At 36.5% G+C, this 72,089-nt stretch overlaps 3 protein-coding genes across 6 annotated transcripts in view; 2 read left to right on the top strand and 1 right to left on the bottom strand.

The window, feature by feature from the left end:
- Nucleotides 1–16,969, top strand: part of SRSF11 (serine and arginine rich splicing factor 11) — a 21,166-nt gene extending 4,197 nt beyond the window's left edge. For 2 of the 4 annotated variants that reach the window (XM_085306354.1, XM_085306355.1), the window contains exons 3-13: nt 514–647; nt 4,651–4,760; nt 6,858–6,950; nt 7,420–7,469; nt 11,083–11,210; nt 12,220–12,301; nt 13,434–13,565; nt 13,970–14,059; nt 14,647–14,742; nt 15,405–15,543; nt 15,650–16,969. In XM_085306354.1, coding sequence (XP_085162480.1) covers nt 514–647; nt 4,651–4,760; nt 6,858–6,950; nt 7,420–7,469; nt 11,083–11,210; nt 12,220–12,301; nt 13,434–13,565; nt 13,970–14,059; nt 14,647–14,742; nt 15,405–15,543; nt 15,650–15,847 — 1,252 coding nt within the window. In that variant the 3' untranslated portion in view covers nt 15,848–16,969. The remainder of the gene's footprint in view (nt 1–513; nt 648–4,650; nt 4,761–6,857; nt 6,951–7,419; nt 7,470–11,082; nt 11,211–12,219; nt 12,302–13,433; nt 13,566–13,969; nt 14,060–14,646; nt 14,743–15,404; nt 15,544–15,649) is intronic. The other 2 variants (XM_085306356.1, XM_085306357.1) reach the window with 2 other exon arrangements.
- Nucleotides 16,970–20,246: 3,277 nt separating this feature from the next.
- Nucleotides 20,247–49,846, bottom strand: ANKRD13C (ankyrin repeat domain 13C). The gene is made up of 13 exons (XM_085306353.1): nt 49,322–49,846; nt 42,716–42,757; nt 38,182–38,286; nt 37,106–37,191; nt 35,609–35,654; nt 34,118–34,184; nt 31,880–32,024; nt 31,013–31,144; nt 29,865–30,026; nt 29,054–29,133; nt 26,863–26,961; nt 26,107–26,207; nt 20,247–24,970 (listed from the first exon to the last, which is right to left on the bottom strand). Exons 1-13 carry the CDS (start codon nt 49,671–49,673, stop codon nt 24,840–24,842), a joined length of 1,548 nt encoding a protein of 515 aa, XP_085162479.1. The 5' UTR covers nt 49,674–49,846; the 3' UTR covers nt 20,247–24,839.
- Nucleotides 49,847–51,766: 1,920 nt separating this feature from the next.
- CTH (cystathionine gamma-lyase) lies at nt 51,767–68,862 on the top strand. Its single transcript, XM_085306352.1, has 12 exons — nt 51,767–52,011; nt 54,533–54,614; nt 55,191–55,286; nt 56,095–56,204; nt 57,088–57,219; nt 58,912–58,969; nt 60,433–60,510; nt 61,669–61,821; nt 62,048–62,169; nt 64,082–64,134; nt 66,443–66,581; nt 68,171–68,862. The coding sequence occupies exons 1-12, from the start codon at nt 51,844–51,846 to the stop codon at nt 68,195–68,197; spliced, it is 1,218 nt and encodes a 405-aa protein (XP_085162478.1). The 5' UTR covers nt 51,767–51,843; the 3' UTR covers nt 68,198–68,862.
- Nucleotides 68,863–72,089: the final 3,227 nt, after the last annotated feature.

Here is a 72,089-nt window from a genome sequence, read left to right as displayed (position 1 = left end):
AAATTCAATGAACAATAAAATCGTGGTGATCTTTTAATCATTACCCCCTTAATTTCATAATTTATCTTAAAGAATTTAAGGCCTAAAGCAGAGGGTGTAAAATTACCATTTTTATGAACTTATCTGGTATATGTAGTAGGTTACTCTTTGTATTTCCTTGCCTCCTTCCCCTCTCATAGTGAGGACATGAAAACTAATCTGCATTTTGGTGACTGGTCATAGATATATTATACCTAGCAGAATTTASAGTTCATTCCCAGTTACAAATGAGGCAGTAAAACTGCTCCTGTAACTTCACAGGAAAGCAGCTGCATTCRTTGTAATTTTGTATCTGTGGTCATGAAAAATGATGTTTGATAGAAAAGCTGAAATCACACTCTTAGATAAAGTAGTACACTATAGTCAAATATGACTTCCTAGTTCAGCAAAAAGGGGGAGACGGTAAAAGTTTGAGATTAAGTTTGAAATTGTTAAACATGCTTTCATCTAATTAATTTTTTCTCTCTCTCGTAGTGATTCTCCTTTACCTGTTTCATCACGTGTCTGTTTTGTAAAGTTCCATGATCCCGACTCAGCAGTTGTGGCCCAGCATCTGACAAACACTGTATTCGTTGACAGAGCGTTGATAGTCGTACCATATGCAGAAGGTTTGTGAATTGTTTAATGGCCTATGAAGCCACCAGATGATGGCATTTTATTTCAGTATAGTTTACTAGAATGAGGCTTAGTAGAATATAAAACATACGAGATAATAACATTTTGAAACCCTTGGTATATTGCCATTGGCCTGTGAATTAAATAYATATATATTTTTATTTAGTGACACTTAATGAAAGTGGAAAGTTAACCTCTTACTGTTGTGTCATAAGTTTAGAATATTAATATTTTAGTTTAGAATTCTTAGCAAATTATGCTCTTTATTATCCTCAATGAGACATTCTCCTAAACAGACTTATGCAAACAGGTCAATATTTGAAGGAAATTTTGCCTTAATTATTAAGTGTTTGCCATTTTCATGTATGCATAAATCTCTTCTTGAGAGYTGTTTTTCTCTCTGAGAGTGCATGGGAGAATAGATTGACATTTCTTTGAGATATCCTGCCACTTCCTTTAGTTGAGAATTTCCCTGAAAAAGCACTCGTTCTCATTGTGAATTCCAGTATACCAAGGGTTTGAATAATTGTGSTTTAATTTCCAAGTGAGATCTTCCAAGAGGTGCCAGATGGGCACTGGTATTAGTTTTTATTCCAAGTTTTCTTGTTCAACCTTGCTATATTTTATAGAATTTCACTAAATAATAAACTCTTCTCTCTGTTATTTGTGTGTGTGATTTTTGTAGTGGAGAAGGCAAATGCAAAGCCCTTCCAGATGACTGAAAAACAGTGGTCCTCTGCAGCTACAGGGGATTCTAGACATTAACTAAAGGCCAGCAAGCACTCAAGTCCCCAAGTGTTTTCCTGGTGTAACCACTTGTTAACTACATTTTCTCTTCTTTTTATTTTTACATTTTAGGGTGTTACAGTAATTTGAAAGGCAATGAGCAGGGTTTTTGGAACTTACCTTAAAAACAATCTGCTGAGAAGACAACACTTCTTACAGAAGTCTTATTAAACTCTTCTAGACTTGCTTTAAAAGTAATTTATTTCCACTGTACTATTTCTTGGTTTACTTCTGAAATCATGAATTTTCCTAAATCATTTGAATTAAATAAAACCTCTGCAGATTAAGTCGTACTACAATAATAAATTTGATGTGCAGTCTTGGTTCAGACCTTTTGTCAAGACATTATAATGCTATAGGCTCTCTTCTGAGGCCTTGGAAGCTGTCTTAGATTTGTATTCTTCAAATCTAAAAGATATGAAAACKTAGTTTATTTAAGGAATTCAGGAATCTGCAGCAAGACCAGTGATTGAGACATGGTATTTTTTTGAGAGTACAGAACGCATTCTGAAGTTATTAGTGCTTCTGTTTTCACTGGCTTAGGTATAATATCATAGTTGAAAGGCATCTTACCCTACCTAATCTTTGTATTAAAGCATAGTATAATAACAGTCCATCTGAGTTAGTGCTGAAATATTTTGCAAGGCCCAAATTTAAGAATGTTAGTGTTTAACTTTGTTATAAAATAAAAACAATTTTCCCTTTGTCAGTCTGACTTTGTCTATTGTGCTTGATGGTGGATATATCTGGCACATAGGAAAACCTGCCCAATAGTTTTTGGTTCAAAACATGTAAAGTATGATAAAGTAGTTAATTCTAATGGGCCTGTTTAAATCAAGGACAATGGGCTGTTTCTTCTGGTGTTCAGGTGATTTAAGAATGCTGGTGTTTTTGGCATAATAATACGGCATATCGCAACAGATATGTTTTGCCAATAAAGTTTACCCCCTGGTTTTGTAATAATATTCTCTGCTTTTGTCCCTGAACTGGAGTATAGTAGTATAGTTTTTTTTCTCCAAATACATATTGCCAGGGTCCCAATTCAACAAGTTTTTTAAGCACGATACAGCAAGATTCTTAAAATGATCATGAAATTGCTCATGTGCTTAAAGCCAGGCATATGCTTAACTACTGTGCTGAACTGGGCCCTTTTATCTTTTATTTTCTATTGTGATAATTCTGTGTTAATATTGCCTGTCACTAAAGTAAATGTTTATTATCTGTTTAGTGCAGTAATTATCCCCTATATCACAAGCGTACTCCCGTTTTAGCATACACAGACATTTTGATGTTGGCTGTTGCTTTGTGTTATAGAACTATACACAAAGTCTACGGTAAGGTTTAGTATTAATTGCAACTTTTCACTGTGATATTCCTAGATTTGGAAGGAACTCTAATCTTAAAGATGGCTGTGGGGGGTTATTTAGGTTCTTTGGTTAATGTTTGTTTCTTTTTGTCTGTTTCTTTTTCTTTCATTTCTACACATTCATGCAGTATTTCATGGTTCTAACAAAGCAGCAGTAAAAAAAACTCTTGACGCATGAAAATTAACTGGTGAGGGGCCTCATTGCTTTTTCTAAAGTTGTAGTTTGTTTATTTCTAAATACTTTTTTAAAAAAAAATAGAGGATCAGATGCATGATTTTTTTTTTAATGGATGCAGATCTTCTGTGAGGTGTCTCAAGATAAGTCTGAGGATTTGTATTTAGATGCCAGAAATGTTGTAGTTGCACTAATTTGAAATGTCTAGATATAATTTATAAATATCCTCTGAGACATAATTTTGCATGCAAAATTACCCCATAATCTCTATAGGTATGTTAATATATTGATGCGTTAATGCCCTTTATCTAAATGACCTTTTTCCCCCCTCTCCCTTCATAACTTTTGGTATCTAAATTGGTGACAGCTCAATGACACAAGCAAGATAACAGTGCTGTGTATTATACATTTGTTTATATTATCGGCACTTCTCAGTATAGGTGGAAGGAACCATTACCTTTATTTAACAGTGGTTTTTCTTTTTTGTTGTTGTGTTTTACAGTTCTTTTCCCTGGTTCAGCCTGAACTATATACCAGGCCCTGCTGAAAATACCACCCAACAGTTTTCTTCTGCAGCTTATCCAGTTTCTCTTAAGTGCCCTGTACATATTGTATGTTTTATGATGAGATGCAGTTTCTTAATATGTATTACAGAAACACTACTGGTATTTGCAAATATATAGTAAAATTGTTTTATTGAACTCTCATTTTGGGGGCTTGGGCACATTAACAAATTAATCCATCTGTATAGGGCTTTTGCTGTTGGATAGAATTAAAAATACCTACATAAGTACTTGTTTCATAGTAGGACCCTTAAAATTCTATGTGCAGAACAGGCAGTAAAATAAGACACTTGTCTTAGTTGGCTGCAAGATTTGGGGCCAGAAGTTTCTTCTGAAATGGCAGTAAATAGCAGCATTCTTGGTACAATAAGCATGGCACATATTGGAACGTATGCATATTACTGTACAGGTAAGGAATGTGCCACAGTATACTGTCTGTACGCACCCATGCACCCACAGACACACATACACAGCGTGTATTTGAAGATCTGCAGAGACTTTCATTTTCGTTTGACAAGTCAGCAAAAGCCCTACGCTTGATTCAACAAAAAATATTTCCATACCTTCTCTTTAATTTTTGCAAAGTTTGTATGGTAGGTGTAAAAGAAAACATAGTGAACTGTACCATATTATTAACCCCTAAATCAAACTTTTTTTGTCTTGTGTATCTTGATTTTTCTGTGTGCTTTATAGTGAAGCAGCCGACACGAGTCGTTGTTCATAAAACAGCTTTTGAAAGTTGAGAGCACACCCCTGGAGAACCGACTGTGCTTGCTTACGTTTGGTTCATGACTTAAAAATCGAGTACAGGTGATGAAATCTTGGCAGTGTTAACAAAAAAGTAGTGTGTATTGTGCTATTTTTTTGCTCTAGAAACTTAACCATTTGTAGAGAAAAAGGAACAGTCAAATTTTCACACATTGAAGTTTCATTCTGACAAAAAATTTAATGATAAATATTAATAGACAACAAGTTTTGTATTTTAGCCAACATAAGTACTTTCAACAAACTCAGGTGGTGTATCAGGGAGACATTTTCTGGGTGTATTTGTGTATTTTCTGCCTTTGAGATAGAATGCATTCTAATGCAAGACTGTTTCTCTGCAGGAGTTATTCCTGATGAGACTAAGGCTTTGTCTCTCTTGGCACCAGCTAATGCTGTGGCAGGTCTGCTGCCTGGAGGTGGACTCCTGCCTACTCCCAACCCACTCTCTCAGGTAAGTGGTAGACCAAAGTGAAGGAAAACTGTTAGATACRTTCCCTTAGACAGACTCTAATTTGCTTTGTGTTACTGTTTTCAGGATAAATAGATAGATGTACTAATGCTGGCTAATGGAATGTTTTAGTTTGTATACTTTGATGGGTTGTATTGTTACAGATGTCTGGTATGATTTCTTTTGGTATAATGGCAATAAATTGCTAGATGGAATACTTCTGTTTCTCTAGTATAGCACTTCTATTATCTTAGGTGCTCAGTACTTTATCTTTCATATCCCTCTTTTTTTTTTTTCCGCCATTGGAAACTTCCAGCCAGATTTGATGAGCAGTAGAGATCTCAAAGATCTTAAACTCCTGAAGTTCAGGAAAATGGCATATCATGGAGAGATACCTACCATTAGTATTTCAATTGATTGGGAAAAGATGCAGCATGTATTCGCTCTTTATCTAAATACATAAGAATCCATGTGGAAGATAGACGGTTAGAATAACTCAGTGTGGAGAAAGTTTCAGTCAGGATACATCATATTAGAGAACAGAGAGTCCAAGTGAAAGAGGCAAATTAGTAAGAATTAAGTTTGTTATTTCTGCTATTTTCAGATCTACTTCAGCTTGTGCTTAGCACTTCTTTGTGTAGCTTCTGTTATGTTTTCATATCACATGAAAAATATACTTGTCATTGAATGATCCAGAAGCTCTCTTAAGTCTTAGATAGTTGGAAAAGTCTAAAGCTTAACTTTGAAATTTCAGGAAAGTGATGGAAGGAACAACATGTAAAAGATCTATTTTTTCCAAAAACAAGTGTATATATAAATTCTTTTTGAATGGTTGTTGAACCAACTTAATTTTATTTCTGTCAGTCTGAATCCCAACCCACTCCCAGTCTACTTAATTTTAGAATTTAACACATCCTCTTTATGTGATTGTACAGAAAATTGTGGTGGATGGTGATTTTTTCAAAGGCATCTCAAAAGTTTGTTCTGCAGTTTCTTTTGATTATTAAAGTGAATTGGGCATCTAACTCAGTAAAAAAAAAAATTCTAGAATTTTAGTTTCTGTTTATGAAATCAGTGTGTGGGGATGTGACTTTTTCTTTGAGACTGCAGGGAGAAGGGCTGTACAGTTTAAACAGAAAGGTAAGTTAACTGAAGAGCTCCTCATTGCCAGAAAGTAGAAGATCCTGCTCCTTTGTTCTTGATCACATGCTCCTGCCGCCTCTTTTTTTATGCTAGCTCTGGAGCTGATCAGGTCCTTTTTGTAAACTGGTGTGTTAGCTTAGTGCAGATAGCACAAAAGTAAGTTTTCTGATGTCTTAGTGAGTTGAATTGGTTGATCAAATGAGTCCCACAAATGCCAGTATGGCCAAAAAGGAGGCAGTGAGAATTAAGGAAGTTGGAGCAAGACCTTTTGGTAAAACTAAACCATTAGATCAATGTATGTGCTCATAAAATCTTTTTTTTTTTTGTTAGCAGATCTGCTCCAGCGTGTCGGTCCTCTCACTTGAATAGCCAGAAAATAAAGTTCTCTTGTGAGGCTTCTAGTTTGATTTCTTAAGGAATTCAGATTTATGCTATGATCCTACTTATTTATTCTTCCAGTAGCTGTTCAACCCATTGACCAGTAATAATCAAATTTGAGAGATATACAGAAATGTAACGATTTACTGCTTTTTAACGGGAAATGTATTAATTTCAAATCCTAAATTGACTTAGATATGAGGTAGTTGGCTCAGAACCTTATATTGAATTTTCATTCTAACTCTAGAGCAGAAATCCATTTTAAACAATTTCTGGAATATATTGGAAAACATTCTTTTTTTTYCTCTCTCTCTATATATTTTTCTCACCTTTTGGGATGCTGCGGAAAAAAGAATTTTATTTTAGAATTATTTATAGAAAAAAATCTTTCATATACTAAGCCTCAAAATACATGAATAAGGAAAGCTAAAATACATTTACTGACCTCCTTTAGTTTCCTTTAGTTGGCAACCTGAAAAAGAGTTTCAATTTCCCCTTACGTAATGCCTGGGAATCTTGTTCTAATAGCTTTTTATCAATTGGATATGCCTTTGTCTAACTTACCTTTGTGTGTTACAGATCGGTGCTGTTCCTTTAGCTGCTTTAGGAGCTCCTGCTCTTGATCCTGCCCTAGCTGCTCTTGGGCTTCCTGGAGCAAACTTAAACTCTCAGGTATTGAATACTTCAGCAATTTTTCCTTTTGTCCTTAGCACACATGTAGAATGACTAGGATTCATGATACTTACTGTTTTCACCAGTATATTTAATCACAGACTAACGGCCTAAAACCTACTGTTCTTGAGCTTGAACAAGTATTATAAAGCATTGCTTTAGTAAAGACTTGGCTCAGCATAGTTTGTGTAGGCTGTTTAGTCTTTAAACTTCTTCCAGTTGTTACATAATACAGCATTTGTGTCTTAGCRTGGTAGGTTCATGCAAGAGCACCCATTTATTTATCATCTCTAATTTAATAGTCGTTTTCATTTATATCAGTTTAACAACCACTATCTAAAAATCTAATGGTTAATTTTTTTCTCTGAACTTTACTTTGGAATAAGTAGTGAAGAAGATAATAATAACCTTAACGATGATCTGGGAAATCCTCTAACGTGGTTTTATATTTTTTTTCCCCTCCTCACAGTCTCTTGCAGCAGATCAACTACTAAAGCTTATGAGCACAGTGGATCCAAAGTAAGCTTCAATATTTACAATTACTTTTATTGCAATACACTTGATCTTGGGAATGATATCTTTTGTGATTCAGTATCTGTTCTTTGTCCTGCCTGGTCTAATTAAGATTGGAGAAAACTTGTGTCTTGCATCTTGTACGGACTCTTCTGTGTAGGGAGAAGAGGGTCAGGAAAGTAAGGTTGTTCAGCCTTGCATCTATGGAATGATACCACTTCATCCCTGAGGTTGCATTTGGCTCAAGACAGGAATTCAGTTTTTCGTATTTCATATTTGTCACTTCTGTGTCCATAATATAAAGGTGCAGCTAGTACCTTGCAAGGATAGAGTCAAAGAGAGGTAGAGAATGAGTTAAGACCAGCAACTGTTGTAAAAGGCAATGATAAAAGAATCTACAACTGTTAGAAGACAACAGAAGACAGTATATCTTGTTACTTAATGGAAAAAGGGAGCAAGTAACAGATAAAATAATTATTTGCTAACTTTTATTTCAGTATTCACAAAAAGGATAGTTTYATTCGAAAAAAAATATGGCATGGGAACTGCGAGTATGGAAGTACTGTAGCACTTAATGTGTATTCATGTGTAGTTAAGCTATTGATACGATTGCAACAGAATGCTAAAAATTGCTKTCAGTGCAAAAAGTGATTATACAAATTAATAGATGATAAGTCCACCAAATATACAAAATTCAAAGAAATCACATCTGCCCCAGGAAGTCCTTGTACTRCACATTGGTGGAGCCTTTGGAGAGAATACTGGGAAAGTTTATCAGCGTGTGCTTGCCCTGCTGTTATATTAGCTGCTAGTAAAGCTGGGATACTGAACTAAGTATATTGTCTTCTAACTCAGTGTGGCTGTTTTAAAATTATGTCAAATATAGTGTAGTGTAGTGTATGAAGTTTTATGTGATCAATCTTTGTTTTTATCAGTCAGCATTAGGAAAAATTCCTGATGGGCAAAGTTCCCACCAGCCTTTTCCATATAGCTGCATAGGTAGCCTTGCAACGGGTTTCTTGCAAGATACTTTCCTGGTGTTCTGGCTAGAAAATATTAGAGCTAACTAAAATTTATAGGACTGGGAGATATCTGAATRATAGTGAATTTATACACCCTTCTAAATACTGTACTAATAAGCACATAAATCCCACTTAGCAATCATGTCAAACTGCTGTTTTATGTAATGCCCCATATGTGGTGTTRTTTGATATAAACCTAAAATATATAATGTAATTCAACATGTTTCAACCAAAATTCTTGGTTGAGATCTTCTACTGGCACGGATTCATGTAATTCCTTTGGCTTTAATGAAGAACACTATTACAGGAAATCACAGCAATGAATTTTAAGTTGACTCTTCTATAAGTAAGAAATGCACAACTGATTGAAAARCTTAAAATATTTAACAAAGATAATGCATTAGATAAGCATCAGTCAGGGCTGTATTAGGAATCCCTGATCTAGTTCAAAGCCAAGTGATAGAACAGGTAACTTCTGGGACCGCTGGTGAATGCGGTGGGGGAGCTGGTGACGAAGGATACATAGAAGGCAGAGTTACTGAATGCCTTCTTTGCGTCAGTCTTTACTGCTAAGGCCAGTTCTCAGGAATTCCAGGTCCTGGAGACAAGAGAGAGAGTCTGGAGAAAAGAAGACTTGCCCTCGTTCGAGGAGGACTGGATTAGAGATCATCAAGGCAAACTTGACACTCACAAACCTGTGGGCCCTGATGAGATGCACCCATGAATACTGAAGGAGCCAGTAGATATTATTGCTAGGCCATTCTCCGTCATCGTTGAAAGGTCCTGGAGAACAGGAGAGGTGCCAGAGGACTGGAAGAAAGCGAATGTCACTCCAGCCTTCAAAAAGGGCAAGAAGGAGGACCCAGGAAATTACAGGCCAGTCAGCCTCGCCTCCATCCCTGGAAAGGTGATGGAACAGCTTATCCTGGATGTCCTCTCTAAGCATGTGGAGGAAAAGAAAGTGATCAGGAGCAGCCAGCATGGATTCACCAAGGGGAAATCATGGTTACCCAGTCTGGTAGCCTTCTCTGGTGGAATGACTGGCTGGGTAGATGAGGGAAGAGCAGTGGATGTTGTCTACCTTGACTTCAGCAAGGCTTCTGACACTGTCTCCCATAACATCTTCCTAGATAAGCTCAGGAAGTGTAGGTTAGACGAGTGGACAGTGAGGTGGATTGAGAACTGGCTGAAGGCAGAGCTCAGAGGGTTGTCATCAGTGGTGCAGAGTCTAGTTGGAGGCCTGCAGCTAGCCGTGTCCCCCAGTGCTGAGTACTGGGGCCAGTCTTGTTCCACTTATTCATCAATGACCTGGATGAGGGGATGGAGTGCCTCCTCAGCAAGTTTGCTGATGATCGCAAGCTGGGAGGAGTGGCTGATACAGCTGAGGGCTGTGCTGCCATTCCTCTGAATGATCTGGATGGGCTGGAGAGCTGGGTGGAGAGGAACCTCATGAAGTTCAACAAAGGCAAGTGCAGGGTCCTGCACTTAGGGAAGAATAACCCCATGCCCGAGGACAGGCTGGGGGCTGACCTGCTGGAAGGCACCTCTGCAGAGCAGGACGTGGGAGTGCTGGTGGACAACGCATTGACCATGAGGCACCAATGTGCCCTTGTGACCAGGAAGGCCAATGGTCTCCTGGGGTGGATTGAGAAGAGTGTTGCTAGCAGGTCGAGGGAGGTGATCCTAGTGCTCTACTCAGTCCTAGTGAGGCCACACCTCGGTTCCTGTGTCCAGTTCTGGGCTGCCCAGTACAAGAGAGACATGGAGCTACTGGAGAGAGTCCAGCATAGGGCCACGAAGATGATCAGGGGACTGGAGCATCTCTCTTACAGGGAATGGCTGCGAGAGCTGGGCCTCTTTAGCCTGGAGAGGAGAAGACTGAGAGAGGATCTTATCTATATCTACCAATAACTTGAGGGTGTCAAGAGGCTGGGGCCAGACTCTTTTGAATGGTGACCAGCAAGAAGACAAGAGGCAATAGGCACAAACTGAAGCACAGGAAGCTCCAAATGAACAATGAGGAAAAGCTTCTTCCCTGTGAGAGTGGAAGAGCACTGGAACAGGTTGTCCAGAGAGCTTCTGGAGTCTCCTTCTCTGGAGATATTCAGAACCTGCCTGGACGTGATCCTGTGCAATGTGCTCCAGGTGACCCTGCTTGAGCAAAGGGGTTGGACTAGATGATCTCCGGAGGTCCCTGCCAACATTGTTTACAGGTTTCTCAATAGGGCTTATAGAAATGGAAACTGACTTTCTACAATATAATGTAGTTTCCTGTGAAGCTGCTCTTTCCAATGATGAGAATCAAAATTGCATTTTACAGAAATGTACTGGAGAATGTCCTTAGAAATAYGTATGTGCAAGGCAGTCTGGATTCTTTTCCTCTTTATGGTTTACTGGAATTGTAAGAGCCTTAGGTGTTAGTATCTTCTTCCACTGATTTCAACACAGATAGACTTACAACTCTTATCTAAACAGTGATAAAATGCAGAGTTACTGACTCACGTAGATCTGTCATTTTGGGTGGATTGCAAATTGACAGGCTTCTGTTCTTTGCATTAAACAATGCTGAATTTCTAAACTTCTTTCTTATTTACCAGGTTGAACCACGTGGCTGCAGGTCTTGTTTCGCCAAGTCTGAAATCAGATACCTCCAGTAAAGAAATAGAAGAAGCTATGAAAAGAGTACGAGAAGCACAGTCATTAATTTCTGCTGCTATAGAGCCAGGTAATTCTAAATCACARAGTACCTCATTCAATTAAAGGTGGTATCATGACGTAGTATGTGATAAAAGTTAGTGATCTGCAAAATACTGGYTTTATCCTTTCCTGTTCTGTAATTACTTAATTTATAGTTGACAAGCAGTTAATTGTCTTACATTGTGAATGGATATTAATGTGCTGCACAATGAAATAGAGAATGAAGTATCTGGAGGTTTTTGTTACTGTTGTTCCCTCATCTCATCGCACCTCACCCCGTGCACTCCACATAGACTTGATTTGAGGATGGCAAAGCACCTGAGTTTCCCCACATTGGAAAGAGCAACTGACATAACCACTTGACATCCAGTGGCATTTATTGGTGGTAGTGATTACCTTTCTTTAGTTCTTGTTTTGTGAAAGCTACTAAGTAATCTTTTTTTGTAGTTAGTATTTTTGTAATTCTGCAGATTTCTATTGTAGAGTAAGATGCAGCAGTTCATCTGAAATGTCAGATGAACTGAATATGAAATGTACCCAGAACATGGAAAATGTAKTTTTGCTGCTTTTTGATCATTTTAGGGACAGAATAAAGCTTCTATTCCTTTTTATTACGGGAAGTATACACTGATCGTTTCGTTTGAGACTTTTTGTGGGAAATTCAGAGGCATGATCTGAGAGAGTTTTCTTAGCCATTCATAAAGTGGCAGATGCTGAGATAGTAACAAGATTTTCATTGACCTACAGCTGTCATTTTTAACCACTGACTTAAGTGGAAAGCTCTCTGAAGTTTGATTTCTTTTGCTTAATATTTTGTTGTTTCTATGTATGTCACATACATATCTTTGTCATCTGTTAATTCTATCAGTCATCTTTTTGAGGAAAAAGATAAGACTTAATTTCTAATGTCAGAATCTTCCCTAGATTTTCTTTATCTTGTCTGTAGTGTGAAACTCAAGTTATTTTCCCATATAGAATCTCTTTGAATACTAAAACAGTATTTGGTTTTCTACAATGCTTTTTGTTTTTAACTCTAGACAAAAAAGATGAAAAAAGAAGGCATTCAAGGTCACGATCACGCTCGAGGAGGAGGAGGACGCCTTCTTCGTCTAGGCACAGGTAGGTAGTTTGTGCTTTAAAAACATAACTTGCCTAGAACAATTCCTTCAGAATTACTTCTTGCAAGTTATAGTTCACTTGAGCAAACTGACATGGAGAAAATGCAAACCTTTTGAAGAAGGCTGTGGTTTGAGGTAACCAGTGTGAGATGAAGGCCAAGCCCTATTTTTGTTTTCGTTTATAGAACAAGTGGAGGAGTAACGATAGCCCAAGATTGAACTATTGCAGCAAGAATTTCAGGAACTATAAGAATTGGACACCTGATGAGATGACTTCCATACCTAGCAATGTTTAGACTCTTGATTTTTAAACAATTTATTGTTTGTTTGTTTGTTTGTTTTTATGAGACAGCTTTAACAGAAGGCCTTAGTTTTACCTATCCCCTGTTAACACCTAAGCTGTCTTAGGTTGTCCATTTTACAGTAGTTCCTTAAATCTCTTTTCATTCTCTTTTCTTACGGTAATTGGAATTTGTTTTAAAAACAAAAAGTTCCATAAAACATTAAATGTTTATCTATTGGGCTGTTTTTTCTGGTACATGCAAATTCCACCTGGTAGAAACGTCTGGGACAAGAGTTTTCCAGGCATTTCTAGGTTTTGATTTGATTGGATGTCAGGTATCCTGTTTGGGTATCCTGAGTAAAGATTTCAATACTGTCCAACCTAAACAGAGATAAATTTGGTTGATTTATGTTGCAAACTTGTCAATTCTAATTAAGACAGTGCATCCCAATGGGTTAAGCGTGACAAAGCTGTTTTAACTTTGGTCTTCCCATTGGCATTTCTTTGCTATTTGCTTATTCAGTAATTGATTCATATTTGGTTTATCGTTTCCAAATTTTTTTTCACACTCCCACATGGCTTTACCAGTTTTCTTCTACAATAGGACAAGTGTTCCCTTACAAGGAAAATGACAGGATGGCTGATTTAAGTGTCACTTGTTCTTTCACATGTAGTTGTTGTGAACTTTTTTTTCTTCCATTTTCTGAGGGGACTGAATGTGACTCCTTTGTTCCATTTTCTGTATTAGGGTGCATTACAATGCAATTAGTATTGAGCAGATGGAAGATGGATTCTGAATGGTGTATCAAAATTAAATACATTTAACTCCTATGTGTTGTATTATTGGTAGACGGTCAAGAAGCAGATCAAGGAGAAGGTCCCATTCAAAGTCAAGAAGCAGGAGGCGATCTAAAAGTCCAAGGCGAAGAAGATCTCACTCTAGAGAGAGAAGCAGAAGATCAAGGAGCACATCCAAAACCAGGTAATTGCTTCTGTAAATCTATTACGCTTAATAAAATCTAAAACTTAATTTCTAATATTTTAATTTTAAAAAATCTAGGCCAAGACGAACTAGTGACTCTTTTAAAACAAAACCTCTGGTAACATCTTCATAGGAATACTTACTATATTTACCTTATAAATGGGGACAATTAGGCACCTAAAAACTTACCACATGGCTTTCTTGTGCGTCGACAGATGCAGCACCCATTAATAGGTAATTGTCATCTTTTACATTAATATTTGACTGGCCCCAGAAAAAAAAAGTATATATGCTATCCAAAATAATTACCATGTCTGTATTCATTTCCTTATATAGTAAGAGTAGTAGTATTACCTTAACTGTTTGAAAATGACTTAAAATTTAAATTTGTATTTCATTAAAAGGGATAAGAAGAAAGAAGAGAAAGAAAAGAAACGTTCTAAAACTCCTCCCAAAAGCTACAGCACAACTAGACGATCTAGAAGCACAAGCAGGTACMGTAACTTGAATAATTTTCTTAGTTTGCGTTTCTAGCATATTGAACCCACTTTAAAGAGGTGCTTTAATGGAACGAATGTTCCTGTATTGGATAGGATGATGATCATGTGGATATATTGGGTTGTGCACGTCACTTAAAATACACATGCATGTGTACTCTGTCTACTTGTATCTATAAGTTGCTTAAATTTTTTCCTTTATACTTTAGTTTTCTGGCAGTATTATTTGGACTTAGAATAACTTCTGGTTTTTCTATATCAAAAAGAGCATGATAATTTGAGAACACTTCTAAGACACTTTCTGATTTATGAGTCAAACACATGCATAAGGTGTAATGTCCTTTTTAAAACCACTTTCAGAATTGTTTTGTTATAGTAACAAGAACAAACTGTCTTGTCTTTATTGTGGATGAAGTAAGAATCAGTGACTCTAATAAGGTTTAAGCTAGCAATTCCTTCACGAAGGTGAAGGTTGAATAGGAAACAGCTCACTCTGCTGACCGGCAACTGTCTTGGCTTTGCAGTGTTACTAATTGTAAATACTGTTTTTCAATTGTAGTATGTATTTACTGTCTTTTCTGCAGAGAAAGACGACGCAGAAGAAGCAGGAGTGGAACACGATCACCTAAAAAGCCCAGGTCTCCTAAAAGGAAAATGTCCCGATCCCCATCTCCAAGAAGGTCAGAATGCCAATAAGTCACTTGTCAAAAAAAAAAAAAATAATAAAAAAAAAGATGTCTGGGCAGAAAATTTCTGAGGTATATGAAATACAAATCATGACTAGGTTATTCTGAAGATAGTGTATGTTTGTCTTGTTTTTAATACCTAGTCCAGAGGTTGACTTCTTGAAAGAAAGAGTGGATCTCTCTTGGCTGCTACCTCTTTTATCTTAGTTTAATTAGCTTCAATCATAAAACTTCTGTTTTAATGCCCAAGAGTTCCAAATCTGATGTGTTCCAGGGACATGGAGTGGGAGATCTCTAGAGTTGCTAACCTGCTGGCTATATACAATTGACATCAACTGACTGAATTAATAAGCTGGTTAAATAATCCCCTCATCCTAAATGTGGAATTTGGGATGCTCCTTAGAGAGGGTAGTTTTGCTATTCTTAACTAAGGCATTTCCTTGACCTCACTTTGAAGTGGTGGTGTTTTGGTCCAAAGCTAAGAAGTAGGGATGATTGGTTATTTTTGGAAAAGAAATGGCATGTCTTACTTTCAAAAAGTTGTTCCTTCCTGTAGATTTTTAAGGAACTGTGGGTAGCAGTTTGGACACAATTTGTGTTCTAGTCATGTAACAGTGCAATTGTCTTTCATTCTTGAACATACTTTATCATTGTAGACATAAAAAGGAGAAAAAGAAGGATAAGGACAAAGAGAGAAGTAGAGATGAAAGGGAACGGTCAACAAGCAAGAAAAAAAAAAGCAAAGACAAAGAAAAGGATCGAGAAAGAAAATCCGAGAGTGATAAAGATGTGAAAGTATGTTTAAAAATCTGTTTAACTTAGTGCCTTTAATAAAGCATTAACCTTAAATCCACAGGGGCTTTGAAAGCAAGTTTTACTTTTTTTTTTTATCTCGGCAAAGCAGGTCACAAGGGATTATGATGAAGAAGAGCAAGGATATGACAGCGAGAAAGAGAAAAAGGAAGAAAAGAAAACGGCAGATTCTTCTTCCCCTAAAATAAAGGAGTCTGCAGTTGATAAAGGAAGTGGAGATTCAGCAAGGGAATCCAAAGTAAATGGGGATGATCATCATGAAGAGGACATGGATATGAGTGACTAAATTTTGCCTTTGCAGTGAACACAGCTGCAGATGTGCATCAGTGTCATTCCTGTGTGATTCTTTTATGCTGTACTTGTTAATCCTAAGTCTAGATGTATACAGCTGTAAGCTATAAATGGTTTGTAAAGCTCCTGATACTAACTCACATCAAAAGCTTTATAGAAAGGTAACCATCCTTGTTACGGCCGAAAGGGATTGCATAGCCAAGCAATTTTTACTAACTTGGTGATGCTTCAAGCAAAAGTTCAAAAAAAAAAAAAAAAAAAAAAAAGCTGCATGCATCTACAGCAGGCATGGATTGTTTGTTGTATGATCTCCTTTAGTAAATCAGCTCACTTATGATAGTGTTTCTAGAATTTGATTCATTGCAGTAATAGAGCAGTATAGGGAATGCACTGACTGCATGTTGATTGTGGCAGAAACATCCTAAATGTTCTAAAATCCTACAACATATGACAGATCTACTTAAGGGTCTTAAGTGTGACTACACAGAAATTTACAGTACATCTGAAAATAAGCATTCTGATATAGTTTTTTTTTTAAGCCACGTGGCTTTTTTTTTTTTTTCTTTTTTTTGGTGGGTTTTGTTTGGCTTTGACAAAATTAAAATGCACTAACCTTTCTGAGGGCTTTTTTTACTCTCTCAGTTCAAATCCATCTTGGGCAACAAAGAGTAGCCAGTCATGATGGTTCGTGTTTCTTTTGCTTGGGTCTTGGCCCTGCTTGACTAGTGCCCAGTGATTAAAGGTTGATTTGTGCAGTTTTCACAATCCAGATTGTTTTACTTGTTCATTCAGACATTGCAAAAGGATAGTGCATTTTAAAATTGACCTTTGTATGCTTTTAAAAGCAAGTCTACTTGATAATGTACTTTTTACTTGATCTCAAGTTGTATAAACTAATAAATTTGTGTTTACTGTCACTGCAATAGTAATCTTATGCACACAGTGATTCCATGTTATATGCAGAGTAGTTAGGCAAGCTGTTTCTTAGTTACAGAAGTTACAGAGCTTTTACTTTTGTGCAGGTAAAAAGACAAAAGTAGGCTACAGTCTGTGCCATGTTGATGTACAGTTTCTGAAATTGTTTTACAAAACTTTGATAATAAAACCCTTAAACTTATACTCATGTTCCTATAAAACTGTACTGGTATTTATTTACACAATTGAATGTATGAAACTTTACCTCATTCATTTAGATTTTATATTTTTCCTCATTTACCTATTTTAGCAAGACTATAACTTAACTCCATCTCTTTAAAAACTGCAAGCACAGTGAAAAAACTGTTAAGCCTGCCATTTTAGCTGAGTTAAGTATGTTGTACTAAAGAAAGATTTATTTTACTTTATTTGTGAATGAAGGGAACAGGCTTAAATGGGAATCTAAAGGTATTATGGGGCAAGTACTTTTTTAAAAAAATGTGTATTTGTAAAAAAAAATCTTGTATTTTCATTGAAATATGAACTTTCACCTTTTATCTTTAGAATGGTAATAGAAGACTAGTAGAAACAGGAGGCAGCAAGTGCTTTTTGCATATAAAATAGGCTGTTAAGGCCAGGAACTAAAATATATATTGGTTTAAATTAGTTAAGTTTTGGAATAAAACTATAAATGGTGCTTGTACTTTTTGAATCTGATTACCTTCTTAAAACTCTCATTTTGCCATAGGCAAAATGGAACTTGCCATTTAGATATGCAGTGTCATTTTTAGAATTTGTAGAAATGTAACTTTTTACCAACTGTTTTGAGTATTTTGTCAATATGGAGAGGTGTGTGTCATACAGCCCGTTCTCCTAGCCTTTTATTTCTAGTGGAGAGAGAGTGATAGTTCTCATAGTAAAGTAACAGTAGACACAGACAAGGTGCATGATGTCTTCATAGATGTGCCTTTTTTTGTTGTCATCAAGATATTTATATGTGAAGTTATAAGAACATAAAAAAAWTTATAGAAATAAAGTGGAGCTCCTTGATCCTTAGATTTTGTTGTTGTGGAAGTCATTAAAATACTGAAATGAAGGACCAGGTCAGTCTCTTATCACTGTATGGAGCTGAAGAATCCTGCCCAACTTAGATATTATAACATTAATTAAACTACACTGTTTGTAGTTTGTTTTACTAACCAACTAAGTCTTGGTTTTTGTACTAAGGGTGTAGCTCAACTCTGCCCTAGCTTGAATGTATAGAAGGAGAAACGAGGGTTTGGCTTTCGGAGCACACCTGCTAGCTCATTACACATCCTACTCTGAAATGTAAGAGAACACAGATATGTATGAGCATAGGTATGTTGGCTGGCTTGTACAAAATAGCAGTTAGTGAAACTCAGAGCTTATAGAGATGCACTGCATGAGGCAAACACTTAAATGTTTACAGGCTGTATCCTAAAACATTCCTCTTCAGGGGTGTTGTGAAGTCATGCCTCTACCTTCCTGTTACAGTGCTTGAACTTGTACCAGAGGTTCACTTCCTTTCAGAAGTGATCATATGCTTAGACCACTGAGCCAGAAGATGACTTTTTTGGGGTAGTTTAAAGTTGATTTGCAGTTATTACTGAGGATAGGGTTGCCCATCTCTTGAGCCAAGACTTTGCAAGTCACAAAGCAGTTCTCTGCCTTACAGAAGTAGCTTAACGCTGATTTAGTAGCTACCGCACCCAACTTCAGCATTCTCTGAGGTGGATTTAACTGAGGCAGTAACCCACAGGATTTCCTTCTGCTCCTAAGTTATACAGAGGACTGAGCAGTTATCTACAGCTGCATATAGAAGGAATAATGGTGGGTAGAACTCAGTTAAGTTCTACTCAAAAGATGCATCAAAGAAGAGTCATACGCTGACTTGTTAATTATGAACTGAAGGGTCAGGAAAAGCACTTCCATGCTTTTCCTCCTATTGCTGTCAGCAGGCTGGAACTAAAGACGGGAAACTAATCATAGGCCACATCTAAAGTCCTTGGAAAATACCAAGCTAGGAACTAAAGGCGAGTACTGCATTTCTGTGGCTTGCTCTATCAGTTMTGTTTACTATTTCAATGATCACTAGTGGTACCTGAGGTCTTAAAATTTTAAGCAATTTTTGTTTATACATTAGCCTTACTTGTACTATTGCCACACTGTCTCAGCTTTCACTCAGATCTCTCATAATCTAGCTCTTCTTAAAATTGTGTGCYGAGTTTTAAGGTCAGCACGCAGCTCAATCTACAGTATTTAATTTGAAATTAATAGGTATGTTAAATGAGAATGAAGTACCACAATCCAGGTGAAGAGTGTCTTGTCCGACTGCTGCCACTGAGGAATTTTATTTCAATATAGTCTAGGAAGTCAGAGAAGGGCGTTCTGCTCAGCCCTACTTTAACAGTAATCAATCTGAGTATTCCCTACTTTGCCAAAATAGCAAGTGATTTTTTACTCATTTTTAAAGTACTTCACTATAGACAGGCCTGTAACTACATAAACTAATGGCTGCATCATTATAGCAAAAGAAAGGCTACAACTGCAGTTCAGTGAAAATCCTCTTTCTGTAGTTAATGTTTAAGCATGTTCTATAACTCCAGCTTTGAGTCCTACTTTTCCCTTACAAATACGATATATTTTAAAACTTAGTAGCAAATTATTTAACTTACTGATTATCGCATCTGCTTTACACACTGAAGGTCTTGGGTTCAAGCCCCAGTGCAACCAGCACCAGGAAATCTTTGGGAGGTTGGACTAGTGATCTCCAGAGGTCCCTTCTAACCTTACTGATTCTGTGATTTGCAAGGGTTGTCATGACTTCTGCTTCAGCAAATAAAGGTTCTGAGGCTTGCAAGAGGTCAGCAAAGACAAACTGCTGGTGTAGTTTCAGAAGCCACAAGTGAAAATAAATAAAAGCATAATAAAGGCAAAATAAAATTTTCCAGTTTTTGTATACTTATTTCTCCCAAAAGATTACTATTAGAATAGCAACAAAGACCAGTTTTCACATCTTGTTATTTAAATAAATGCATTTCTGCAGTGGAAATCAATTTAGGAGGTAAAACTCACATAAAGATTATGTATAACACATTGAGGAAAACTTAAGATCTCCTTCCACTCCTCCCAATTAGTTAACTCCAAACTTTCTTCATTTTAGCTCCTTTAACTCCAGGGAAATACTGGAAGTTACTGTTCATTTTTTTCCAACATGGCTATTCCGTTCTCTACTAGATGAGACAAAAAAATTCCACGGAACTTACCAGATGGTAAAGAGCAGTGCTATACTGAGAACTCAAAATTTTATTTAAAATATGACCAATAAAATGCCCTTGCAGAATATAATAGTGTGAACTTGTCTCCTCAAATCAAAATAGTTGCTCAAACACACATGGCTATAGTGTGCATATTCTGAAAGGGACTGGGGAGAGTTAAACTGAATTTTCAGATGTTGATCAGTTTCAAACAGTGTATTTTGGTCTTTATTCTAACAAATGACATAGCCTAAAAAAATACTATTAGGGAAAGTAWGTTAAAAAACCATGGACCACACAAACAGTAAAATGCAAAAAAGTGACATTGTTTCATGATAATTACAAATTGTAAGGAAAATAAATGTGAAACTGCAGCATTACAGGAAATTTGTTAATACAGATTAAATAACAGTTATCATTGCATGAATTAAAAATCAAGAACAAATACATTTTAAAAAAATGACAATTGCTTTGAATGTCAACTTAACATGGTGGGTTTCCAGCACAAATATATCCAGAATTCTTTGTAACAAATCATTTCAATACATAAATCAATAATTGCAGTAAAGTGAGTACAGTGACTGGAACAGCAGCTCCTTAAAAGGAAAAAGAAAATGCATTCCCTTTGCCACAAATTAAAGCARTATTTTGGAAGACCAGTAAAACAGTTTGGTTAAGAAACAATCCTAGGAATTCATTTGCAATGATTTCTTATCCAGTTTACCAAAATTAATGGCTGTTCTTTAATACTTACTCATAAAAAAAATTCACAGCCATCAGAAGAAAAAAAAAAAAAAAAAGGTGAGATTACAAAGAAAAATCCCCAAACTATATATTGAGGTTGTCTCTTCCGCAGCACTGGTACACGGAGATTTCCTCCCCTCTGAGAGTCATTCTTGCACCTTTGTCAGCTTTACCTCAAACACCACTATGGTGTCAGTCTGTATCTTGCTTTCAGAGGGGAGATTCAAAATATCTTTTTTTTTCTTTCTCTTTCTTTCTCCAATTTGTGCTAATCACTGGTGATACACAACTCCATCAAYAGAATTTGAGCTATCTAGATACTCTCATATTCCAGAGTATCTTGTTACAATGAATGTCCCTACAACTGCACAAGTAAAATTTCAAACACGAAAGTTGACACTTCTTGTGATGCAGCAGTAATGAGACAACCTCTGTAAAAGCACTGTGGATATGTATTCACTCAAAAGGGACCAAATCTTTCTTAAATRCTAACGCAAAGTAAGAGGAAAAACAAAAATCAAGCTCTGCTAAGTCAATCCTGCTAGAAAAGATAAAATTTTCGAAAGATACCTTAACAGGAGATCAGAAGTGGTAAAGGAYACCAGAGCCCACAGCACAGCTGTGGACTAAGGCTATGTCTACACTAGAAACACTTTACCCATTTACAGCGCAGGCAAAGCTTCTTTGTGGATCCATCCATACTGACAAATACGCACTTTGTATCAGCACAATAAAATAAAATAAAATAAAATCTTTGCAAGCAGAACAAATTATACTGGATAAAACATTTATATCAGTGTGGACACAGTTACCACTAAGGAGTTGCACCAGCACAGCTAGACTGTCAGGGATCACCTCTCTTCACACCTGTGGACTGCTATGGTTGCACCAATATGCAAATCCCTCTCCCTCACGCAGGCTCAGCCCAAAGCAAGACATCCCTCTTGCTGGCCGAGATCCCTACAGCTTTCAGTGTATCGTCCAGGAAACTAAGCCCAAAGTGTCCGCGTGTTTTAACAGTGTATTAAAACTCTTCACTAGGAATGTCTCAGACAGAATACACATCACCAAAAGTAGCAAGATGGAAGGAAACATACTGAGAACAGTTCACCAATTCTTACTCAATGAGCCTGTTGCAGGAATCTATAAAAACAGTCACTGAACTGAAAAATACAATCTGACTGGAATCAGATCTTTCAACTTGATATTAAGAGGAGAAGTAGTAGGGTATGTTCACCATAATAACGTAAAAAAACTACAGCGAACCGAATCTGTGTTCACTTGTGCTGACACGCCAAACTAGAACAAGCCTTAATATAGCAACCCACTATAAAAAGTTTCTGCAAATCTTAAAATGTATCAAAGTTAGTAGTTGTGTATTCATGGAAGGTTTTTAAAAAAAGAAAAAATCCACAAAGTCTTCAACCAGAGTCCATGAAAATCATTGAAAACACTTCCACAAACTGCAGTGGGCTTTGAGTCAGACACTTCATTTGCCATCAGATCTCTCTCCTATGGACAAATGGAGATATATAGACCCCTAAATTAAATGCTTTCTTGTGTGTGATTTTTTTTTGTTTTGTTTAAATCTAGAATCCAGTCCATTGCAGTTGCTATATTGCCTACAATACATAGCTGTACTATGTATGCTCCTTCCTATGTCAGCAAGTGCTGTGATGGTATTTTGGAATAACCAAAAATGCAAAATAATATGAAACAGTTCTTTCTCTGTAATACTGAAGAAAAGATTTATAACATCCACCTAACAGAGAAACATCCTATTGTGTTTGCTGAAATTTCCAAACAACTCTGTACTCTYATATGGTACCTGTACTCATTAGGGGATATGGTATTTTATTTTAGTGCCTATCACAAAACCTGAGCCAGCGGCACTAAGCAAAACATTCTGTTCTGTATCAGATATCTGTAAAATAGAGGGCAACAGAAGAATTCCACACTTGGCCCCACTGACATTTAACCCTGACCTCTAGCACTGACAGGAGAGGTCAGTCTCTACATACATTCAATCCTCATCTCTTAACGCAGAAGATCTCAGTTGGTGCTAAGGGGGATTACGAGGTGGGTGTCAATTTATACCATAGATGTAAAACACTTTAGGAATTCATAATTACTTGGAAAAACAAGTCCTATCATTCCTACCAAATGTTCAACATCTGCTACTCATACATTACTTCAAAAGTAATTAAAAGAAATTTACATTTCCCATTCTTTCCTCTATTGTTTTATTTTCAATTTGATTTAGAATTAAATAACTACAGTGCATCAGTCACTGTCTGCAAAGTAAACACTACTCACCTGTCAAACTTGCAGGTTTAAAGTAATGCTGGAATAAGATCAACCTCAACCTTTTATTTTCAGTTTATCCATCTTCTGCTGATATTGATTCAATAGGACTCCTTCTACAGTACTGTACACTGTACTTCCCTAGAGCAGTCTCTTTGGATTTTATATAGACAGGATTCCAGAATTTTGAAAGAAGGTCTACTTGAAGTATTCCCACATTTGATTGATGTGCCTGACAAATCAGCTTTTATTGCCTTGTGATATGCTATCTCCATTTATCATCTGCATGGTCAGTCAGGGTGATTACCTTTACTAAGCATTGATGGTACTCTTTATAATAAAGTTTCAAATGTAAATATTGATTTCCAGAAAAAATTTTTAACTACAGTGCACAAAGAATATAACTTTGAAAATATTTACATTTTTATACAGTTACACCACAGCACTTTAATCTAAATTTCTTAATACAAACAAATAGCACCATTAGCCTTTTGCACAAATTCTTTCTAACAAACTGGAAAGCTGGATTATTGTCAAATCAGGAGACTGGAACCACTTGGAATGAGAATAAGCTCAAGAAACTAGAGTACTGTAACTCCCTATCTATCAAAAAATATTGAAGAAAATTAATTTGGARATGTAATAAGCATTTGTTGAAATAAAATCTTCCAGTGTGAGCTCTATTCAATGTGCACTACAATTAAACTAACTTCAAGAGAAACTTTTTTGTAAGAAGACTTGATGCTTGAGCTTACTGTTCTAGTAACTCTTCATATGCATCCCATGTATTCCAGTGGCTGCCGGACATAAAAACAAGATAACCTAGTTGATCTTTAACCATTATGGAGCAAGTCTCCTAAGTGACTGAAAGAAGGAAGAAAAAAAAAGAAGTGACCATTTCTAGCTAATGAGCCTACAAGCATGCTAATCAACACAACATTATGGATACAGCAAGGACTTTTTAAGCTAGTATTAAAAAAAAAAAAAAAAAGGGTTGCTTGCAGAGTCAATGAAAGGAAGATTAACAGAGCTCTGTGAAGAAATTAACAGTTCAGAGAGACATGGATAGCACCACAATGGATTGCACTAAGGTGTTAAGGTGGTATCTTATTCCCTGCAGAGTGAATGCTATTTCTGATGTATATTGCAATATGAAAATGCAACTGTTTAATGGTTACCATTTGGTTCATTCACCTACAGAAGATGCATTCCTTCCAATATATGTTCAACTAACATTCAAGTTACTGAACTATACATAATGATACATAGTTTACGATTCATGAAAACAAAGCATGAAAGAATATAATATGGTCATCTTAAATATACTGGGATGTTTTAAAGGATTAATATCCAGCTAAGACATTTCAATTTTTATGCTAATGGTCCAAGAGTGCTTTCTGTATCAACAAGAAATGTAAAAAAATTTAAAAACGAATGATAGTCCTCACAGCTGTTAAATATTTTTAGGGTCACTGAGGTGTCAGACTACCACGCTGGATGTATAAAAGTGTGAACGACACATCGGGAGACTTGCTGTAAATCAGGAACTAGATTAGATGCCCATTATAGCAAATATCAGTACATCAGCCATTTGATGCATTTTCCCTTTTCTTCTAGGTTATTATTTTAAGTTTATCCCTTCCTTTATGACCCCACTTCTATACCTATATCTGTGGGCTATTTGCATCCATTTGCTTTCACTGTGGTATGCTGGTATTTTTATTCACCATCAACCTTCCAGTTTAATTAGAGATCAGGAAAACGGCTGGGGTCCTCCTTGTAGTCATCAGGAATAGTGAAGATAGATTCATCAAATTCATCGTAACGAAACTCCTGAAAAGTCACAGTGGCCGTGATGGTGGGAAATACAGGAATATCTATGTATGAAGCAAAATGGTACAATGAAGAGCAAAGAAATACAAGCTTACCAATAATTAGCAGTTGTTATTTAATGTCATGTCACTTCAAATTTGCTAATACAATTCTGTTGTCATAAAATAGCAATTCAACGTTTAAAAAAAAAACATTAATGTGATTAACTCAGTGGCTTTCCTTTCTTTAGGCAGATTAATAACATGRAAACAAAAGACAATGTGGAAATTTGGCTTGGATGAACAACAAATTCAAGGTGCTGTGAATATGCAAATTAATCTGTTCAAACAGAGGAAATTGCTCTGAAGATAACATGAGATAAAATAATTTTGCCACATTTAGGTTTCTGCTGAGCAAACTCCTAAGTAGAGTCGAAATTTTTTAATGTTTGCTTTAAAATATATACTTTTTCATTTTAAATTCAAGCTGAAGTTTTAAGAATTGTCTTCATTAAAATTGGTTTTCCCATGAGCTAACTTAACAAGCTAAGCAAAAATTCAAACATCAAATGCATAAAGACAGCTGTGCCAATGTAGTAAGAGAGAGAATTTAGTCTGTTCGGAATGTCAAGCTTAAATAGAACAAACATGAAAATTTCTCCTGCTGCTATGCAAGAAAACCTGTAACATTTAGAAGAGGAACTATTATATTTTGGTAGTTTATATTGTAATCGTCTATATCCATGAATAAAATATTTTATACATTTCTATTTATTAGCAAGAGTAATGGTTTAGTTTCTCATTTGTTTGTAAGTGAATTGTATATCACCACTGATCCTTAAGGGAAAAAGAAATACTCATACGAAAAACCCTTCAAAGTCCTTYACTCAAGACTAAGATCATCCTTTAATGCTAGTATACTTCAATGTGTCTGTTACTCAGAACAAGACCCTAGCACTAGCAAATGTAAATTAAAGAACTCTCTTCATGGCTGGGACTATATTCTCCTTTCAGATACAGATTTACTTTTTCAAACCTAAGATTACCTCCAGTAAYGTAGGTACGCTCTCATGAAATCTATAGCAATGTACTCATGTTAAGGAGAGACAGTTCTTTCTAAAAYTTAACAGAATTTTTGAACATACTATATGCACACAAACTCTGGAAATATAAACCCACTAAAGCTGTAGGAGTCACCTTACCTAATTTTACAGGAAAGCCTGGTGGAAGCTTCATTTGAACAAATTCTCTAAGTTTGTTAAAGTGCTTGAAGGGTGCAATTACTTCTAAAACATTCAATAATCTGAAAAAAAGAATGGATTTCGTTACAAATTCTTGTTTCAGAAGCTTACTTTTCCCTTCAGAGAAGATGAAAATGACCCAAAGGAGCTAGGCAATAGAGTWGAAAAATTATATCATTTTAATATACATTCTTAGAACTTCAATACCAGCACTGTCACATTTGCTTCCTAGTGATCTGTAATGCTTTATTATATACATACAAATAACATGAAGGCATTTGTTTGTCCTCATGGTTTACAAAAAGCCAAAGCACTAGTATCACACTCACTTCTCCAAACCTCCTTCCTGTGTAAAAAGGACATGATACATGGTTTTGTCTTAGTTTAGAGAACATAATCGTGTGCTAATACTTGTTGTGGGCAAAGATGTTTTAGTATCCTGTACAGGATTAAGCACATTATCATCACGAGAAGCTAATGATAAACCTAGTCAAATCTCTGGTCTTATCAAGCAAGATTAGTATGTGGTTCTTGCAGTAATAGGGACATCAGCACTGAGGTCTCCAATTTTAACAGTGTCTTGCTTTACAACACAACTTTATGTTTTTGAACTGCCAAAGTCCCAAATCTGAAAATATGAAAAATGTTACAGTTCATAAATACATTAATACATTTCCTATACACAAACAACATTTCCAGATAATGATTTTAACTCACGATTCAATTCCTAAGGGAAACTCCTGGCTCATAGCTATTGTGGCTTTAAAGGTTTTCTTGCTTTCTTTGCAGACCAGTTCTCTACCCAGATGAGGAGCTCTTTGAAGGAGAGGGGAGAAGAGAAAAATAAAGTCAGTGGAACCTTGATTTTAAAGGAAGGAAGGAAGAATTAGATCTGAAAAAAAAAGTCAGTAAAGAACTCCTACAGTAAAGGAAATAGTTTTAAACAAAAGCTATGCATAGTAACAGAGGAAATGGTAGCCCCTGCAATTTAGATTACTACAAGTTCTGGTAAACCTGGAGACAAGACAAAATTAATTAAGGAAAAGGCAAAAATATTCAAACTAATTCCACATTAATGTTATACTAACAAACACTACAAAGACACATGGCAATTACCTAGGAATATATTTCCAGTGGTGTCAGAAGTCAATTAACATGGTATAGATAATGTGATGGTGTATATTACACTACAGGTGAACAAAGTATCAAGCTGAACTAGAAGAAAGTTAATCYTGCGCTCAGCCTAGACTATGAAACAATCTCAAGGAAGGCAGAAAAGTTATTCTATTGTCACTAGAAGACAATACTGGAAAACACAGGACAAGAAACAACTCTGTAATAGAAGAGGATAAGACATAAGGTAACAGATCKCTTCCTCCACTGATAAAACTAGATGTTCCATTGAACTGCCTTCAGTTAATTAGAACATTAAACAAAGCAAAACCTAATACACTTGCATAATTTTGTCCCAATACCAATAACTGTTCAAGCATAATCTATATATTCTGTTTGAATACTTATTCTACTGCCTCAAATACAAAAGTTATCAAAGTTAACTGTTTGTTAAACAAAGTTTGTTTAACAAGTTTAACAAAAAGTTAAAACAAAAAAAAACAAAATAACAATCTTAATGTGCCTTTTTAGTAAGCCTSTACTGTAATATCATCTTCACTGGTAACATCTGACTACAGGACAATCTATAACCTCTATGAAGAAAGGACTTTTATTATTGCTATTTCTGTGATGCACTCAGTACACTTTTGGATCCTTCTACATTCARTAGCTAGGCAGCATTCAGTCCTAGAAAATAAGCGTAATTGCTTGAATCTTCTACAAATGAAGGCATGCTAAATGAAAGTTAATTATACCTGTTCACTACTTAGTTAGACAGACAGTCTTTCTTGCAAAGATCTGGTTAACTTGACACAACTGTGTCCAGTTCTGGGCTCCCCAGTACAAGAGAGACATGGAGCTACTGGAGGGAGCCCAGTGTAGGTCTACAAAGATGATTAGAGGGCTGGAGCACCTGCCCTATGAGGAACGGCTGGGAGAGCTGGGCTTCTCCAGCCTGGGGAAGAGAAGACTGCGGGGGGATCTTATCAATGTGTACAAGTACATGAAGGGAGGGTGTCAAGGGGACAGGGACAAACTCTTTTCAGTTGTCCGATGTGACAGGACAAGAGGCAGTGGGCAGAAATTGAAGCACAGGAAGTTCTGCCTGAGCGTGAGAGGGAATTTCTTCTCTGTGAGAGTGACGGAGCACTGGAACAGGTTGCCCAGAGAGGTTGTGGAGTCTCCTTCTCTGGAGATATTCAAGGCCCACCTGGATGCAACCCTGTCTACCATGCTCTGGRTGACTGTGCTGAGCAGAGAGGTTGGACTAGATGATCTCCAGAGGTCCCTTCCAACCTTCCTGATTCTATGATTAGCAGTTATACATATATCATCATATTCCAGAAGGATTCATTTTTGTACATGGCCAGAGGATCATCAAATCACACACTTTTATTCTCATTTTAAACATGGTGAATGCAATCATTTATTACCATCATAAGTAAAGATTAATGAATTACAGCAAGGAGTTTGACAGAAAATCTTCCTTAAAAAATGCCAGCTTAAATAGATGTGAATCTTTTCAAAGTGTTTAAATTGCAAGCTATAGGTAWCAGGTATATTCTTGTCTGATATTTGTATTATCAATTGCTGCAATAATACTATCTATCTATATAGATGTCAGATTTCCAACTAGTCTACTAAAGAATAAAAAAAAATTTAAGAGATCAAAAACAATGTTCCTCTGTCCCCAGAAAACCATAACAAAAAGCACACACAAACTAGATGAGATTAAAACATATATTAATAATCTAAAGCTGTCTATAGAAGGTCATGTAAAACCAAAAATACTTACTTTCCGTTTTCAGCAGAAATATACTCCTCCCATGTAATTGTATTGGGTGATGGTGGAGTAAGTGACTGCCGTCTCACGGGCTGTTAAGAAAAAGAAGTCTTGGCTATTTACCTTCTCCTATTCTCTTTCAAAGTTTTACCAATCAAAAGATAAAACTGTAGTTCAATTCTCTGAAGAGCAACAACGTGTTCAGTTCATCGTGCAACTGGTACTTCACTATGCCTCTCCATCTCCTGTTCTTTCTTTGCTCTTCATTTAGACATTAGGCCTCACACCATTTTATACAGAAGTTGGCTGTTTTAATGCGTCACTTAATTAAACTATCTGAATGACAAGTAGCAAAGCACAAACTAATGTAGGAATGAATTAATCATTTTTTAAAAGGCTGTATACACATTCCTAGATAATGTTTGGCTCATTCTGGTTTCCAATTTATGGTGACAACAACAGGCTTAAAGTGTTCTAATGAATTGTAATGGAAAACATGATTGAGAAGGGAACCAGAAGGGCACTCTAAACCATTTGGTCTAAGAGAAATTTAAGAGAATTGCCACAGCTAAAGACATCTTTTACTAAGAGCCATAGTTAAGACTGAAACATTAAAAATAATCAAAGAAATTCCTCAATGTGTGCACTAATCAGGCTAATATACAAACAGATCGCACTGATCATGTTCCTAGGTTAGATCTATTATTTTAAAGTTAAAACAACAGAGCAAAAATATGACATACAAATTTTGCTAAYTGACTAGTGTGGAAGTTTATTCTTTCATGCAAAAATCAGCATGTTGTAAAGAGCAACTTAAATATACCTCAAAATTTTGTTCCATTAAATTGCCACCTTTACTCAGACTCTCCATGATAGCTTTATTTCGAAGAATATCCTCCTCACTGAGATGTTCTCTTCTTTTCCTTGATTCTAATACAAGTCCATTAACCAGGTAGAAATCTGCCAAAAAGCTTCCTACTCTTTCCTGCAAGAAAGAAACTTGATGTTAACAAATCACAAAGACAAAATAAGGCCTTTTTAGTTCATATATATATATATATATATTATATTTTATTTTTATATACATATAAATACACACACACAAAAAACACTTCAGTGCCATATCAGCATACATGCCCAATAATTTAAATACAGCACAAACAAAAATTTCACCAGGAATAAAATTTCCATTCACATGAAACATCTAACTCAGAAGAGACTGTTAAAGAATTCATTTAAGAGTGGTCAAAGGAAATCTTCAACAGCAAGTTGTGTTAAATGATAATTTACGCAAGCAGTATTTTACATATCAAGAACGCAGACTTCGTATTTCTTAAAAGGAAAACATTCTAAAACATTATCTTAGCAGAACAAAAATCTGATGAATGGCACTACATATTGGATTCAGATGAAAACAAAACCCATCCACAGCTAATCCCAAGAGAGCATTTTCCCACCTAAACAAGATGTATGGGTAATTATTTCTCATTTTTTTCACAGCTGAGAACATACATCTCAAATGGAAAGAAAACATTGACTATTTGGCTTTAAAGGATACCGTTCCCAGAACACCTTTTTGTGCTTTTTCCTTCGTTTCACCGATGTAAGAGCTTACATTCCAAGACTTACAGTGAGGATTCTGTATATATATATGCATAGGCTACATTATCCTAGAATTAAGTCAATTTCAATACAACCTATTCATTTTCTCCAGCAGCTACTTTTTGTGATCTCTTTCCAAGCTACCATTTTCTTATGAAGGTAGCCTAGTATAACATACTGTTATCATATACATTCTATGTGATCAAAGCAGTGACAACAGGGTGGAGAGTAAGCAATTTTCCCATCCTTCCTGGGTAAYGAATACCTTACTCTTTTTCTCCTTATTTCTTCCCAACCACATTGCCATAACACTGTCTGAACTATTCTGACTCCAGGAGTATCAGCATACGAAATCTCCTTCCAGCTTACTGTTTTGTCTTCTCGAAAAAGCCATCCCGTTTGGGCACGTGTGAAGGTAATTGATTTGGTTGATAATGTTGCTGAGTAAATATCACTGCTCATCAAAATGTCTACCTCCTCTTCTGTTTCCATCTCTGATTCCTAGAGAAAAATTCCCAAATACAGAACAGAACTTAGTATTTCTTATTAAAAAAAAAAAAGAACAAACTTTTCCTTTTAAACATTACCTGAATTAGTATTTCCCGAATTTTTAACCAGATTTACAAAACCTCTGACCAAATCATTACCAAATAGTTCCATCTTAAATATTACTGTAAATAAAGCATCTAAGTGTAATTTATCCAGAAGTTCAGCAGGCACACCCCTTAAATAGGTCAAGATCCATATAYTTAAGTGGCAGATAGAGCTATAATTAAAAGAACTTGTCTAAACACAAGGTGTCCAATGATTCACAGTCTTTGYATTGTTAACAACTAAACTGGCCACAGAGTGACTAACCAAGCGCAAAAGCGTGGCTACTAAGTTTGAAAACCTACCTGATGACACCTGAATTAAGTCCCTTGCAAAGATTAAAAGTAGCATGCTTCATAATTTAAAATACATTTGTTTACTCAAAATGATATAATATTTTCTAATTGCTCCATATTTTTAAGCTTTTTTAAGATATATCTGTATTCAAAAAGCACTCTTTCTGCGAGAAAAATTTATGCCACTAATAGACCTTAAGTTATATTACCTAAACAAAAAGTTCTTTGGTTTGCATTTCTTTAGAGTTGGATTTTTCTGAGGCACATTTTGTTTAATAAATGGATTCATCAGACTTCAGATAGAAAAATCTTCAGGTATCTCACATCATATATTCATGCAGCTCCTTACCTCATGATGTATTCGCTGGTAAACTTTTTGTTCGTTGTCTAAAACTACAAAAGATTCAGAGGGTGCTGCATCACCGTTAAAAATGAAGCTTAAATCCCCTCGTTGGCACTTCATGTCAGTAAAATCTATGAGAGTTGTGTCCAGCCTGTGAAAGACCACCAATACTTTAAAAATAGTTACTCGTGAACATTACAATACACTAAGGAGTTCCAATTGCATGTAGAAGTATTTTTGCCATAATTAAATATACGAAGTTCTAAGTTTTCATAGCACATTGCATAAAGGAATTCTAAATGCAGAAATAAAAAAAATAGGTATTTACAACTAATAGGTTTCACATTATATGTCTATAATTATAGATTAATTTTAATTTTTTTTAATTAATTTTAATTTTAAAGTTATTTTAATGCTATGTTCATAGGAAAATTTAARTATTTTCCTCCATAATGTATATACATCATAACTAAAAACTTATTGAACAAAAAGTTTATTTTTATTTCAAAACTGCTAGCATAAGTGACAGAATTTATACAATCAGCATGTGCTTCCTCCTGAGAAATATAACTACTCCATGTGATCAGCATCCTCTTCCAGAAGCAGTCACCACGACAAAAACGTTAAGATGTGTCCCAAATTATGAAGATGGCTAAGAAAAAGAMCGAATTTTGTTTTGCTGCATTTTAGTTAGACTGTTTCTATTTTTTCGCTCACCAACAAAAAGAAACAATTCAACTGACCTTAAGAATTAAAAGATGGMGCCAAGGACAAAGATCTCCCTAGCAATTTATGTGCATTATTGCTAGCATATTTACTTTTTCAGGAAAAAAAAACAGTTAAAGAACCTGAATTTAGTGACCACTTCAGCTCTAAGTGGTTATTGCTTAGAGCTTAATATATATTGGTCTTGAAATTCAAGAAAAAATCTGTAGCTACGTCCAGTCAGTCATATAACTCCCAGCTGTTTAAGCAATGTTGCACAACCCAAAAATGAGAAGACAGAAGAAACTCAGGGCAGGGGGAATCTCAGGCTGAGATCTGACCTAAAAATCAGTTCACATTTCTATGCTAAAAGCTTTAATAGGAACAGACGTTTCTACTGAATAATGATCTTAATTTTTTAATTTTGGAACCTAAATAGAAGAGACACTTGAATCCAAAAAAAATCCCATCTGAACTAATTAAAAAGCTTAGCTTGGAAAAAGTGCTCGAAACACTCCAAGTTTGTGAATATCACAGGATTTAAGTACTAAAAAGTGAAACTATACCACGTTTTTTTTTTTTTTTTTTTTTACTGCAGAGTTTGGAGCAGCAATATTTTGTCACAACATACAGAAAGCTTGTTTATTTTAAATTCTTCTGTTACAAATTTGCTTTTATCAGCTAATCATGTATAGTACATACAGCCATATATGGCAGAAATACTCGTGTTTTAAGTGACTCAGGAAATAAAGCAAAATTCAATTTGATAAAGTTAAGTTTTAATAATATTGTTCTGTTGAGTGTCTGCATCATCTACCATGGTTTTCTTAAGTCAGTTTATATATAACTAACCAATATAACTAACTTCAGTAGATACGAAAGGAAAAGAATATCCCAATAAGTAAGCAGGTATATACTAATTCAGAAATTCTTAAATATTTCAAAGCCATTCTGTTTACAAAACTAACTCAGCTAATTGCTCAGCTCTGTCATTTGATATCAATATAGAAGCAGTTTAATACACACTGTCAAAACATATTTCCTTTTAAGAACATTTTTCAGTGTTTCCAATAAACGTTGCATCCTGATAAGTCTTTTTTGATGAAAGACACATTTAGAACTCCTCCTCAACTGAAAGTCCTTCTTATGGGTTTTATTCACTGCCACAAAGACTGTAAAAACTAAATGTTAAAAAAAAAAAAAAAAAGAAAAAAAAAAAAGGAAATTAAACCTTTTCAGTTTAATGGAAACTAATATAAAACTTGTTTTAGAGGTTAGTTTCTGGAGCTTGAGCTCATTTACTTAAAACATAGTTCTGTTATATAAGAATGAGAACTTTTGACCAAGCAATATGCAAAAAAGATAATGGTGGTTCAAAACCTTCCCTGCCTCTGAACACCTATGTAYCAACACAGTACTGTTTCCCAGACATTTGCAGACTCCTCACTTATTTCTTTCAGAGCATACTCAAATCCAGTGTTCTCACAACACGCAGTTATTTATGACTTTAGATATTACACACCGTAAATTACTACTTACCTGATATTTATACCTTGCTTGTGTATTTTACATGCATCAGAAGGCAGAATTCGGGAAAGTAAAGGCACTAGATGCAGGGGAGAGATGCTATAATTAGAACATTATAATACCAAGAGGTTCTTTTGGAAAATACTTCTATTGAAACTACACTCAGTTTGTATCTTGATGCATTTTAATAGAAATGCAACATATCCATTTTCTATCATAATCTCAATACAAATGCAATGGAAGAACATCATTTTTTCTATTTAATAACTGCAAAATTGATTTGGGATTGTACAGATACCTTCAGCATCAGGATAAARCTTTAAATGTCCTCAGCTACAGCAGTACTGTGAGTCAGTACAGTATCATGACCTGGATATATGAGACAGCAACTGCCCTCATTTTAAAAAGCACTATTTATTTTATAGCAATAAAAACAACTAAGTATTATGCCATTTCAACATTTTTATTCAAATAGCACTACAAATACTTGAGAACACCTGTAAAATGCAATTAGCCTAAAGGACCAATAATCAGCACAAAAGACAATACCTATCTTTCTCTTCAAGAAATTAGACTATATAAAAAACGAAACCATGTCAAGAGAGGTGTRCTTTATTGTACAATGAGACTGCTGGAGAAGAGAAACCTTAAGACTTCGTTTTACTTCTGGCACTTTTTCTATGCAGTGTCTGACTGCCACCATAATACTCTAAGTCAGGTTGTAGCACCATCACTAAAACATGTCTTATTCTATGTTTGTCTCTTATTTTTTCCCCCAGCTGCTCATTCCTCCTCTGAATACTGGAAGAGGCACGTATCACACCAAATAATTAGACTATACTAATAAAAAAAAAATTACCCACTTCAGTTCCAAACAGTAATAAAAAAAAATAGTACGATATTTTGAAGTATTCAGATACACTGACCATGGTTAACAMATTTCTGCTAATTTGCTTAGCTTTTTCTTCCAAGATGGGAGGAGGTGGAAACTGAAAAAATACTTAATGCATTTGACCAGATTATTAATGGTATCAATTATACTGTCATATAAAATCCATACTAACATGAAGCTAGGGTTTGAAGAACATACTAAATGGCTGCACTTAACCAAAAGCCAAGTTCTCACAGGAAGGTTGAACTTCAAGTTAAATACCATAAAAAAWTCAGCTAATCTATTCAAACCACTGCTCTATAGTGACACCAAATGACTACACAGCAGCTTTTTAATAATTTACTATTAAAATAACCAATTTTTAAAGTAAACAACAGCTTGTTCCCATGCCCCAATATTCCATTAGATTACAGAACAGTATTCAGATCCAAAAATGAGTATCCAAAAACAATTCAGTGAAAAAGCTCTGTCCTTTCCTTATATATATATATCTTGAGAATGGGATCATAAATTTTACATTGTGCAAACTAGAAAAAAAAAAGAAGTCTCAGAGAACAAATGTTGAAGACCAATTATGTTATCTCTATGAAAARGAATATGCAGTTTCTTACCCCAACTTTGAAAATCCCAGTGAAGCTCTAGATAGAAGTCACCTAGCTGAGATGAAAACAAGACTGTGTTAGTATACTTTCTAGTCAAAACGACAACTGTAAGCTTTGCTGAAAGGCAGAAATTTTGATGAACTAATCACAACTAAAATAGATTCAATAATGAAAACTTTCTTCTGGAGTTATTACTTTAACAATACTAAAATTAAACATTTCTGAAGCTTCAATCTACGGTAGAATTAACAATGAAGAAATTATGTCAGCCATTTGAAGCATCCATTTTTAGAGATCTTTTGTTTCAAATAATAATTTACACTAATATTAAGCTATGGATTATAAACAAACGATACCTGTTTAAGCAGATGTATTGAGCTCTTGGCTCACTGATTCATCACATCTAATCACATGGAATTATATGTTCTGACTGTAATGAGAATYAAGTTTTGGCTACTAGTACTAACATATATAAATTTCAATTTATTTTCTGGAAACATGCTTAAGTACTTACACAAAAATTCCTCTATTTCTATAAACACATGACAGCCAATTCCTTTAAATTGTACAAGAATCAAAAGTAAAGTAATGGATAGCTTGAATAAAATCAAATGCTGATAATACACTGAGGTAGCCATATTCTTCCACTCCATGTAAGTGCAAAACTATAAGCCAGGTCTTGAACCAGCAGAACAAGAAACAGCAGAGCAGTTTCAGCAAGGCTGAGTTAAAGTCCCTAACTGTTTGCTCTCATATTAAAACTGAAAACATTGTTCCCTGCTAGACCAGACAGCAGGTCGATGAAAAACGTGTGAAAGGTGGTAGAGCTTATTATTGACAAAATTGAGCTCAAGTTTTCAGATATATAGTTTAATGAACTTTAGATCCACGGTTTGTTTTCTACTCAAGTGAATATATGAAAGGGTTTTTAGGAAGGATCAGCACACCTCATCTAAAGGGAAACATAACATCTGTTTTTTACAACCAGTTTTAGCACATTACCAGCAGTCTCTCAACTGCGCAAACTGACTTTCTTCTTAGTTTCCCAGCACTGAAGAATGTTTTACTGTGCTCAAAAGGAACTGGCTGCTGCATGTAGATGGAGAACTAAATTAAAAATCTTTCATTACTAAGCATTAAAAAACAGTGCCATTTATGATAGTTGATAAACGAAACCAAAGATTTAAGGAAGTCTTAAAAATCCTAATGAAGTACAGAGTAAAAGCATGTTAACTTTTAGATTGCAAAGAAGATTAACAGGTCTGTCCTAAGTATACCCTACTATCTATCTGAATTTCTAGAAAAGGAAARGAAATATTATCTTACAAATACATACAAGTCTACGACCTCTTAAAATGGACACTGTAAGCTAAAACTGCTACTAAGAGCAAAAAGTTCTGTAAAAAAATTTTTTTTTAAAAAAAAATAGTTTTTCTAGAGCATCCATACTAAGTGAACATAAGCCATTGTTTTCCACCACAATCTATTTTTGTCAACAAAACATACCTCTTTCAGGGCTTTTAATAATCGAGGTCGCTTTTCTTCAACACTTTCCCTGGACTGCTGCTTAAGCTTCCTTAGGAGTGCTGTAACTAAACAGACATTAACTATAAGAATATTCTATTTGTTTTGTAACTTCAGGATAGTCTCACTATTTTACAAATCTTTATGAAAATTGAAAAGCATATGCAAATGTAACATTCTAGTCTTTAGAGAAATTCACTTCAAGATATAATAATTYTGCACGAACTACCAGGATCTCAGCAGGAAGAAAAGCATCAGTTATATTTACATATAAAAATATAATTATAATATAAAAATATATAGAGATATGATATATACATGTCAAGATATATTTTTATATCCAAATTAGCAAACATTTACACACACACTTGTACTACTGAACATGAGCCTACACACTGGTTAGCATTTACTCCCACAGAGACAATTCTTCAGCAGTGAGGAGCTCCCTTGTAGAACGTTGCCAGTACATTAATATGTAATAAACCTAAATGATAAGTTTTCTACTACAGGACACAGTAAAACCAAATACTATCACCATCCACTAATAAGCTGCAGTACAATAATCTTTCCTTTTACTACTTTAGATCTGAAGTGTGTAAGTAATTCACTTGAATCATTATTTTCATCCGCTGGCCTGCTGAGATGAAACATAAAAGCAACCTCTCATTGCCAATTGTTACATCAAATGTTATACATATACTACTATACRCAGAGGCGCTCCAATTGGATGACTCTATACAGCTAAAATCCATTTCCACCTTGTAACTCTGCCTTTAAATACAGAATGATCATTTACAGCTTTTACAATAATTTATAAGCATAATCTTAACTGTTTAAAATTATTTATCTGAACATAATTTCTTTCCTATCAATATTAGGAAATTGACATGAGTAGAGCCTGTCACATTATATCTAGATATTAAAAAAAGTTCAACTGGTCAAAATAAACTCTTCAAACAACTAAAATGGAGATATTATATTTAAAAATTTGAAATATTTTGTTTTCCTTATCTGCATGAGACATCCCCTTTGATTAATTGAGAAGTAGAGATTCTTACTCATTTGTCTGTCTCCATAGCTGATGGCTTCTGCAAGAGGGCTCCATCCCTGAGCATTTTTCACCTTTACTGGAGCATTATGGGCTAAAAGCAAGTGGGCACATTCTGTAACAGAGCAAGTAGTAATATTTAGTTACAGTAAACAACATGAATTTTGTATAGTAATACCATTCATAATAAAGGCAATGATATTTTTTTCAATGAAGAAAAAGCAGTGGATAATCAATATATAAAACAGATTATTAAAACACAACATCTGGATTCTTAATGTCGAGCATCACACAAAAAATTAAGCATCTGTAGAACCTTCCTGTTTAATATTAGCTTTAAAAGCATACCTAAGTGACCAACCATTGCTTACATACATACAAAAGTATCACCCTTCTGGTTTMTGTGTTTTGCTTTTTAATAAAGGCATATTTGTATGCATGTGGGTGTGCACACAGAGACACATAATAACATTTCAAGTTACTTTGGTTCGCTTGACTTCATGGACAAAGTCCTGAATCAGGACACACTCAATAGTCTTCCACACTTGAAAGTTGTGCAGTCTTCCCCCCTTTCCCTGTGAATGTCAACAGCGAACCTGTTTGCTAGAAACCTACATACAGGCACAGATTTTAGGTAAGTTTTGAGAACACTGGGTAATGGAGAGAGAGAGGAAGCTGTCACAGTAACACAAACTCAGGTACATCCCCACACACTATAGCATCTCACAGCAACATCACACATTGCACAACATGTTACAGTAACTCTAGCTAGGACTAACAACATGGATACGCTGTATTATCAGTGCTCTCTTTATCAYTTGTGGGCCTGTGCTCCATGGATACAGAAGTAAACCTGCAATACACTACACCTTTTGTCAGCAGCATCAGCAAAAGCATGTATCAACGCTATTCCTGCTGTTCACATGCACACATTGTGCTGACAAACAATGTCAGCACCTGAGAAAAAYTGTGCAAGTTCCTAGGGTAGCCACAACTCAACCTGAATTTGCTTCTCTGAAAGAAAGGAGAAAGAAGATGATGGAACAACAAATAGAGCTTAAAATTAAGAGGAGAATAATTCTTGTGTTTCAATTTCAGCTTTGAATATGCTGTCCTCACTTTAAACAGTTCTTTAGTTTCTAATTATTTTCCTCACTATGTATCATTAAAATCTATCAAGCTGGAGCTGTAGCCTTAACAAATGTCTTGTTATGAATAGGATAGGCAGGAATTATAGAGGAACTTCCTGGATTTTTTTCTCTTACTGTAGGTGTTCCAGGAAACTGTACCAGTCATTCAAGATGCAACAATCATGAGTCAGTGCTAAGCACAGTGTTTGGAAAAGGAAGAAATACTTCAGCAGTGAATATGCTATCTTCTGCAGTAAATAAACAAAAGCTTTAACTATTTTGCCAGAAATCATACAAAGGTATTTTTATGGTTGCTTAAATATTACCTAGCACAATAACAACATTTTAAATTGAACAAGAAAATGAGCTTGCATTTAGCCAGATTACATTTTTAGTTAAACAGGATGTAAATTCACTCTACGTTTCACTTGGTAAAAGATTGGTGATAATGTTGCTATATACAGCTCAACAGTCAAAATGCATCAACACAGAAGGGGGGGGGGAGAGAAATCTGATCTTCAAAATCAATAGGATAGACTACTAAGGCAGAAAAGGACCTGCGGTTGCTAGTGGATCACAGACTAAACAGCAATAAAAATCTTACCACAAACCTCCTAAATGATTTAGGGTTTTGCATACAGGATGACTGACCATATGCAAAGAAGTCAAGAAGTGAACTGCAAACCAAAACCTAAGATATGCATCCAGAAGAATTTTTCCTCTTCCCTTTGCTATACTAAATGCAAGGACAGTATTCAAGTCTGCAACCCATATTCAAATACATGAAAAGATGCTGTAAAGCAGAACTGAATAAATTGTCCATAATGCACAGAATTAGTAGCAAGAATTTATGTTTGTATCATTATCAATTTAGGCTTGATGCTAAGGAAAGCTCAGCTGTAACAATACTAAGGAAAACTTAACTGTAAGGATGCCAGACTCTGGAATAAACTGATTAGATTTGCCTTCACTTCGTCCTTTTCGTATTTACAATGAAGTTTTAAATAAATAGTTTAGGTACAGCTGTCTTGAACACAAATGGACTAAGTAAGCTATTCAAATCTCACCCACTCCCATTTTTCATGCAATTCTTTTTTGTATATTATCCTACAAGTTCATATCTCAGTGCAACTAAAGGGAGCTATTAAATTGTAAAACAAAACTACTGCAGAGYTCAACAAGAAAATAGTATTGCAGGGGTTTCATTAGATACTCTGAATTTTTTCTTCTATTTGTTTAAAAACTTGTTAGTCATATACAGTCTGAAAATCAATATTTGTAGTTCAAATATAGTATTAATAAATGAAAATCAAAACGCTGATAGAGCCCTTGCAGAGTGTTAAAGTTGTCAGCAGTATCTAGCAGTCTGCAGGCTCCATCCATTGTTGTAAAACTACAGGTGAGGAATTTGTCAGCAGTGAGATGGAGTAGGCTTTTTATCCTGGAGCTGAAATGGCCAAATAAATTTTAAAACAGACTTAGAGTAAGAATTCAACTGTACTGAATTAAAGTATCAGTGTTATTAGAAGAAGCATCTTTGATCAAAAATTGGTTATCTGTATTTCTAACTACAAAAGCAWCATACCATGTTATGTGGAAAACACCTCTTCAGGACAGCTTATCACCTTTTAATAAAGCAAAACAAAGCAGCCCACAAACCTTACTTTACCAAGAGTGCATGGCCTATAAACATTAACCAGTGACCCTGAGACAAGCCAAGGCTTGAAACAAACAGTGCAATAAGGCACAATATATAAGAATTCACATACATGACTGTGATCATCATAGCTTGAAAATGTATAAATTTTTAGCTTTGTAACCACTAACYCTCCTGTAGAGAAAAACGCCTTATTTGAGGTTGACAAGTTTAAGCAAGGCTCCTCCATCTGGTTTCCTCTGTTGTCCTAAGCCTCTAGCCTAGTACACTGACTGGAAAACAGCAGTTCTGAAAAGGTATCATTTCTCAGAATTTAGAGAACAACTGCAATATGTGAATGTTAACAGGCACTTGTAAAACACTTTCTTCATCACTGTCCCAAAGAATTTCTGCATGTCTTTTGTTTTGTATTGTTTAAGGGTCACACATTAGACCAGTTATTAGCAGATCCCAGAAAGCTTGAGTGACTCTACCCCTGGATAGCAACCTCTCCTCCTTTTTCCTTCAAAACTATTCCCCACTGTTATTCTCAATTATCTTGGATCACTTCAAAGCTATTACCAAAATGTCCTAAAACAACTTCTCCTTGCATTTCCTGCATTTCTCTCACCAAAAGCAGCTAGGTGTTTCAGTTAACAATAGCTCTGTTGTTGAGTAGTGAGATGTACCAGGTGCAGGGCTCACATGACTTAATGGAAGCAAAGTATTCTTTTTCTTGTTTCCACAGTGTGGGAGGGACAAACAAACTTCTTCTATCATGGAAACTGAATAATGATACTTTAAGTTTCTTCTCAGTCTTGACAAACGTTGGTAACTGAAATTTCCATCCTGCACCTTGAAATTCTACTTTAAATATCCCCAAAGGTTATCTAGGGAGGTGACAGCCATCATGAATTGACAGGCAGCACAGACCTGTAGGCTGTTCTATGCTCCACACAGAGCAGTGAGTCTTGAAACATCAAGGAACAGCCAGGCAGTCGGTCAGGAACTGAACCAAGTGAATTAAAGACAGTGAAAAAGCAGGCGAGCAATTATATTTCCATTCACAATGAGTCTCTTTATACTGGAGAATATTATTCTGATTCACATCTCTGAAAAAAAGCAAGAAGGGTTGCTCAAGACCTCTACTGAGCAATTCAGGAACAAGCATGATGACACTAATAATGAGAATAAGTGCTGGAGATGGAAAGGGGTATCGTCACACAACAGAAATTAATAAGTCTTCCGTACCATGCATTAATTGCAGATTACAATAGAGGTCTGCCTGGATCAAGTCCCTTGCCTACACATACTGAGTATATCCCTCCACTTCAGCTGTTTGGACACCAAAGAGGAAGCAGGCATGCCTATGCTTGCCTCTGCTGCTTAGAGTTGTTTCTTGTTTCTCAATCTTCTATGATCTTCCAAGTTCCTCAGTTTCCTTCTAGCTCTGTAAAAATAGAGAGAAGCTGGATCCACCCACTGTTCTTGTTCTTGGCTTATAAAGGAGTCCAACGATTAAAATTCTTTCCTCATATTGAGTCTTTCTACCCTACCCCATTTACTATCCGTCTCCTTGATTTTACCCTATGAAATAGCCTGATTTCTTCTCAAACTTTTCCAAATCTTTGCAGCCTCTTATTCTCAGAAAACCCATTCACCTCTGAACTACTTTGAAACACAAGATCACATTCAGCAAAACTAGAAAAATTTTCTTTCTCTCTCCCCTAAATCTTCAGGATAATTTAAAAATGAATAAAATTGATGGGTTTACCAACCTTTATGACCCAACATCACAGCAAGATGTAAAGGAGTGTTTCCTAAAACAATAATAAAAAAATATATTAGATTCAACGTAATAGAAATCATGGCAATTCCTTCAGGAATTTGCACACACACCTCAAATCTCATATATTAAGAAAATTCAGTTACTGTGACCTAAAAAAGGCACACACTAAAATATGAGTTATATTTTTTAAAGAAGTCCTAGTACAGTCTTCAGATTGTACTTTTTAAGACAGATTCACCTGTAGTACATTTCATAGACAAAGCTTGTATATGTGTATCTTGAAACTTATTCCAGCTAAAAAAAGAGGTCCAGTTATATTTTCAAGAAAGCGATAACAAACTACTTTTATGTTATAACAAACTACTGTTATGTTATGTTAAAAGAAAGCTACTTTTATGGTTGGAAAAGTCTGATATTTTATAAGGAATGACAGATCTAGGGTAACAGTTACTCAAAGATGTGACTCCGATTAAAATTTTAAGAGCATATTTTATTAATTTTTCAAAGATTCCGTACAAAATTTTTACTAGTGCAGCATTGGACAGGTTATGAAATAACAGTCCAATCTTTGCTACAAGGAAGTATTCTAGTCATTATAATGCCATGTTTCAAAAAAATAAATAAATAAATAAATAAAAATAAAAGCACCCAAGATTATTAGCAGAAATTATAAACATATTGCTGTTTTCCTGGCTATGCGTAAGACATTTTGTAGTTCTGTTCTTAAATACGAACCATAAATTGCAGTTATTTTTCTGGATTAATGGTGCTACTAGAATTCTGACACATTGTTTATGTAGCTCATGGACACACAATTCTTCCATTTARCTATATTACTCTGTATTTATATGTTCTAACACTTTCTCAGTGAAATTAACAGAAAAATTGCTGGTAACCAATTTTTGCAATTATAATAAATACATTGGATTTTAAGGGTATCACTTTAGTAATGAATATTGCTACATGCAAAGGCTGATGTCATTTCACTACAAATCTAAAAGATATAGTCCTAAACATTCATCGATTTTGTTATACAAAGTCATTACCAACACAGTACAGTATCATGAAATCTCTGATGAAGATAGGCCAGCAGTCAAAGGCAGAGTTCCTAAATGCTTTTTAATTAGTTATTCAAAACATAGTACTAATTATTCTTCTTGTAGGTCACTAGCAACATCTCAAGTTACATCCTCATTCATTACGCACACTCTAACTAAGCTAACCTCCATTTTTTGTTAATAGATTTTGTAATTTCTACAAGCCAAAGCATAATTTAGAGTATTGGATGCAACCATTCTTGTTTGTTAAGTCACTAAATTAATGATGTTATTGAGGAACAAACTTGAGAATGAGCCAAAATACATACTCAGAGAATTAAAATTATGCAAGATACGGGTGAACATTTTGCTCATCTGATCAAGTATTTTAACAGGTAAAAAAAGAATCACTGGAAGTTATGTTTTCTCTTAAATTAATTAGCCTTAAAATAAATAAATAAAAAGAAYACCTTTCAAACACTGAATAAAACAGATCTCTTTCCAGTCTGGAGACAGACAGCTCCAGTATCTATGACAGCTTGGCATAGTGGCAAGAAACAAAATGAAAGCCAACCAGACACTTCACAGTTTTCCTGAGAATTCTGACCAATTTCATTCAGCTGATAAATGGGAACTGATAAATCAGTTGTGTAACAACACACATCATTTCAAAACTCCTCTGGACAAGGTTGTGGGCAAYCTGATCTAACTTTGATGTTATCTCTGCTTTGAGCAGTAGGCTGGACTAGACTACTTCCAGAGATGTCTTATAACAGAGAATTTTCTTTCATGCTAAAATAATCTACACACCAAAAAGTGTGCAATTCAAAAATTATACAGGAAAATGGGATACAACAGACAAGGCAAAGAGGAGGAAGAGCATAAAAAATTACAATAAAGTACTGAAGAAAAAAAAATTACAAGGAAGTTGAAAAGTGTAACTGGAAGGAGGGAATGGAAAGAAAAAGATAAACAAATACTGTTTTCTCCTAAACTGTCAGAAGCAGGCAAAGCTTAAACTTGGTCATAAATTGACAGAAAACCTCTTGTGCCCCACACCAACCCCAGGAACAGCAGATTGTGAGAATTCCAGCTCTATTAACCAGCTCTATATTTCCCTTTCCTGGTGGGACGGGGTGGAGGAGGAGGAGGTATTTCCCCCCTAATCCAGAGCAAGAAGGAACATCCTTCTCGCTGGCTTTTTAAGCCAGTAAGCACGTGGTAATCTGTAGATTCCTGAGGATTAACGGACATTAGTGTCATAAAATAGACATCAGCTGATGTACCAAAGGGAGAGGAGTCACTAACAGGTGCGTTAGGAAAAAGACTTTAGGGAAGGGGAAGAAGAAAGAGAGGTAAGGCAAACATAGGAAAGAGACATTAGACAACTTTGAAAGAAACACTGTGTAACATTCCCAGCTACCTGACTAGTGAAGCCTATTTTTTAATCACACATCATAACTGCTACCCAGAACAACCAAACTCGGGGAGCACAGACACAACACTATATGGTCTCTTTAGAGAGAAGACTGGAATGTGGTGGCACAGATGGATCATTCTTAGAAATATATATAGTAAACTAAATCTTGTAAGAACCACATCTCCTATGCATTTTTATTTTATCAAAATTACATTGCTACCTTACAGAAAGTACTTCCGTGGGAAGTTAGTGCACAAGTATGGGAAGTTAGTACCCAAGTATAATTTGTTGATCCTGGCCTGTCAACCAAACAGACCTGTTGCTCCTGCACCCTCTCTCCAAAGGATAACAACCTCAACAAATACTGAGAGATATAACCAGCTCTGGCACATCAGAAATCAAACATGGAAGAGGATTTTGCCCACTTCCATCACTAATCACCTCAGCGTTCCTGAAATCTGATAAATCCACAGGGGTCTTGATGCTCTTTGGTCCAAACAGAGCAAGTTTTATCAGCAGCAAATTTAAGTCTGATTTATTAAAACAAACTGCCCAATCTGCATATGATTTATGTCACAAAACAAAGAAACTAGGGTGCAGTGGTGGTCCATGAGAGTCTCAGTTTGCAAAACACCTCCACACAGTCCTCAACTTCTTTCTTTCCACCAGCAGAAAGGGAAGAGCTGTTCAAGTAGAAAGACCTTCCTTTACCTCATCATAATCTTAAGCAGAGACAAGCTTTCACTCTGCCCAGGAAGACCGAGAGAAGGCAAGTGCCATGAAGAAGATAAGACCAGTGCTACCAGAATTTCCCAGATAGCAAAAACTGCAGGCCTTCATCACTCAGCAGCAGCATGTATCAGGATCTGAAATAGGCAGCAACCAAAGACTTCCTGTACTTCTTAGAAGTCTGGCTATCTGGCAAGCACAATGAAACAAGTTTGCTTCTACTTCTTTGTGAGAGCTGGGGATCTCAAAATATGGTGGTAGAAGTCCCAGACTCACTAATAAGTACCAGTATCCACTGTATCCAAAGGGAATTGTTTCACTGCAATTCAATCACCCTACAACCTCAAGTTCCAGAGATCTTAAAATACTAACCACATTCAGGTGCTTATTCATGGCAAGAGCAGCTAGGGCTTCTCCAGAACATTTACTACCAATAACATATAGAATAATTCTAGAATTAGACTGTGAAACTGCCCAAGGATAAAATTAATCTGAGGGGAGAAAAATGGTGAACTTTAACCCTAATCAGTCTTTCTGTCAGGGAAGGTAAGAAAGAGGGTGGCAAAGGACTGTTCCACTCCTCTCAGCTGCATAGACCATTTTAACAACTTGAGGTTTGCTGTTGTGGCTTTTGCTTTAGTTCATTGAATACCTCAGATACAATGAAAATAAGCAGCTTTACACAAGACAATTGCTGGTAAAAGATGGAAGAGTGCAAACATAAAACTATGTGGTTTACCTACATAGGAGAGCACTAATTATTCACAGTATCTTTTATAATGAGTGGCTGACATGTAGTTTTGATTACTTCAACACAACTTAATCACCTACATGATAATGTTTGATATGATCACTTTTAGACACTGAGCTACAATATGAACGTGCATATACCTGAACAGTTGCAGGTATATTCATTCTTATTGAGATTTCYGTTTTGACAGTAACTTTGCTTGATTCACCATATAAACCTATCTAACGTATCCCTTGTACCTGAAGACTATTTCTTTTGATATTGATAGCGTTGGAAAATAAGCATTTATAATTCCCCTCCCCAAGTTTAAGCTATGTAAACTATAGGGTCTTGTTCTAAGACGGTACTGATACAATGGTGCCTAAAATCATGCAGGTGTATATCCAAGATATGTAAACAAGAATTGTTTGTACAAAATAGAGCACTTTCTTAATAAAAGATTAAAATTTATAAACGCAGGTATGCATAATTTTTGGCACACCTATGAGCAGGCTCAGTCTGTTTCCTGAGAGTAACTCAGTAAAAAGATTTGCCTGTTCCGGAACATAACAGGATATTGTTAATTTTAAAACATGTTTTTATTTTTACTGCAATAACTGCAATAAAAAAATGCTAATGTAAACACGTACAATTTTCTCAATTTGGAATAACGATACTGGCCTTACTCTCTAAACGGAGCTCAAAGTTAGGCAGGCTGCACTCAAATTTTCAAACATAGCAACTGTTTGTTTCATCAAAACATCATGGGTTTAATATTCTGTAGGGTTTGGCTTTTTAGGACTTAAACACACACCAAAAATGGGACTAAATTACAAACAACAGTTTTTTCTAAAGAGTTCTTTCCTTTCAGTCACTTCCTTATCATGCAATAGGATTCTTCCATCTTATTTTTAAATATAAACTGAAGTCACATACCCCAAACAACTCACATAAATTCATCGAGTAAACAAGCGACAGAAGGATTCAGGCAGAAAGATGACAGAAAGTAATTATAAGCTAATGCTGGTCAGGCCTTYGATATATCAAGACATCAAGGATTTCTTGAAAAAAAGTAAGTGCAAAGCAACACTTCAAGTAAGAATCTGGAGGAAGATGAGACAGAAATCCCCATAGTTTTAGTTTTTCTACTCTAAACAGCAATGAGAACGTAGAAAGGTGTTCATTTGAAAAACGTATATATATATATATATATCAATCATTGTATTAGTATTTGTGGCAAGTTAAAGATGAGTCAGGAAGTGCCATAAAAGTAAAGATAGTAATCTTATGATTAGTTATTTGATGAGGGGTTGGAGAGGAGAAATCAGTAGAAGAAAAAGAAGAAGAAAAATTCTTTGAGCCTGTTGCTTTCATTCTACCAGTCTTTGCAGCAACATCTTCAATGAAGATTACATGATAAATACAGCTATATTGAGAATATACTACTTAGGAAAATGTTGTAACAGTTGTAAGAAACACTACTGCCCACCCTAACTGAGAAACTAGAAGTTACTCTAACATTACATGCTAGTTTATATTTCAAAATGCCAGCGATTATGAGGGATATGATTTAAAATTCCAAATTATGTTATTCCTCCTATTGTACTGATCCCAAGGATCGCACTATCTTAATATTTCTTTTTGTCTTACACAAGTAAAACAAAGTTAACCCTAATCAGGAAAAGCATTATCCCTTAATCATAGCTTGTCCAAATACCACATACTATATAACTTATATTCTCCAACAGGAATAGATTGTGTTATTCTTGAAAAAGGCAGGAAACTTATCTATAAAAGCTAACCACAAATGAAACTTTTAAGGTAACTTGACAGGCTAATTTGTTCTTTGAACATGTAGAATATTCCCTGAATTAAATACTCTAGCAAGTTTTTAAGTATTTACACATTATAATATAAGATCAGGATCACATTTCTAACACTGCTACTGTTGCATCCATGTCTGAATCAACCTTCCAGAGGGACAAACAATAAGATACCTACTCTTTCAAATTCCAGAACTGAAGCACCTCAGAAAGAGTTTTTTTTCAGTTCAGGTAAAAATTAGAAATAACCCCACCAACAGCCAAGGAACTCATCCTAAGTGCCCCCTAAATCCTGCCATCTCCAAAAGTGAACCGGTGACCGTTCAAAACATAAACAAAGCACTTTGAAGTGAAATGAAGCAACGCTTGGTATGCCGGAAGAGCTTCCTCTTTACCTGACTATAAAAATGACTAATGTTCTCATGCATATTAAGAAAATTCCAATAAATATTGGCTAGGTGAGGCAGAGTCAAGCTATTTTGTGGAGAGATGCCATCGTAATTTCCACCACCATTAACTAGTCAGCTCTCAGGAAAGACAAACACAAAGGTTAAAAAAAAAAGAGAGAAAGAATGAAAGAAGAGACACAAGAACTTGTGCCGAGTAGAAACGAGAGAACAGTTTGCGGTACAAAAGCCTGACGAAACACTCCAAAACGTGGCAGCTGAAGCGAAAAAAACCCCAACTCATACAAGCTAAAAGGGAAGGTAGTGGTAACTGGGAGCTCGAYCAGGGGTCTTTCGGACCGCTCCCACCCCAAAACACCCGCCTGACCCAGGCGCGCCGGCACAAGCCAGCGCGTCTCTCGCCCTTTTCCGGGAGAACGGCCGGGGAGGGGAGCCGGGCGGGCGCTCACCGTGACTGTCCTTCTGGCCGATGCCCTGCGTGCGGATGAGGGCCGAGAGCCGCCTCACGTCCCCCTTGAAGACGCACTCGTGCACGGGGAAGTGCGCCGGGCACTTGTCGGGCTCGGCGGCCGGGCCCGTCCCGCCGCCCGCCGGCCCCCCCTTGAGCTGCGCCCGGTGGTGGTGGTTGCTGAAGATGCGGTGGCCCCCGGCGCGGCCGCCCTTGCCGCCGCTCCCGCGCCCGCCGGTGAAGAGGCCCCCGGGCGCGGCGGCCGCCTCCTCCTCGCCGGGCCCCAGCAGGTCCCCGTCCTCCTTGCTGGGCTTGTGGTCCCTGCGCAGCGAGCGCAGCTTCTCTCCGGTCATCGCGGGCGGCGGGGCCGCGCCGGGGAGGCTCGCCGCGGCCGCCGGGAGGAGGCGCTCAGAGCCGCGGCGGCCAGTCCCGTCCCGCCGGCATCGCCCGCCGCCAACGCCCCGAGCCCGCGGCACCCAGGAGCCCGCGGCGGCCCGCTCAGCGGCCCGGCGCCGCCGCCATCTTGGCCGGCTGCTCCCGCGAGAGGAGCGGCGCGCGGCGAGACTTCCCGCAGCATCGCGGGGTGGTGCGAGAGCTGCTGACGGGCGCGCGAGCGGCGCGAAGGCGGGAACGGCGCCGAGGGGAGGCGCGAGCGCCGCTGAGGTGGGAACGGCGCCGAGGGGAGGCGCGAGCGCCGCTGACCGGGGCGCGAGCGCTGAGGGGAGGCGCGAGCGGCGCGAAGGCGGGAACGACGCTGAGAGGAGGCGCGAGCGCTGCTGAGGCGGTGGCGCGGAGGCAGGAACGGCGCGGAGGCGGGGCTGACACCTCCCCCCCCCCCAATCTCTAGAGTTTAAGCGCAAGCTAGTGCATCCGCACTAAAAATATGCCTAGCGTGTGTAGGGAGACAGCTGCTTTTTCTACGGACAGTGAAAGCTCGCCCTTGTCTCATAGAGGCCATGAATAAAATAAGGCATTTAAGGAGAGGGAGCACCTGCTGTTGCTCGTAGAAGTTGCTTGTTGGTCAAACAGCTTGTCCTTCTTTCCTGCAATGTTGCTTCATTTAACAAGAGACTGTCTTTCTGCAAGCTTCACATCCTTGTACTGTGTCTACCCTTGGACATACAACAGAGCTTCCAGCAATCAGCAAGTAGTATCAGCTTCCTAATTAAGACATTGGCATCAGTTTGCTGAGTAGGATCACTCTCTCTAGTGCTGACATACCACAAGGATAGCATCTAGATTCTTGTTCTGTTGCAAAAATTTACTGTAACGACTCCTACAGATTTCTTCTAGACGCATTTGTAAAGTGGCAGTGTGGATCCAAGAGTGTCTTGATTTGAGATTTAATTACCTTCAGCCATGTGTATTCTGTATGTTGTTGCATGCCAGAGGTGTAAACAAACCACACATCAATGAAATAAATTGGACCAGCCAGTTCACCTCATTTTATAAAGAGAATAGAATTGCTGGATTACTTCATAGGTCATGAAAGGTCAAGCAATTTTTCACAATACTGCCTCCTCTATGCAAATTGGCATTCTTGCATCTCCTCCAGCGCTCCTTCTGTGAGTTTGCTTTCCTTCAGATCTGCAAGACAAGAAAAAGAAATAGGCTCTTAATGCTTTCCTTCAGATCTGCAAGACAAGAAAAAGAAATAGGCTCTTAATGCTGTTCCGAACAAAATGTCATTCAGCCCCTTCATTAGCCTTCTGTTTGCCTTGTTGGTGTCTGCTTCATTTACCAACGGAAAGGTAAATACAAAGAAAAAAACCAATCACTGTGAAGCAAGTTTCTGGGGAATTCAGGACATGTGCAAGTGTTATTTTTTTAAAAACACACCCAAAAAAAAGGGGGGGGGGAAGGAGACAAGACAGTTGTCCTTATGTTAGTATTTAAAGATGTATTATCATCTTTTAAAGGAACTGTTAGGTTGGCTTGGTGTTTCCAGATTTCTCTACAAAAGCTGCTTCTTTAGCATTAGTTTTACAAGATTCTTCTTATGATAATGGAATGAATCATTATTTTAAAAAATAGTGATGCGTCAAATTCCAGAAAGTTTTTTTTTTTTTTTTTTTTAACCAGGGGAAACAATCTTCAACTTGGCAGAAGGATTAGATCTGCGGTGATAAATTAGCCTTCGAGATGACTTCATTCTTCACCCAGTTTGCATCATCTCCCATGCCAGCTGACCAAGAAGAATTCTAGGCGGAGACTACAAAACAATTTCTGTGCCTGCTGTCATCAGCGTGACAACAAAATTACCTCACATGTATATCTATAATACGAAATTTTAAATTTAAGTTAAAAAAATCTTTTTTTTTCATTTTTTTTTTCTTTTAAGAGAAAACTGAAACCCATTTACCAACAATTTGAGAGCATTTCTAGCCATGCTAGGGCCAGGGCTGGGTCCCGGCCGCCGGCCGGTTCCTCTTCCGGCGGCGGGGCCGGGCCGGGGGCGGCTCCGCCCGCGCCGGACCCCTCGGGGCGGAGCGGCGCCGCACAGGAGCCCAGAGCAGCGGGGCCATGGAGGGAGCCGGCAGCAGCGACAGCGGGTTCCTGCCATGCTTCGCCCACTTCGCCACGCAGGCCATCCACGCCGGGCAGGAGCCCGAGCAGTGGCGCTCCGCCGCCGTGGTGCCGCCGCTCTCGCTCTCCACCACCTTCAAGCAGCGGGCGCCGGGGCAGCACGCGGTGAGTGGCCGGCGTCGCAGACGCCGCTTGGTTTTCTTTTCTTTCCTCCCGCGATTCTGTCCCCTTGTCCCTCACGCGAGTTTCTCAGAGGTGCGGTGAGGGTGGCTTTCTGCAGCGGGTGCCGAGGCGCGGGACGCAGAGCGGTCGGGAAATGCAGCGTTTAACGGGCGAGGCAAGGGATAGGGGGACCCCCGGGTCAAAACGCATTGAAGAATGTGTTTCGTTATTTAATTATTAAAGATGGCGGGGTTGCGCCTCGCCTTGAAGATGCTGTGACTTAACCTCGAAATTCAGGTACCCTCCTGATTAGACGTGCAAAGTCACTGCAGGAGGGGAGGATTCTTCTTCCTCTTTTAAATCTTTGAAGTGTGCGTGACATCCCAAGCTGTTGTTTTTCCACCATACTAGCTCCTGAAACAAAAGAAACAAAACAAACTTTTTTTCCCTCCCTATTGGAAAAGATAAGTTTTCCCACTGTGGTCTGAAAGGCATATAGTCTATCCGGAAGATTTTYAATTTGAAAGTCACATGAAGTTAAGTACTTAGCTTCCCTTTGTGACTAGAGAGGCTTCTCTTTCATGCATGCAAAGGGATTCAACTGAGGAAGCTGCCCAGCATGTTAATGCTCTGGCTTGTGTCAGGTGGTTTACATGCACCAAAAGGCTTTTATGAACCAAGGGAGATAACAATATTTAACTTTGCTATGAGGCCTGGAGATTTTCTCATTCACACAGGTTGTGTAAGAGGTTGTTCCAGTTGTCCTTCCGGATCTCAAATTTTCCATAAATATTTTGTGGAGGTCTTGAAGCACTTGAAGTGTTGAATTATCGTGAAGTTCCTGACGATCACAATGTGCACGTGAGGGAAATAACGCAGTTCTTGAATTCATAAATCAGTATTTGCCCCAAGCCCTAATTCTGAATGTCATGCTTTGTCAGCTGGGCAATTGGAATTTGCCTTGTGACCTTTGATCACTTGCATAGACTAAAACTTGCATAGACTAAAACTTTGAATATTTGTGAGCTGACAATAGATTGATTCACTTGAGTGAGCCACATTCCTGCTGAAAGCTCAGTGAGAATAGTCTTTCAGATTCCTGAATATAATGACATTATCTTTAAACAGAAACTCTGAAAGTACAAACATACCAAGATGCTTAGGTTCTCTCAGTGACAAATGCATCCATGCATGCATGAATTTTTCTTTCTTGTTTAGTTTTGCAGTATTTATGTAAAAACTGTTGGATTCAAACTGGAACTTGGCATGATTGTATGGCAGGAAAATATTTGAGCTTTCTAAAGAACTTCTTGACAGGTCTTCCCCAGTCTGGCACTGAGTGCCCAATAGCATTTATCAAGCAGAGGGTCATGGAGAATGGACACTTACTTTCTGATAAGAACGTGAGAATGAGTGGACTGTGTCAGACCAAAGCCTTTTCTCCAACAACMACCAAAGGTGGACAACTAGAAAAAATAGAAAAAATGTGACAAGCAGTATGATATTTCCCCCAGTACGCTCCTAGAAACCATTTTCAGCTTGGAGATGTCCTCAAAGAGCTTGGAGACAGTTTTGGAGTTATTCTACTTGTTGTCTTGGGTATTTAAATACCATTTGGAAGCTGTTCAGATGATCGTCTTAGTTTCAGTGTTAATTTCTGGGGATATGTGATCAAACACAAACATTAATGATATCTGTGTCTGAGAAATACAGATTGCTTTCATTGAAATCACCCTCAGTGGAAGGTACTCATCATTTCACAGAAGTAGGCCTCCTAGGCATCATAGTTCAGATTTTGTCAGATCATTTGCTTTTTAGTTCATTYAGGTAATTCTAAATGATGCAATTCCCATTCATTTAAGTAATCACTATAATAAGACAAATAATCAAAGATCAACTGTTGCTGTCTAGAACACAGAATCTCTTTAAAGAACGGAAAAATTAATTTTCTCTAAGTTCTTTCTTCATTGAGATACAGGCTGTGTTTTAGTCAATCAGCAGCGGTCGAGGGTGTGTATTTTTTTTAATTAATGCTTTATTTGAAAAGTTACGTGACATTTAAACATGCTTTAGATATCCAGATTTTAAAGGGATGGCAGTCCATGAGATTAGTAAGGCTGTGTTGGTTGATAGCAGCTGAATAAATATTTAGCCATTGATTTTTTTCAGCTGGAGGAATGAATGTGCTTTTCACTCCAGGATCATTAGTTAACACAAAACATGTCAATGCGTATTAAAATTCATACCAGATAAATCTAGGTAAAGCTCACATAAAGCTCATGTCTTGCTAGAGCTCATGGGAGTCTAACAACAAAAACAGATTTGTAGGGTAGAAGGGATGGATTGTACACTGTGTATAACAGCTTGATGTAGCCAGAAGACCCACCCCGCTGTTACTGGAAAGCATACGTGCAAAGCCTGAGTGTTGAGGATGAGGACCTTTTAAGGAACCTACGATTATTATTGTACAAAACTTTATCACTGCTCTCTCTTAAGTTATGTTTGTTTCTTGCTTTCATGATAGGGTTTTGATTATAGCCGGAGTGGAAATCCTACCCGAAATTGCCTAGAAAAGGCTGTAGCTGCACTGGATGGAGCTAAGTACTGTAAGCAATTAATAGTTTCCTTAAACAAGATGTCAGCATGTGTACTTCTTGATAGCACTTTATAGTAGGCAAGCATTGTATAGGCAAGGATGTTGAGTTTTCACCAGCAGTTCTATATGACAGCAAGACYTTGACAGTCTTTGACTACTGGTTAGGAGTAAGAGCTACTTTGGTCTGTGTTGTGAAACTTAACATTCGGGAAAGTCCAGCTCAATCATTAGTCTTTGTATAATAACTTTACTTCTTTTTGCTGCATTTAGTACCTAAACTTAAACTTAAGTATGGTGTTTCATACTGTAGATTGATCCCTGTGTAACAGTACTTAATTCAGTGGTGTGAGTATGAGCCTGTCGGCACCTGTTATCAGACTTTGTTACCACCGTTCATTGAGGGTTACACCTTATGTAAACAATGCCTGTTATTTTCAGTGAATCTGCTTGAAGAGTGAGATAGCCTAAGTGAGAGTGACAGATCAGGTTCCTTTTGAAAGCTATGTAAGGAAAGTGAAGGCGAGTTTGACAGAGATAGATCGTACTAAAATATGATCTATCTGCCATTTACTGTTCTCTATTTTAGGTTTAGCTTATGCTTCTGGCTTAGCTGCTACTGTGAATATTACTCACCTGGTAAAGGCTGGGGATACAATTATCTGTATGGATGATGTCTATGGAGGTAAGTAGAGCATAAGTTTTTTTGTCTTAATTGTGCAAATGATTTAAAGTACTTCTTTGTATTTCTCAWTAGCCTTTTGAATTGCATGCTTCTGACTGTATTTTTCTTTAAAGCCTTTTTCACTTAATGAGAACATGAGTGTATGAGTTTCACAACATGAGAGTAGCATACGATTTATTGTAGAAATATAGGTATGGACTATGGGTCAGAGTTGTTTATAGCATATTTATGTAATAGAATTTATATATGTAGATCCATTCTTTGTGATTTAATTTATATAGAGAGAGACATTTTTGATACAWCAAAAAAGAAATATCAGTTCATTCTAATTGTAATGCTTTGTAAGATTGAAAATTGTCTCAGAGGCAGCCTGCCAACGTGAAAATACCTGTTAGAGCAGCGTGTGATGACTATGAAAGTCATCTTTGGGACCAGCAAGAGGATTTCAGTTTTGCTTTAATTTCTCAATTAAAAAAGCCCAAACAGTAGAATAGCTATTAATTGAAAGTATTTCAGAAATCACTCTGATTCCATATTCCTGTTACTTTTCCATGATGTTTAAAAATACAGTAATCTTTAAATCTTTTAGAAATAAAAGCATACTAATCTGTCTTTTACAATGTACAGCGTAAAACTTATGCTCTGACTTTCCTTGGTTATATACAACAGACTGGAAATCAATGAAGGAAAATTAGTTTTATTTTGTATCTCAGTTCTTGTTTTTTTTCTCCGCCGTCCTATTAAATAAATTTAAAGCAAAATGTTTCTTTAACAAACCTCTCTCTCTGTTGCTGTTGTTGTTGTTAAGGTACAAATAGGTATTTCAGGAAAATAGCTGTTAAAATGGGTTTGAATGTCATTTTTGTTGATTGTACAAAATTGGAATGCCTGGAAGCTGCGATTACACCAGAGACCAAGGTAGGAGAAAAAAATCGCTAATCTTGTTTGCATAATGTCCTTAGATAATTGTATTCTTGCTTCTTATATGATCTTATGATAGGCTTTTATTTAGCATGAAAAATAAATAAATGCAATACCTAGAAATTTGTAACTTTTTAAATCTTTGAAGCACTAGAAAATAGCACAATTTCAAAGTGTTTTAAGAGGGGGAATAGGAAATCTTCTGTAAGCAATAAAGGCTTATTCAGAGAAACATGTTTAAAAGACYTTTTGAAAAGGGGAAAGACATTGGGAAGTAGTTAGTAGTGTCGTGGCTATAATGTTTTAAAAATGAATAAGCAGTGTTTTGGAGTAGTAATAGTTGATCTCATGGAAGATAGTACAGCTGTAAAAAGCTTCCAAATTTTTCCACATCATGTTTTCTTCTGGTTATCTCAGGCATTCTTTACCTACAAAGGACTTTAATTCTCAAAAGCTTTGCTGTTTTTAATGCATATCAATTGTTTTTGTGGAAAATAGTACCTCTCCCAAGGAATTGTGCCTTTCTTCAGTAACAACCCTTCTTTATTTACATTCAGCAAACTGAATGGGAAGCTGACACTCAGCAAGTTAACATTAAAAAGCTGTTAAGACTTCAAAAATCATGTCTTAAAATACGAATGTAGTGTTTGTGTTGGTAGGACGAAGTATCTTAAGTGATACTTTTCATCATCATCAGTAACTGGTGCTTATGTGCAAAAAAGGGATCTTAGATTTCAAATACTGTTAGTTTTTTAGCCTGATAYTATTAAAAATATATGAAAAGGAAGAAATGTTTGCTTTAAACACTGTGCAACATACAGTACATCACTGGCATTGTATTGTCTCCAAACTAATGGTTTCTGATGTTGAATTATTACAGCTTGTTTGGATTGAAACACCTACCAACCCCACACTGAAGGTCATTGATATTCAAGGCTGTGCAGATGTAGTACATAAACATAAAGATGTTCTTCTAGTTGTAGACAACACTTTTATGTCTGCGTATTTCCAGGTAAACTGTTTGTTTACAAWTTTTCCATTATTTCAATGTATTCAAAAGCACTTTTTTAAAGTAGGAAGGACCACTAAGAGAGAACTGTAGTTTTGATCTGTGTATTTTAAAATTGCCTACTGTAGTTCTAGGTGCAACTAATGTACTGCTACTTTTTAAATCAGTAAACATGGGATCAAATATATTTTATAGCTAGTTATATAGAAGTATTATGCCAATGAAAACAACATAGTTCAAGAGTTAAATATGGCTTAGAAGTTTATAATTTTTATCTTTTACAAATCTCATAGCTTTTCATTTTTATAACTAGAATACATGAAGTAAAAATCATTTTTTTTAATAACACAAGTATTTCTAAATAATAAACTTCAAAGTCTTGTTCATTTTAACATTGACTAGAAATATTTGTATATATTTCTCTGGAAACTAAACTAACCCGTTATACTATAGGCCTGATGAAAAATTGTTGGTAATTTTTTTTTTTTTTTTTTTAAGAATGGAACAAAAGGTGTCCTTTTGTTTGTTAAGGATACTGAGATAGTTATAAATTGAGAGGTCTATAAAAAGTGTTAATGCTTAGCTAAAGTGGCACTTGCATTTGTCTTGCACACATGAAAGGCTTAGTGACTGTATATTTTTTTTTTCTTTTCCTGTATCTATTTTCCTTCTGAAAGATGTGTTTGTGGAAGAAGTCAAGTGAAAAATCTGGATTAAGAGCTAGTTAATATGTCTTATATTGGCCTGGTCCTAAGAGGAAGTCTGTTTTAATGATTAATTTCARTAAGCATTAATAAGTAATGTCTTTAAACCTCAGGAATGCTGCTGACACAAAGTACTAAGAAAAACATAATTTTAGAGTTTTTTTATTTTTAATATTGAATATAGGGGCACTGATGTTACTACTACTACTACAGTGGCSAAGCACTGAGAATGCATGCTCTCTGTGTTCCTTGAAAGGACTTTCATGTTTAATCTGACAGCAGTGTTCTTTTTCTCTAATTACTCTATATTTTTTTAACACATTAGTACTCTTCAATCTTTGTAATATGTTTAAATTTATGCAAAATTGTTACTTAGGTACTGATTAAAAAAACATTGTTCATTCCTTTTTGGCTATTAACACCTAGGTTTACCTCCCACCTTAAAAACCGCTGCTAGCAATAAAATTGAATGAGTTAGAAGAGAGAGACTTGACAAACAAAATCCTTTGCATTTTCTTCGGGTTTCCAATTGTTCTTCCTATGTTGTATCACTAATACTTATACTCAGAAAGCTGGAAGATTTTTTTTTTCTTTGAAAACTAAACCTTCTTTAGTGTCTCAAGGCCCATATTTTAGACTGATTATCATTTCCTCAGCTAAGCAATATAACTAATTTTTCCCAAGTGTGAATGGGCTGATTCAGTTAATTCAAATTACTCACTCTTATCACTGAAGCCAATGAAAACTAGACTGGTACCTCTGAATCACACTTTATTGTGCACTCTTTTTATTGTGTTAATCATGAATTCAGAGTGCTTTTTGTTATATGTTCTGTCTTTTTCATTCTCTTATTTTTGCAGTAAAGTTTTGGTCTTAGTTTCTGTATCTATTGTTACCTTCTGGTTTTGATCACAGGATTTCTGGATGATTTGGGAAGGGCTAGTGTGCAAAAATAACTTTAATCATACCTATTATTTTTATTTAATTTTAGCGTCCTTTATCTTTGGGGGCTGATATTTGTATGTATTCTGCAACCAAATACATGAATGGTAAGTATTTGATTTCTACACAACTCAGGCTGGTTATTTCGAAGTCATTCCAAATACCAGGGAATTTGGGGGTTGGCTCTTGAACCTCTTCCATGTCTCATAGAAGCTTCTAAATTCATTTTGCCTAATTTCATTTGCCAATATCTATATATAGCTATTGCCAACTTGTTGCTAACAGCAGCAGTGAATGTTATTGTGCAAACAGTTTGCACTGTGGTAGTGTCCAGATGGCTTGCCTTAACGAAAAGAACAAATCCATGAGATAAAACTGTATTTTTCAAACCCAGACTCCCTCCAAATTTGGCTGGTTTTACAGTGTTTAGAATGGAGCAATCCTGGACAAGAAGAAACCAACAGCAGTTGTTGGTACACCACATACACACATCTGTAAAACTATACAGTAGGCCGCAGTTGACTGTGGTCACCTCCCAGAGCCTTAGTCTCTTTGTGAGTGCTGGCTGCTGGCATAATTGGTGCTGTGCAGTAACAATTTGCTCTAGAAGCACTCTATCCTGACCAGATTGTCTGGAATCCAGCCATTGTAATCTCCTTCAACATCCTGTCTCTCTTACATGTACCATTTCCTTATGCATCCTTGCCAGTCAGAGCTTTGGCTTCTGCTCATGCTATGTGTGCCCTTTTCCTGATGTGCTTCTCGTACTGATCTTCCCTCACAACACCTGCTCTGGCTGCCTTGCTTTCTGCCAACAGCTGCAGGCTGTTTATAAAAGTGAATGCATCTGCCAGTAATTCTTAGATGGACCATTAGTTTTGGTCTGAGGAGTCTTAATGGCTCCTAAACGATTCTTGAGAAAAGAAGTACTGACGTGTGAAGCGCTATACCTATAGGCATTTGTAGCCATGTTAGCTTTAATATGGCTGTAACCCAGCAAAGGGATGCTAGTGCCAGATAGCTGTCAGAASAGATGTTAAAGTTGAAGGAAGATTTTACATGGCTGTGTTGGAGCCCATTGAAAGCATATTCATTTTGTTGTTTCCCGAACAATCTAGACTAAAAAATATAGCTTGACTGTGCTATCTGTACTGTAACTACATGTTCCGATTGTGGTATGGATAAAAATGGAAGCATTCTAGCTGCTGTTTGTTCTCACTAAAGCAACAGTCTATGTTGCATATCTATTCCACAGGAACGCATTTGATTTATGGACAAAGTCCCGCTTTCTGTCAGTTAGGTGCAGTGGGTATGGTAAGTTTCTCGGGGCATGAGAAGAGGTCACATGGTTAGCATTGGGCAATGCAGCCTTTTGTAACTTTTGAAAAGGCTGAAATCTGCCTTATGATTTACTTGTTGGTACAAGAAGGACAACTGTAGCAATGAGGAGTCCAGTGTCTTGAAAATATGGGATGGTATTAGCACCAAGACTGAAAAGATGGGTTTATTGCAGAACCCTGGAGTAGATGGAGTGGCTAATATTGTTCTCATGTTCTCCCTGCATTTTTAGGGCACAGCGATGTTGTAATGGGACTTGTTTCAGTGAATTGTGATGATCTCTATGAAAGGCTCAAATTCTTACAAAACTGTAAGTAGTCAATGTAGGAAATACCTTAAAATGTATTATGTTCAATTATTATATTCAAATATACTGGTGCATAATGGAAAACGTTGCATATACAAAAGCATGAAGTCTTTCTCTAAAGATGTAGCTCAAGCACGTAAATAGGAGGAAATGTAAATGACTGGAGAGAAAGTAGTTAAATAAATGTAGGAAACCTAAATTCTGTTCTCTGCCTTTCCTAAGTATGTGGCATAGCCTTATGCAAACATGATAGCTTTCGGTATATCCCTGTAACTTCTTGGTCAAATAAAGTTGATGACAGTGGTCTTCTCTCTAAAGCAGTTCATACCTGTAAGAATATTCAGTAGTGTGTTCTATGTTTTTTTTYCCACCATTAGTTTGTTTATAAATTGGAGGAAAATTGTTCTTAAATTTCAATGCCTGACAACTAATGGYCGAAATCAGAGCTGTTCGGTTGATGGCCTGTCCCTTTTCTGTGGGCAGTTTGAGGGACTGGCGAAATGGAATGAGTTGTCTGGTGATAGTTTCTTGAATCCAAGCACCATATGTCACTAGTGGATTGAAGTTGAGACCATGGCAAAAAACRCACAGTCTTTTCATATGTTCACTTGACTTCACACATAAGACCTTTAAATTATGCATTTGTTTGATTTCATCTAACTTATGTCAGTTGTATTTGGGATTTTTTTAAACTCGTTCACAAATCAGAGGATTCCTCTAATGTAGAATTTTTATATAGAGTATGATTTTAACAATAGAACTTTACTGCCTTGTAATGAATAGAGCTCTGTCTGTCTCCTGTCTGCTACAGGAGGCATAAAAGTGTGTTAGGTCTAACAGATTTCATCCTTAAATCTGCAGTTTATTAATTTAGCTTATTAATTGCTTTCATGTGTATGTGAGATGGGGAAGACAGATGGCATTGAATTTGTCTTTCTCTTTGTCTTGTTCTAACTTTAGAATATTTATACCTTTGCATCAGAGTGCTACATTTGAGTTTTCAAGGTCCAGAGTAAATTCTGTGCAGATGGAAGCCAAGTTCCAGTAGGAATCAGTAGGAATTTTATCTGTTTGCTTCAGTGGTTAGCTTGGAAATCAGTGCTGTATTTCGTTATATCAAAAAAGTCCTCTCTATTTTGTGTAATTTTGTCTTTTCTATAGCACTTGGAGCTGTTCCATCTCCTTTTGACTGTTATCTGTGCAATCGTGGTTTGAAGACATTGCAAATCCGGATGAAGCAACATTTCCACAATGCATTGGCTGTTGCTCAGTTCCTTGAGTCAGATTCCCGTGTGGAGAAAGTCATTTTCCCTGGTAAGTTGGCCTGGCTTCAAAGGTGATGTCTTAGAATGACATGCATTTTAAGTACTGTAATACTGTAATTTATATATACCTTTAACATTTGATGATTGTAGATTAGGTGTCTACCTTGGCAATGGCTTTTCCACATAAAATGTTTCCACGCAGTTTGTGGTGAATTGCTTTTGTTTTTGAAGTGATGATAATTATCATCAACTCCTACAAATGTTACTAATTTCAGGATTACCTTCACATCCTCAGCATGAGTTGATCAAGCGGCAGTGTACTGGCTGTCCTGGGATGATAAGCTTTTATGTTAAGGGAAATCTTGAACATGCTGTTACTTTTCTCAAGAATTTAAAGGTAAATAACATTAAACATCCTAAAGTGAATTGAATCTGTCATTTTGAGCGTGATAATGGAAGGAAATAGTTTTCCTTGGGGAGGGAGAATCTTTCTGTATGCTTGCAAACCTGCTAATTTCTTTTGGGTGTATCCACCTCTAAATAATAGATTATCTGTAAATGGGACACAAATGAGAAGGAAGAAAAGGATGCCCATTTAAAGTGTCTGTTTACACAGTATGGTATTCTAGATCCAGGTTAGCCCAGGTATTGTTTCTAATAAAGTACTTGCATAAGAGCCTTTTACAATTGGCCATAGTATTTGAAAGCAGAGAAGCTATGGCTGGTGTAATCCTATAGTAATATTTCAAAGTACTTGTCAGGAGAAAATACCAGTGAGAAATAATATGAATTATGAAACAAAGAAGGAGACCCTCAATTTAGAGAATAGTTTGTTTATTATATGAGACATAGGATTTTGGTTTTGGTCTTCGTAATTCATGCATTCTGTCTGTACTCTTTAATGGATATGTAAATCTTGGTCTCTGGTTAATTTGCATTCTGCTCTTGTTTTGTGTTTTTCTAATCATGGAAAAACAGATTAGTAATAACTGACAAAGGCAAATGACAACTTCCTCATGCTCTTTGTCTCACTCACCTGCCAGCTAACATCATCAGCTGAAAATACATGTAACAAAATARTTTTCCCATAGAATATCCTTCTGAATGAGAGTATTTAATCCTGGTGCAGAAGATCAAGCAGATGTGCCAACAAGTTAGAGTGCAGAAGCATGTTCCAGAAGATACAGTCCCCTAGAAGTATCTTCACTTCATGCCTTTGACTTGGCCAATCATCAATCATCAGTTTGTTACCAGGTTGATTCAAAACAAAAAAGAAAAAGAAAAGGCCAATACTTTACACCAAGCTGAGACAAGAGGATTCTCTAGTTGATAGGTTTGGTTGTGGGTTTTCTGTGGCCTTGCTGAATACAAAAGGAAAAAAAAGCCAATATGAGCAACTAGAAGTGCAGAGAAATATTGAGGGCAGCAAATAAATTCATAGCAGACAAATTGAACAAATCGTGCATGTATGTCTCAGTGCAGCCAATCCTCTAGAGAGCTGCTTTGTCATCCAGAAAGAAATATATCCATAATTTAAAGATCGGTGTTAAAAAACCTTAACTAATGGAAGGCAGTTCTCAAACACAAGTCCCAGAAATTTAGGATATTTTTCAAAATACTAAACTAACCTGCAGTGAAAATAAATCTATTCAGTCCTATTGAAAAAACCTTAAGGTTTTTGGTTTTGTTTATTCTTCCTCCCCACACAGCAGTTCTTCCTTTGGCTAGCCTAAAAGGTATGTTACATGTGAGTGTGGATAAGTGATGGTAGTGATGGAAGAATAGGCAAGGATATGATATCATCAGTTAAACTCTAATCTAAATTTTTAAGATATGAACCTAATTTTGTGCAGGCAAATGGTTTTATTTCTTCTCTGAATAGAGTGAACACATTGGTAGGCCCCAAGCAGAATCCTCTCCCTAGTGTAGTTTATTATCCCTGCTGTACTTCCCCAGCCACATCACTCAGCTCCTATAATGCAATGCATGCAATTTTTGAGTTATATTTGCTTAACATGGGAATATTTTAATTTCAGTTTTGTATTGGTGTCTTTTATAGTATTTTAGGAAAAATTCTGTGATGCAGTGAAAATCTATTTTAAATTTTAATAGCTTTTTAACTTGAAAATGTCCGCCTTTTTTCTTTATTACAGCTAATATTTTTCATAATATAAAAGTTATTGTAGAAAACTTCAGCAAAAGAAAACAAAAATAAGAAAATTAGAAGCTCCTGTTTCTTTCACTCTCTTTCTAAGCGTTCGTACCTTTGTATTTTTTATTTTAAGTTCTGTTTACTTTTTTTGCTATAGCTTTTTACACTGGCTGAGAGTCTGGGAGGATATGAAAGCCTAGCAGAGCATCCGTAAGTCATTCTTCACCTTAGAAGTCTATTAAGAAAAATTCTGAACAACTTCACAGTAACAGAAGTTTCTGATGTATTTTTATGAGTTTTAAAATTTACTAGTATAAAAAGCTGTAATGTTTTGCKTATAATTGAGCTCCACGGATAGTATGTCATATAACACAAAAACAATGGCTACTCCAGAAGTCAGTGTGACTTTCTTAAGTATGAGAAGAACACTACCTCACTACATTAAAATTTTCTTGAATTAAAATATTCTTGAATGATAATAGATTGTTCCAAATCTAATACAAAGGGGTAAGAAATATCACACCTTTCAGCACTATGGAGTGTTTGAGTAGGCCAGAACTGGAACAACCCTTGGAAGCTGCCCCCTAATAGTGCTGGGAAGATGCAACATTTGCAAGAGTGCGAAGATGCACACCTAAGGTGTCCTTGTCCCAGCATATGTGATCCAGCATATGTCCAAAGCATATGTGATCTTTGTGTCTGGTCTTGAACTCCTTTGCTTAGGTATACCCTCCTTAGCACTCACTCTCTTGGTTGTAATTAGACCTGCATATTAAATATATCTCAAAGTAGGTTCATCAATATTCACTTTTCTATTTCCCCCCAAAATGCTTTATGGTGCCACTGGCTGAGTTTTAAATTAGACTAGTAAGTCATATCCATTGAGCAAATTGTTTTAGAGCCATTGTAAATTTTAACAAGAGTTTTTCACTACTTTYGGCAATACTAAGCTAATACTTTCTGAGTTTCCTTATTTTAACTGGAAGACTGAACTGCAAAATACTGTGCTATCAAATCCAGGAAATCAGTATTTTTAAACCAGTAGTATTGAGTCTATTTGGTCTTACTACCGTGAGGAAAAATGCCTGCMATTTTAACTGCTTACACAAGAGGGCATATTCAGTACCGTAAACTGGATTGCATCTGTCTTTGTCGGGTGACTTTGTAAAGATTTTGATAATACTTAGCTGCCTGTGCCCAAAGCAACTCATCAGGTAGATCTGTAGATTTTGCGGTGAAAGTAGCTGTTTAGACTTCTATCTAATGATTGCAACCAGTAGCATGAATTAATGTAATACTGTTACACCATTTTTTTTTTCTTTTTTAACCTGCTGATATTTGAGTGGGRGTCATTTACCTGTGTGATTTACCAAATAGATAGGCAGGAATGTGTATTTTTTTAAWAAAAMTGTTAAAAATGGGATTTTTACTTAATTAGATACATAGTTCCAATTTGCTSTTATAAAAGATATTCACATAGAAATTTGTGTGCTAAATCATTTCAGTTACTCGTTTTAGAATAACAGCAAATTTTAAGCATTCAAACAGCTGAAAGATAATTGCTAACTAGTGGAAGTCACTGGCTGAGCATATGAGAGAAATAGCTTCTTATACAGGTACTGAGAGAATAAACTCTTCAGTGTAAGTAGCACCATTTGACAAGTGATTTGAGCAACCAGAGATTAAAAAGATAGGGAGATTTTTCTTTYGGTTTATGAATAAAAACTAGGTATGAGAAAATGTGATCTAGTATTTTTAAAATGTTGAAGWATATAAAGCAACCATTTCATTTTTAAAAGAAAGATTTTCTATATTTGATGTTTAATAATCCAGTATTTGAGTAACTTTTCTCTCTTATACATCTAGTGCACTTATTCCACAAATTAATGCTTACAGGTGTTCATGTGTCTCATTTGGACTACAGTTCAACTTAGAAAAAAGTGCTATGTCAAACTATTTATTTTATGTATGATCTAATATTCATATTTTTACTAAAAGTATTAAACTGAAGAGAATTAGTACTTATATGAGATTTGTTTAAATTGTTCTACCTTCACATGGGGACTCAGGTGGCTCCTTTCTGTAAGCAAAGGAAATCTTAAGCAAATGATTTGAAAGTTGCCCTAGCTGCTATTTGATCAAGATGGCATCTCTCTGATGGATAGGTACAAATCCTTCTGTAATATTGCTGTATTTCCATATGCTTAACACACAGCCTTTAGATTAATTAAAAAAAAGAAAGGAAGGAAGCAGAGTAGGATTTTTTTCTTAAGTTCCGCTTTTATTCATGATTTGTAGTTTGGAATATCTTGGMGATACAAGTCTGCCTTGACTGGAGTTCACATAGTTTGCAATGACTGACGATGTGTTATCTTCAATCTATAGGTTAACTAGCAGGTGATACAAAAGTGTAAAATATTCGTGGCATTACAGGAGATGTTGCCAAGTAACCAGTGTGATTGGTCTTTACCAATAACAATAAAAACTTCTTAGAAAAGCTTTTTTCTTTTCCCCTCAGGGCCATCATGACTCACTCTTCAGTGCCTAAGGAAGATAGAGAGGTTCTTGGAATCAGTGATACACTAATTCGTCTATCAATTGGCTTGGAAGATGAAGAAGATTTACTGGAAGACCTGGATCAAGCTCTGAAAGCTGCAGTAAGTTGGTTGTTATCTTAAAGCCATCACTACAATAAGTATTTGCCCTCTAATCCTCTGCCTTTCTAACTAATAACATGTGAGCTCTTTTTTAACAATTTTACTGAATCTCAGGAGTATGTTGCTAGTTAACTTAACAAGTGCATCAACTGTCCCTAGTAATTTTTATCTCACTTAATTTTTAAAATATTCATATACATGCCTTGCAGAGTGTGCATACATTTTTAAAGTTTTCATTGTTAACATTCCCTTTATATCAAGGTTTACAACCCTTGTCAGTCACAAATGAAATTCATGTAGATTCCTACTGCAAACAGATGATGTCCTTAGAGTTTGAGTGATAGGAATATGCCCTGAAGTTAGGGTGAGTGGAGACTCTTATATGGGCATTGAAATGCTTAGTAAGCATGTATGTACTTTGGAATTCATGTCATAATTTTAGAGAGGGTTAAATATATTAAGCAGCTTCAATAAAAGAGCTTCTGCCAGACAGTAACTCATATTTGAGTAACATGCTTCCTTTATAAGGAAGGGAATATTCCTACTCCTCTGTCTCAAGTTCTATTTTTTCAGACAATAGATTAAAATATAATTCCATACTTTTCCTTTTCTTCTCAAGGCAGGTCTTCTAAAACACATTAAGTGTATATGTGTGTGTGTCTGTGAGTATACATACATGCACATGTAGAGGGGAGAGATTAATGAAATGTTTCTTGCTTGGTCCTATACAGATTTGGATGGACTTGTGTTGTGACTGATAGAATAATAGTTTTTCTTGCAAGTTTTTTTATTACTCTTTTCTTACTGGAGTGGATTAGACATAACTGAAAAATATAAAGTAGGGGCACTCTAGTAGGGGGGAGTGTCAAAGAGAATGAGGGAGGCACCAGATATATCAAAAACTGTAGCAAAGCATGTGCTTAGGAGGGGCTTCAGCAAGTGATGCACTAAAATTTAATAAATAACCACATGTAAAAGCCTGAGATTCCTCCTTCTGTTCTTCCAGCTTGTATTCTTGTACTGTTGGACCACCGTAACTCTCATTGGTTTGTTTTCTTCTACTGGGGATTCTGAGGATTTGCTAACTCCTCATTAGTCCTTGTGGTGCTTGGTACAGAGTTCAGTGGAAAGACTRAGACAGTCTTTTCTTGACCTTGAGTCAGCTCTATGTCAATGGCAGAGGTAGAAGTAAATTCAATACTGCCTTGTTTTCCTGCACCAGCTTTGCTGGTAGGTACTAGCATCCCAGAAAACAATTAGAAAAATTAAGGTGTCTGAAATTCAATTTTGTTGCTGTTTGAGAGAACATGATGTTATTGGTGGATAAAATATAAATCTGAGCCCTGCAGCAGTTGTAGCAAATATATAGTAGGTTGATACACTGCACAGCTGGGAAATTTTTTCTTTCAGTGGTGATATAGAAAGTAAATAAAAATTAGCAATAGTAACTGCACGTGCTTCTATGTGCCACCATAGAGCACAAAGATAATTTGTTACTCCATGTCATTTTTGTATGCTAAAAATTGAGTGGTGCTTGGTTGATACAGGTGCATACTATAATTATCTCATACTTTTCCTTCTTATTGCAGTTTCCAGAGAATAAGACTTTCAACTAACATCTGAAACCTGAATTTGGAAGTTGAACRTTAAACGGCTGAAGAAGATGACACAAAAAATCAAACTGCTAACGGTTTTCCTTGGAATTGCCTTTGAGAACTGAAATCTGTTTGATCAAACTCTAGATTCCTGGGGAGTTTTCCCCTTGTGCCATTATATTCATACTGTTAATGTCTGTTTGCATGTTGGTTACACACTGTTGCACAAACTTTACACTCTCCTCTGTGTCCATTTGTGGTTGTATCGTAATCCTTGTCATTGGAATTTAAGAGGTCAATTTGTGTTTGAGAGAAACTCTGAGATATACTCAGGAATATTATGGCTAGTTCTTTCAGTGGAAATTAATGTTTCTCATTTATCATGCTAATACTAGGAGGATGTTCCATCACTAGAGTTTGTTTCTGTTAATTAATTTTTCACATCACTTCAAATACAACAGAATTTCTTGAATATCATTAATATAGTTCAGATTTTTAAGTGAGATAGGAAATTTTTCCACCTGTTGATATTTTATGGAGTATTGAAAATGAGGCAAAATCCAATATCTGATACATAATGGTAACTATCTGAAGATGACTCTTTTATTTTAAAAATCACTTAACTGTGTTGTTAATTTGATTTATATTTGGAATTAGAATCGATTAATTAAAAGACTTTGCATTTCCCTGTTTTTGTTACTACTTTTGGTATTKGAGTATACTAGTTGCATTCAAAATCAATTGATAAAGTGACCCTGGATTTGTTTAAGTTGTCGTATAGCAAAATGATATCATGAATGTTTTTAATTTTGTCAAGGAAAAAAAAGAGATATAAATTGTTAYACATTGAAATTTATCATGCAAATTGCAGCATTCCTACTAGCAATGATTTCTATCAGACAGCAGACACTGATTCACAAAAGGGCATTTATTCACAGATTAGTGGTTTGCTGCATTGAATTTGTTTGTGCTTTGAAGTTTTGTAGACTTAAGATTCCACATGTTGATCTGCCACTTTGATGAGGGCAGTGCATATACTAAAACAGGAGTCAGATCCATGTTTTAAGTGAAAATCTTGATAGTTTGTGGTTTGCCTTCACAAATATCTCAGGGAAGACACTGAGATTGTATCTAAAGTTAGATCTGAAAATGCACCCTGAGCACACCCCAGCTATCTATTTAGGCAGGAGGCATGTGTGTAGCGGTTCTGCTTTCCCTACCACCTGCTTATTTAGGTTTCTGCAGGGAGGAAACAGGAGTGGAAGGAGGCTTTGGCTCTCTTGGGACAGGTTTCTTATCTGGATAATAGGTACCAGAAGCCTCAGGAAACAGCGTACTTGGATTAAGTGATCAGTAGGTTATCTGAAGATGAGGTAGAAAATTTCATGTATGCAGAATAGACATAAACCCTCATGCCTGCTTCCCTGAGGTGGAATTTGTGTTCGTTTCCCCGGCCCTATTTGTGGTGAATAACCACAAAAGAAGCAAAAACACCGTAGGTATTTGTTACAAGACTGACCACACACATCTTTTTGGTAAGATTTAAAAACTTTTACCTTTCCCAAACTACATGAAATTTAGACTTGAAGTTTTTCTGTGTCTTATCATTTTGTTTCTTTTTCTAAGAATGAGAGCTGATATTAAATGATAATTCTGTGAGTTTTCACTCATTAGCTGATTAAAAGTTGGTTTAGAATATTATATAGAACACAAGTAGAACATATGTAAGTGAGATGAGTTGGCTGTAACTGGCTGTGCAGTAGCTATAATCTGTTGTCCTTGATAGTGACCTGAGACATTAAATAATTGTGATATACTTTTATTGCATGAGAATCTGGGCACATTCCACACAGCTGGAAAAGGTGCTAGGTTTAAGATGAAAATGTATTTCATCTAGCTGTAGAAGAGTTTTTTTTTTTTTNTTTTTTCTGGTTCATTCTTGATTAACATATTGCTAAAATAAATGAAACATTGCAGATAACACTGTAAATCAGAATTGCATTCTGCAGGAGAATGCCTGGAGTTTTTTCTTTTTTTTCAATTATTATTTTTTTTTAAGTTGATAGATATTGGCATACTTAAATAATTTCTCTGTTTTATGTTGATTACTGTTGCTGCTGATGCATGGAAGCACTTTCATTCAACTTCTACTTATTTAAACATCACAAGTGTTGATATTCCTGAACTTTTGAAGTATGCTGCAATGTGAATCCCACACTTAAAAAAAAAAAAAAAAAAAAAAAAAAAAAGGGGGGTGGGGGGTGGCCCAGGGCTTCAAGCCTCACCTTTCTTTTTTTTTTAGTGGTCTTTGAGAGTCTTTTCCTTTCCTTCCTTTTTCTTTTTTTTCAGATGTGTTGTTCTCTCCTTTCAGAGCATACCCATACTCTCACAACTTTGTTTATGCATCACAGTTTTTAGTGTGATTAGAACCTTAAAAATATCTGACRTACCAGTGATGGACTATGTTACTTAAATAAAAGTACTGTTTAGTGTTCTGGCAACCAACTTTCTGCTTATGCTTCTTCTTAGCTCCTGTGGCGGCTGGGTGACCACTTGTACTGATTCTGGGCGTGAGGCTGGYGTGCAGCATGGCCTGGAGCGCAGGAAGGCCAGCGTGCTCCAACTACAGTGTTACGTGGGGCAGCCCCACAGCTGCAGGAGGCAGGATCGCTCTTGCCCAGCTCTGGATCCAGGTCTGCCTCTTAGAGGTATGTATCAAGGCACAGAGGCTGAAAAGTAATCTCAGGCAATTTATGGAGAACTTCTCAGTTTTCTGGAAGAAATTACACCTTTTTGGGAACCAGTTAAGCATCCTGTAAGGCTATTMAAACGAATGCATTGAGCAGTTTTTCAAACCAGGACCAGAACATACAGCTGCTTGGGCTATCAAAAGAGGAATGAGCTGTGAGATGATACAGACAGAGACTGATAATGATGGAAGGGGACATATCACATGCCTGTTTAGTGATTATGTTGCTTGCTTGCCTTTATTGTCCTGTTTAACCTTAAGATAACTTATCTATTAGGTCTGCTGCTGGCACATTCATTACTGGGGCAGTCCACTTGTTCATCTAAAGGGCATAAAAAAATTCAGTGCRACTGCAAACTACAGTCCTGAACTGTACGTAGTTCAGAAGTGAAGCAGGCAGTGCCATCTTTTCAACTGCACAATTTCAGCTGTGGGCACACAGAACGTGGTGGGTCTGCATGACAGACCATGCTTTCATACCTTTCATGGAGAGCAGCCAGTCCTTTAGCTTGTGCATTAAGTTCTGTATATGCCCACAGGTTAGGCTTACCAGTCTTATCTTTTTATTTGAATTTTTACTAGTTCTGAATTAACTGAATTGTCATTTGTACAAACACACTGCACCTCATTTATACTGACTGATAACTCGAAAATGACAAAAAGGAGTCAAGGCATATAAGATCTGTAAACAGAGATTCTTCTCAGTGACAATAGTATGATTTGAAGAATGATTATGAATTTCAACTAGTTGTATAGGCAATATAATGAATTCTTAAGATGTATTTTTACAAAGATGTGACAAATCAGAAGTAGTGGGGCTGAACGGTGTAATTTAAGTCACTATGGTAATGGTTAAGAGTCATTGAATGCAATATATTGGCGCATCAATCTATTCTGTATGAGAGAAGAGAACCAGAATTTAGAGTACCTATGCACTTTTACTTAAAGATAATTGTATAGGCCTGCATGTGTGACATGATCCTGCAAAACATTTGAGCTCATGCGTAGCTTTAAACTAGTAAAGGCTTCTGTTTGTTTTGATTAAAGTTAAGAATGTGCTTTTTATACCAGGTCAATACAGCATTAAAGCATGAAGCACAGAATACAAAGATAATCCTATCAACCTATCTAGGCACTGTGACTTCTAAGCAGCAAGCATTTACA

Source organism: Rhea americana, unplaced genomic scaffold, assembly GCF_003343005.1.
Source record: "Rhea americana isolate MKP2758 unplaced genomic scaffold, rheAme1 scaffold_239, whole genome shotgun sequence".
Taxonomy (NCBI): Eukaryota; Metazoa; Chordata; class Aves; order Rheiformes; family Rheidae; genus Rhea; species Rhea americana.
Note: the sequence above shows the minus strand (reverse complement) of the source record. Positions and strands in the feature narration are given on the sequence as shown.

Excerpts from the sequence above, each read along its gene's own strand:
- CTH (XM_085306352.1), top strand. The coding sequence starts at position 51,844 with ATGGAGGGAGCCGGCAGCAGCGACAGCGGGTTCCTGCCATGCTTCGCC. Across the intron at positions 52,012-54,532 it reads GGGCGCCGGGGCAGCACGCG|GGTTTTGATTATAGCCGGAG; the intron begins GTGAGTGGCCGG and ends CTTTCATGATAG. Across the intron at positions 58,970-60,432 it reads TGCAACCAAATACATGAATG|GGCACAGCGATGTTGTAATG; the intron begins GTAAGTATTTGA and ends CTGCATTTTTAG.
- ANKRD13C (XM_085306353.1), bottom strand. The coding sequence starts at position 49,673 with ATGACCGGAGAGAAGCTGCGCTCGCTGCGCAGGGACCACAAGCCCAGC. Across the intron at positions 42,758-49,321 it reads CGGCCAGAAGGACAGTCACG|GAAACACTCCTTTACATCTT; the intron begins GTGAGCGCCCGC and ends TTATTGTTTTAG. Across the intron at positions 31,145-31,879 it reads ACCAGCGAATACATCATGAG|GAATCAGAGATGGAAACAGA; the intron begins GTAAGGAGCTGC and ends ATTTTTCTCTAG.